Raw genomic sequence first — 65993 nt, 5'->3', positions numbered from 1 at the left:
CCCCAGTTTTTGCTTGAGGAGTCACCTGTACCCATACTTCGTGTAGGAGAGGCTCCCACCTAGGGTGAGCACGTGATCTAGGCCCGAGCCAGTGCGTGCAGCGTGTGCCTCATGTCCATCGGCACCTTGGCCTGTCAATCACAGTAAGTCTCAAGGGTTTGACAGAGCAGGCTAGGACAGAGATTTACTTAAACAAGATGGCAGGCAGCCATCTCGTGACTATAAGAGAAACCCATCTGAAAATGGAGCCAACTTGGAGAAAGTAAAGAAGAAAAAGAGAGAAAGAGTGAAATAAAGTATAGACACCCTGTTTGAGCCGCTGTATCTTACCAATCAGCAAACTAGATGAGCCCCTGGACTTTGTCATTACACACAGCTCCCATTTTCTGTCATTTGCAACCAGAAAAATACTGAACAACATAATACAGTTCTTCCCCCAAGCTGACATGCCTGGGAGCCTGGAAAGGGGCTGGATTTATAGGGCAGGAGATCTGTAGATCCAACCCCGGGACGCTTGAGAATGCCACAGTTGGCACAGGATGCAGGAAGCTGAGCTCTAGGGTGACAAGAAAAGATTCTTATTATCAGTTTGAAGTGATCCTGAAATGCCATTCTCGACTTAGAAACTCAAATAATAAAAATAACATGCAACATTTGGTCCAGCTTATGAATCACTAACTTAACTTTCCCTGGCCACAGCTCTGAGAAGTAGGTCCACTGAGATCTCCATTGGATAGGTCAGAAGGCTCAGAAAGGTACAACGGCTGGCCCAAGGTCACAAAGCTAGTCAGAAGGTAGAGCTGGGACTCAAAACCAAGTTTCTCTGTCTCCATAGCCCAGGTTGGGTTGTTTGTTTCCTATGTAGTAAATTCTAACACCTTCCCAAGCTTGTTTTTTTCTTTTTTTAAATAAAGCCAGGATAGACACCACTTCCCTGCCCCATGCCCCCACATTTTTTTTTTTTCCTCATCCAAGGCCTGGGACTTATCAGGCTACCCATTCATCCGGGTCATGCAGAGATAGGCTTGGGAAAGCAGGAACAACATGCCCCTTCCTTCTCGGCTTCCTCCTCCTCCATCAGATCCTGTGTTTGGGTAATGTTTGCCTTCTGTAGAGTACATATTTAAGCATTCCCAGGGCACACAACATCTGCTGCCTCGATGCTCACATCCTGGCCTGCAGGTGCGTGTTTCAGTGTGGGTGAGACGGAGTGTGGCGAAGACATACTATAAATGTCAGCAAAATATTCACACCCAACTGTCTAAGAATTAACAAGCCTTTGCCAAACAGCTCTTGTAGGCACCACCCCGCGGCATGGCGCATTTGTGGGGCTGGCATCGGGAATGCTTGATGTTGCATTTTTGGAGTTATGTGTGTGTGCGTGCATGTTTGGTGGGTGTGCACACAAACTCATCCACTCACATCCCCTCACAGACCCAGAGGGAATGAGTCAGCCCACCACCACTAAGGAAAAAGGAGGCACGACTGCTGGGTTTTTTTTTTTTTTTTTTCCTTTTCTTCAGATGGAATACTGCTTCCTGCTGCTTAAAGAAAAAAAAAATGTCTTTCTGGTAATTTAGAGGAAACAAGCAGAACAAAACAAAAAACCACACACACACACACACACACACACACACACACACACACAAATAAAACCCAGAGTTATAGGGGACACATTATGTGTCTTACAGGCTATATGGACACTCATAAGTGTGAGAGGTATTTTATCACAAAATTATTGGGTATTTCCGATTGTTTCAAGGCCGGAGAAGCTCTGAAACCCACAGATACCAATTCTCCAAGAACCACAACCAGTTTTATCATATCATCCCTTTGCCCCTTAATAATCACGCCCCTTTTCATCTTTGAAGCAGTTAGAGAGTTGTCACCCAGATATCCCTCAAGATTGAGAGATAATTATCAAATGAGAGGGAGGAACTATAACCAAGAAATCAGAATTTAAGGGATGATTGTGATTCCTAAATCATTATATAGATACTCCCTTTTGCTTTCTGGTATATTGGAGTAGACCAGAGGGAAATTTCTGAAATCTCTAAATTGTAATCCTGTTGCCTTGATCTCTGATAATGATTGTCTAGCTCTCATCTTCTGCCCCTGTGATTGTAAAAACCTTGTGACTAACCTTCATTTGTACCCAGTTATTCAGTTTTTCAACTTTAGAGTCTTGTCAGCACTAAAGATAGCCCCTAGGTTTGTTAATGAAGGGTCTTGGATCAGCCCAGAGCTGACCCGCCACAAATCCAAAGTTATCTTGATAACTGAGACTGGATCAAACCAAGGTGGGCCCGCCTGACATGCGCAGTAGATTTGATTTTAACCTATAAGTCACCTATACCTCATTCCACCGCTTTCTTACACACATTCTCTGACTAAGCATGTAATCAGTCTGCCCCATGTTCAATAATTAGATCACCTCTAATTACATCATCTGGGGCCACTGTGTTCATTATCTTAAATGCTGGCCATCTTTTCTTTAATAAAACCATCTGAATTACTGTAGTTCAAGGAGACAGATTTTGAGCCACTAGGCTGTCTACTTTCGTACTATGCACCTAGTAACAAACTCTTTCGCTCTTCGAAAATAAAAAAAAAAAAAGAGCTCGGATTTTATCTATGTAAGTAAACCAGCATGGAAGCCTGTTTATTTCTTTCAACCATTCTAGACAATGAGCAAGTGTAGTTTTATGAAGGTTTCTGTTTATTCTTCCCTTGATTCATTGAGAGAGCCAACTCTTCACTCTCACTGCTGGTCCTTCCTGAGTTATGTCCCTAGCCATTGAGCAATCTTATTGTCTTGGAATGAGAACAGTCAGTGGCTTGCTGGGGTATAAGTATAGGGACAGGACTGGTAGCCAGTTCTAGCGGTCTAGTGGGCACTTGAGGTTTCTGTCTGTCCTGCATCCAATTTATGGTGGGGATCCATCACTTCTTCACTCTCAAACTTCATGGCATGAATGGAGCTGATCCCATATCCAGCTCTAAGAATGGAGATGTGACTTTAGGCTTAGTTAATCAGCAAATCCCATTGCCATGGCCAAATCATTGGTTTGGAGATGGACATGACCTGGGTTAGTCCAGCAAGAGACAATCTTGGAAACTTAGCTGGAGCTACTGGGAAAGAGAATTATCTTTTCACTGATGTTGTGAACTGTGAAGAGGTGAGACTAGGGTGGCCAGATGTCATCTTGTCACCAAAAGGGGAGAGCCTGTGACAGAATAAAGCTGACTTAGAGGAAAGCAGAGCTCAGATTGGGAGTGAGAGATGACATCTTTGGGTACCTAGATCCAGCCAGGTCTGAAGCTATTAGTGCTCCAGGCTGTATTAGAAAGATGAGTGAATAAATCTCACTTTGTAAGCAAGCCATTGTGAACTGGGTTTCTAAGAGAAGAATCCGGTTTAACACCAGGCACTGATTTGACAGGAAGGGTCTGATTCCCCAAGAAGTTGAGAGTAGGGCTCAGTTTGAGAGTAGACTGAGGGTGTCCACTTTCCACCAAGGAGAGGAAAGGTTGAGCCTGGCACATGCTACAGGATGAAGCTCGAGTAGGAATTTTCTTCCACATTGGATGGTGATCAAAACTGAATGTTCTATGAAAAAATGCTTAACATAATTAGCCATTAGGGAAATGCAAATCACAATTTCACATCTGCTAGAATAATAAGAATTTTTTTAAAAAAGGAAAATAATAAGTGTTAGTATCTATGTGGAGAAACTGGAACCCTTGTACATTGCTAGTAGCCATGTAAAATGGTGCAGTCACTATGGAAACAGTTTGTTTGTTTCTCAAAAAGTTAAATGCAGAATTACCATATGACCCAGCAATTCTATTCCTAGGTATATCCTCAAGAGAACTGAAAGCATGTGCATACAAAAATTTATATACTAATATTCATAGTAGCACTAGTCACAGTAGCCAAGAGGTGGAGAAAACCCAAATATCCATCAATTGATGAACAGGTAAACAAACTGTGGTATACTCATACAATGGAATATTATTCAATCATAAAAAGGAATGAAGTACTGATACATGCTACAACATGGATGAACCTTAAAAACATTATGCTTTTTTAAGGTAAAACACAAAAGGCCACATATTGTATGATTCCACTTATAGGAAATGTCCAGAAAAGGCGAATCAAAAGAGACATGAAGTAGATTAGTGATTGCCAGGGGATGGGGGAAGCTGGGACTAACTGCTAATAGGTATGGGGTTTCTCAGGGGGGTGATGATAATGCTCTGGAACTAGACAGCAGGATGGTTATACAACACAATGACTAGATTACAAACCACTCCAGTGTTCTATTTAAAATGATGAATTTCATGCTATGTAAAGTCTACCTCAATTTTTATAAGAAAATTTTTAAAAAAATTAAAAGAAAAAAAAGGAATGAAATTTAAATCCTCTGAGAAGAGCTGGAAGAATCCTGGCAGGGCTTAGTTGACGGGGAGGAAGGTTGGTTAGTAGGAAGTAGTCAGAGGTGAACAGCTGGGTAAGAATATAAGGGGTAGGTGGGATTTGGAGCTGACCTTACTTGTTGTTCGAATGCCCCATTTATGCACTGGTCAAATGCCCCGGAGTCTGGTCATGTATTCTCAAGGAAATCAACACTCCCCTAGGTGAGAGGAAGTGGCCCAAATTCCAGCTGCCCAGTAAGATAGCTGTTCTCCATGGAGCTGGAGAGGTGAGGAATGGAATACTCTGATTACAGGGGAAAAAAATCACGGTGGCAGACGAAAAGCCAAGTTCAGGAACCCAAAGGGAGGCCAGGATTTGTGGGCCTGAAGATGGGGACCATTCAACTAATTCCAGCCCCACTAGAAAAGAAGGTTTCGTAAACAAGTTGTCTCAGTACAGAAGTGCACAGTACTTCAGCGCTTTCAGACACTAACAATGACATTTGTAGCAGATGCCCCAAGGCACCGCCTGTACTCTCCACTCCTATCTACGGCTTCTTATTGCAAACACCTATAGCTCTCTGCTCTAGGGTAGCTGTCTGCTTGCAGGCCAGGCACAAGGCAGGCTGGAAATGGGGGGAGGGTGGGCTGGAGTTATTGCCCCTGAGAATGGCTCTTTTTATTTATTTAAATTTTTTTTTATCAGAAAACTTTAATCATGAATTAAAATACAGGATTCCCATACACCACCCCACCACCAACACTTGCATTGGCGTGGAAAATTTGTTAGAGCTACGATTCCACTTCTTTTTGTAATTCATTTTTTTTAACAGCAGTTATGCTGGTTATAATTGATGAGATTATTAAAGTAGTACTGTTTCTGTTGTCCCTAGTTTACACAGCGGGTATTTTTCTCCATATTTCTGACGTATTATTTTGTTTTCATGCATGTCTTTATTTTATTTCCTTCTGGCTATTCTGATACATTAGAAACTAACAAGAAATATCTATATAATGAATCAGTAGTCAATCAATTGTTAAATTCTAATTTCTCAGTTACATCTCCTCCCTCTCATGTGATCATTCTCAATCTTCAGAGATATCTGGGCAATGACCATTTTAAACTCTTTTATGCTGGAAAGGGGTGTTGACCTTATGGGTAGAGGAATGAAACTGGATGATGTTCTTGGAGAGATGGGCAGCTCTGGGTTTCAGGGCTTACCTGGTATAGGAACCATCTGGAGGCATTAAGTTTCTGAAAAAATAAACTTACTAAGCAACGCATTTGTAAAGTCTTAGAACCCAGGGTATTCTTGAGGATTTTCGAGAATACTGTTGGTTGGGGCTTGGAACACTGTGGCAATTTGCAATATCTGGCTGAAGCTTTCATAAGAGTAATCTCCAGAATGACCTTTTGATTCTATTTGAAATCTCTTAGCCACTGAAATTTTATTTTGTTTGATTTCTTTTCCCCTTTTTGGTCAAGAAGGCATTCTCAATCCCACGATACCAGGGCCAGGCTCGTTCCTGGGCATCATGTCTTACGTTGCCAGGGAGATTTACACCCCATGTAGGCAGGAGAGACTGGTGAGTATATTTGCAGAGTTGGCTTAGAGAGAAAGGCCACATCTGAGCAACAAAAGAGGTTCTCTGGGGGTGACTTTAAAGCATTAATTATAAGCAGGCTTAGCTTAGCCATTGCAGAAATCAGTTTCTTAAAGGGCAAGCTTCAAGATTGAGGGCCTAATTTATTACATTGGAACCCTGCAGCAGCTCTTAATCCATGATCAGTGAGAGCCAGTGCATAAATATCCCAGCTCCCTGACCCCTTACGGGGACAACTCTGAGCTGTATTCTATAATATCTTTCAGAGGTCTCTAGTAGGATTGAATCAGGGTTGCTGTGCCGGTTTGAAACTATTATGTACCCCAGAAAAACCATGTTTTAATTCTGATCCAATCTTGTAGAGGCAACCATTTCTTTTAATCCTGATTCAATATCGTAGGGTGGAACATTTTTATTAGATTTACTCCATGGGGATATAGCACTGCCCATTGTGGGCATGATCTTTTGATGAGGTTATAGGTTATATCCACCAAGAAGTGGTTAGATGGAGATGTGACTTCGCCCATTCAGGGTGGGTCTTGATTACTTTACCAGAATCCTTTAGAAGAGGAAACCTTTTGGAGAAAGCTGAGAGCCGGTGCAGTAGCTTGGAGAACAGTTGCTTCAGAGCCAGCATGAGATCCAGATGTTTGTAGATGCAGGGCCCAGCAGATATCACCATGTGCCTTCCTGTGAGATACTAAGGAAGTCAGAACCCAGAGTTGTTTGCCTGAGGAGTTAAGTGAAGGCCCACAAATGTCAAATGAGGAACCCCCACAGGAAACAGAGGCTGAAAGCATTGGAGCCCCGGAGCAAGGGACCAGTAGGTGCCTTCCCAGATGACAGGTGTTCTGAATACATCAGCCTTTCCTGAGTGAAGGTAACCTCTTGTTGGTGCCTTAGTATGGACATTTTCTCGGCACTAAAACAGTAAACTTGTAACTTATTAAATCCCCTTTTAAAAGCCATTCCATTTCTGGTATGTTGCATCCCAGCAGCTTAGCAAACTAATACAGTTGCCCAAAGTGGCAACCAGGAACTTCCCTGTGGCTCACAGCTTCTTCTTTGCCTTTCTGAGCTCCTTCTTTGTCTTTTTAGCTACTCCAGTATCCACAAATCCTTTTTTGCTAAAGCTACTTGGTTATTTCCAAACAAAGGAGTCATGGCTAATACAAAGTGCCAAGATCAACTGATAATGTCTGCCATGTCAGAAGAGGTTTCAACAGCAGGTTTTCTATTCCTGGATGAGGGTCTGTTTGAGACAATGCTTCATGATGAAAGTTCTTAAAGCAATGAGAATATAATTATTGATCCATTAATAAATACTTATTGATCCCAGACACATGCCCAGTCCTCTGTCCCAGTCCAGAGTCTGAGGGCTATATAACCAAAAGGCTGAGCAGAATTAGCACTGGGCATCTACTATATGCTGATTTTTATCTACATGCTAATTTCATTTAACCATCACAATATCCAGGTCTGAAAGGGTTTATTATCCCCACTTTCTAGAAGTTGAATTGAGGATCAGAGAGGGAATGACTCATCTGAGGCCACACAGCTTGTGAAGGGCAAAGCCTAAACTCAATCCAATTGTGCTGGTATGAATCTGTGGTGGACCCCAGAAAAGTCTGTCCTTTAATTCTCATTCAATAATGCTGGTTGGGAGGATTTTGACTGTTACCATGGAGAAATGACCCATGCAATTGTGGGTGGTAACTTTTGATCTGATAGCTTCCATGGAGTTGTGACTCCACCCATCAATGCTTTAAAAGAGGAAACATTTTGAAGGGAGTCCCTTTTTTAAACCCACAAGAAAGCCGCAGCAGAGCTGTGCAGAGCCATGCAGCTGAGAGAACCACAGAGCCCACCAGCCAGCAATCTTTGTTGATAGAGAAGAAAAACGCCCCTGGCCTTTTTTCTTCATGAAACAAGAAGCCAGGAGAGAAAGCTAGCGGACTGTCCCCATGTTCTCCACGTGCTTTCCCAGTTGAGAGAGAGACCCTGAACCCATCGGCCTTTCCTGAGTGAAGGTGACCTATTTTTGGTGTCTTAATTTGGACATTTTTATAGGCTTGCTTTAATTGGGACATTTTCTCAGCCTTACAACTGTAAACTAGCAACTTACTAAATTCCCCCTTTTTAAAGCCATTCTGTTTCTGGTATATTGCATCCTAGCAGCTGGCAAATTAGAACACCAACCCTATCATCTCTAGCCTGAGGCTTTTCCCACCAGACCATTCACTTATTCATTTGTTCCAAATACACTGATTCTTGCTAACAACAACAACTATAACAGCTGATACTTACATAGTCCTTTCATTACATGCAGCCATGGCTCTAAGCACTCTGCATATTTAATTCACTGGCCAGTAGAAGGGCAGAAAAACAGATGAACAAGATGTGTGGCCTGACCTCACAGAGCTCATGATCCAGCAATTAAGACAGCTGCCTGGGTGTGTAAATATTAATTTCATTTTGTCAGTGTTTGTCCAATCTGGGATCAGTGTTTGATCATCCTTAACTCTACCCTTAACCTAATGACTGTCAAGGCTCAGCTCAGGTATCACCTCCTCTAGGTACTGGAGAGTTCTGTCTGGTCCAACTCTCATGGCCAGTACCCAGCACAAGACCTTGCCCAGAGTGAGTGCTGTTGAGTGCATAAGTGAACACATTGAAGTCTCTGAGGATGGACCAGTGAGGGAGGGGATGCTAACTCTGAGGGGATGCTATTCTGAGCTCCTTCTTTGGCTTTCTGAGCTACTCCAGAAAGGGGATTCATCAGGGAAGGCTCCAGAGACTACGGGACTGCTGGGCTGAGTCAACAGGAGAGCAAGTCTCTAGGGCCTCTGAGAAAAAGACAGACACTGGACCACTTCCATGTTTTGGGGCTGCTGATAGACTAAATAATGAAGATATGAATGTCACAAAGTAGTATATCTTAAGTGGGTCAAATGAATACTTTTATCAACAACCAAAAACACGATGACGAGTCAAGTCCTCGCATAATTCAAAACTCCATTCAAGACCAACATGGACAAGACAGCAGCTCCTGTTTACGGCTAACGTGGCGCCACCGTGTGGCAACAGAGCAGTACGACTTACAATTCCCTTGGCCTGCAGAGAACACTTGATTTTTCCCTACTTATTTTTGCATTTGAGGAGGAAAAGAGAGATTTGTATTCTTTCCAGTATTGTATTTAAAATGAGACTTTATTGAAAATTTTACCTAGCACTGCTTTGAATTCACATAAAACGTTACCTCTCTGGAATATCAGACGTCTGAATGTGTGCAAACGTGAGGGGGGACAAATTGCCACTCTCTGACCCATGACAGGCCCTGCAAGCCACCAAGTTCACTCCAAGCCACCATGTCCACACCCTTCTCTCACTCGGGGTTCAGTCCCAAGGAAATGGTGGCATCAAGCCAGGGTCCCCATGTTCAGCTGCACAAAGCAGTGGGCTGCCCACTTCCAGGTGGCGCCACCCACACTGCAACAGTGACCCAAGCATACTCTCCTTCAGATGCAAGCAAGCCCTTTGCTTTTAGGCTCTGGAGTACCTCACCAACACCCCACCCTCCATCGGGCTTCAGTTCAGGATCAAAGACAAGAGAACATTCCATAGTCAGTTTGATGAGTTCATTGAGCATTTACAAGGCTACACCTGGTGCAGAGAGAGTCTTGGGGACTCTCTGCCCAGGGAACTGCTTTCCCACTAGATTTCTGTCTCCAAATGCTCCATTTAAAGTCAGATATTCACACAACTGATTTGGGCAGTGTTAAAGCAACTCCATGTCTTATACTTTGTTGGGGGTGAAGAGAAATCATCCAATATTCAATAATATATAAAGAGCACCTGCTATGTTCTGGGCACTCTTCTAGACACCAAGGACCTGGCAGACACAAAACAGACAGAGATCCTTCTCCTGGTGGAGCTGATGCTCTAGTGGGGGGAAAAGAGCGTAAACAATAGAAATAAGTCAAACATACCCTATTTCATTGATTGCACGATGTCAATTTTTTTTGCATTTAACATTTCTGAAATCAGGGTGTGTCCTACGTTCAAGGGCATCTTAGCCTTTTTTAGTTGGCATTGTCTAATTGTGTACCTCACAGTACATAAACTGACAGCTTGTGTTGCTATCAATGCCATCTGAATTTGATGAAATATGTAGTAGGTTCGATGGTGCTAAGTAATAAGGAGAAAAACCAAGCAGAGAACCCAGATCATGAGTGCTATGGAGTGCTGGCTGCAATTCTTCAGACAGGCTTGATGGACAGGAAGCAGGCTTCGTGGAGAAGGCGAACTTGAGCAGTGACCCGAAGAAGGTGAGGGAAAGAGCCACATGGAGGTCTGGGGAAAGGGCATTCCAGGTAGCAGGAACAGTATATGCAAAGGCCCTGGGGAAGCAGTAGGTCTGGAACAGCAAGGAGGCCAGTGTAGAGGAAAATGAGTGAGGGGTGACAAATAGAGGATGATTTCAGAGACAGGACAGGGGCCAGATCATGCAGCCTTCAAGGTCTTTGTAAGGATCCGGACTTTGACTCTGAGTGAACATCCATGACAATATTGGTCTTCTGGTGTCCATTTGGCAGATGAGAAAGCTGAGGCCCAAAGAGGTTTTGCAAGCATCCTAAAGCAACTCAGGGAGGTGGTAGAGGCCAGATTCAGCTTCACCTAACCCCAAAGCTGTACTCTGGCCCCTAAGCAAGTAGACAAATGATTGGCTCTGAGGGGACAAGACGGGGTCTTTGAAAGCCCAGCCGGGGACAGGCAACTGCTGGAGGGGGAGGCTGGCGTGGAGGAGGCTCTGAAGTCCAAGCAGGAAGTCAGCATAACCGGAGGAAAGTGAATTTCTATGACGGAATCTCACTAATGCTCAGGCCCCACAAATTTTCACAAGTAGCACCCCTGTAACATGTAGTTCTTGAAAGAGTTCTGGGTTAAAGGAGCCAAACTGCCAGAGCAGTGATGCCACTGGAACACAATGTAAGTGTTTCTTTCATGGCTCAGAGACTTCGATAAACATGTTTAGCAATTAGTTGCTACTTCATGCACCAGTAATACCCTAATAAACCAATTTATGGAACTGACTCAGAAACTTAATAGGTATTAGGAGCTCTGATTTGGATGCCTGGAATATGTAGCAATGGAGCAAATCCTACCCAGCAGCTCCCCAGGTATTGGGTAGGACAAGCAGGGAAAACAAGGGTTACCAAGACCCTAATATTTCCTCTCTTCACTCCCTCTCTGCTACTTTAAAGGCCAAACAAGCCTCAGCTATGGTTAGTGACAGATGAGACAGGCTGACCATTCCAGAATGTTGCTTTTTTGTAGATTTATTGTAGTAATGGCCTCCTTGTATCTATATCTGTCTTAGTTTGCCAGAGCTGCTATGACAAATACCACACAGTGCATTGGCTTAACAACAACAATTTATTAGCTCATGATTTTAAAAGCCAGGAATCCCAAATCAAGGCATCAGCCAGGCCGTGCTTTCTCTCGGAGCCTGTAGCCATCTGTTGCCGGCCTGCTGCAATCCTCGGGGTTCCTTGAACTTGCACCTCTGCCTCTGTTACATGGTGATGTCCTTAAAATCCTCCTGTGCTTTCTCTAACTTCTGGCTTCTATGTCTTCTGGCATCTCCCAGTTTCCAGTTTCAATTGATTGACTGCTTCTGAATTTACTCTCTTTATAAGGTCTCCATTAATTCAAACTGAGACCCCCCTGATTTGATTTAGCCACACCTTAACTCATCACGACATCTTTGAAAGGCTCTATTCACAAATGGGTTCAGACCCACAAGAAGGCAGATTAAGACTATGTCTGTGGCAGATGATTCAATCTATGACAACATCCCATTGCAATGTGACTTTGCGCTCTTCCCGCTGAGAGGTGGAATCCATTTCCCCACCACTTGCATATGAGCTGGCCTCATGACCTCTTTTGCTTGAGAGAATGTGGCAGAAGGGACGGTGTACCAGTTCTGAGCCTCTATACCTGAAGGGGCCTTGCACGCCTCCTCTCTCTCTCTCTCAGGCAGGACAACAAACCTGGTCTAGCCAACTGGAGGATGCAGAACTACATGGAGGAGAGCCCAGTTGTCCCAACTACTGCCACCCTAGACCAGCTTACAGCCAGGCGATGCTCAAACATGTGAGAGAGCTCACAGCAGATCACCAGAGATGCCTCCTGGATTCACGGCTGATCTCACACACAAGAGTGAGCCCAGATGAGACAAGAACCATCCAGCTGATCTATAATTCTTCATAAGCAAGAATAAATGTTTATTATTTTAAGGCATTGAGTCTGGTGTGTTTGTTACACAGCAATAGAAAATTCACACCCCTCTGTTATGAAATTGTTCCTGATAGAGCAGCCAGCGTGACTTAGGAAATAAAGTCGTTCTGCCCTTTTTTTTGTGGCAGTCAGGAGAAAATACAAACTTCTGAGGACTTCTGAAGGAATGTCAGAGAAACTTCTGAGGACCTCTAAAGAATAACCAAAAATTACTGAACTGAGGAAAGACATGAAAAAGGATAAAAATGTATCAGGGGGCAGCATCCGCTGATACAAAGTCCCTGCACACTTTCTTTTTTACCTTGTAAGCAATGAAACACTCATGTAAGCAAAAAATAAATATTTCCACTGGAGCAGATTCAGACTCGCTCATCAGCTACCGTTCACGGCCTCTCCTGGAGGAGTACAAAGCGTGTGTCCTTGCACTTGCTTGCTAATGAGCACTGAGTCATGGTCAGCTTTACCTTCACCCATTTTTCACAGAATTGTGGTGGGACCTTCCTGAGTAAGACTGCAACCAGCGAAAGATGAAAACAGATGGAGAAGACATTGCAAGTCTATCGAGCAATTTGGTGAACAGTATTGCCAAAAGAAAAGGCCCTGACCACCAAAACGTACACATCAGTTCACAGGGTCCTTTGCTTTCTCCTTGAGGTAGATACTATCACACACCCATTTCACAGATAAGGAAAGCAAGGCTCAGAGACGTGAACTGCACAAGGTCACACAAGCTAGAAAGGGGCAGAGTCAAACCTGGATGTTCAATCTCCGGCCTCCACATCATCTCACACATGTTGGTGAGCTGAAAGCAAAACAAAACTAAACCAAATTTGTTTGAAACAATTTTTTTCTTAGTTTTGGGGGTGGGGAGCGTTCATTACATTACTGTCTCTCCTCTTTTGTCAGAATGAAATACTTGATCACAATTTTCTGAACAGAAACAAAAAAAAATGAATGAACTTGTGTTGTTTACTGAACCACAGGCATTGCATTTCAAATCCCCAATGTGTTCGAAATGACCGTCTTTGTGCCAGACTTGGAAAAAGTTGAAGAAAACAGCAAGGAGGCCTGAAGGGGAAAGCAATGAGGATAAAGAAACCAAGCAATATCTAGCCCAGCTGGCAGGTCCCTTACAGGCCTTCCTGGGCTTGGACTTTCAGGGGTGGCCCTGATTTCAAATCTTTTGGCCTGTTTTCTAGAAAGGTGGCTCTCAGCACGGGTGGAATAGATTTGTGGCCACCTCTGTCAGCACCCTAAGCGAGGCCCCTCGTCCTAACCATTCCAGCCCACAGGAACCAGTTCATCTGCCAGCGCCCGAGGGCCTTTTCTCACTGCTGGACTTGCTCTTGAATCACAGCACCTCTGGGAACAGAGCCAACCAAAAACTGGAGAGCGAGCTGAGGTGCAAACATGCCAGCTCCCTTATCCCTCAGGTAGGATAACTCTGAGCTATGTCTCTCCCTGGCTGTCAGAGCGTCTGCACAGGATTTCACTCTAGTTGCCCAGAGTCATATGGGAGTTGAGGGTAGGGAATAAAAGCTCTCTTCTTTGGCTGTCTTCCCTTCCCCGTATCACTTAGGTGCTCTCATTCTACTGGGTCCTGAATTACCTCCAAGTAAAATACTTGCCTTCAGGGTCTGCCTTGGAGAGAAGCCAAACCAAGACAGAGGAATATTTTAAAAAGGCTCCAAAGACGTTTCCAAGAGCCTTCCCTCCTTAATACCCTGAGTTGAGAACCCCTTCAGGGGACCACCGGAAAGTCAGGGCTTCATGGGATTAACTCCTAGCAATTCCATTCACCAGCTGTGTCACCTCGGAGAGGCTACTTAAGCTCCTGGGCCTCCGTGTCCTTACTTGTAAAAAAGGGTGTCCTACTTCCCCAGTGCTGTGTGAGATTCAATGAGACACACACGGACTGAAGCTGTGTGGAGAGAGACACAGAGAAAACCCAATTTGTGATCTAAAAAAATGTCAGGAAGCATCACCTTAATATACATGTCACAAAAATCTCTGTCAGATTCTGTTCTGATTTACTTGTTATGTAGGTCACAGAGCAAGTAAATGCCACAAGAGTACAACTGAATGACCATTTATTAAACTCTTCCCTGGGGCTGGACTGGTGTTCTAGAATTATAAATTAGAACCCTGTTTCCTACCTAACTAGGGGAGTGACATATGAAAGTACAGTGTGGAAAGTCCCCCACGAGAGGCCTGCGGTGGACATCTGTACTCCCCTCACCACCCCAACAAAAAGGCTCAAGGTTGGGGGACCTTGATTTCCCCCAGAGGCTGCCCCTCCCAACTTTGGCTCTAGGTGGCCATGTGACTCAGGTAGGGCCAATCAGAGGCGTAAATCCCCTGGCCACAGTGATTGGTTCAAGGGTCAGCTTGTGACCTAAGCCAGCCCAATAGAACTGGATTCCGGGGCTTTTGCTGGATCCATTGGGAGAGTGAAGCTGAGAAGGTAAAGCATGGGGCTCTGAGAGGCTTCTGAGGGCTGTGGGAGAGAGAAGTCCACCCAAAGGAAAGCAGAGCCAATAGACAGCTAGAAAGAAGGAGGGGCCCTGAGGCTTAGTTTAACCCTTTGTCTCAGCTGTAGTTTAAGCCAGATCTACTATCTGGACTTTTCCATTACCTTCACCTTACATCCTCTCCCTCTTGTTTTTTCCTAAGCCTCTTTGACTTGGCCTCTGTCATCTGCTACCAATAGTCTGCTCAAGACATGGGCGAAGAGGTCAGCCACTGTATGAAAGAATCCGGGAAGAACTCTCTGAAGAAGGGTGCCTCTGATCCAGGCTTAGAGGGATGATCAGAAGTTTGTTCTTTGGCAACAAAGCCAGGGAAAGACATTTGAGGCAGGGGAAACAGCTTGGGCAAAGGCGTGGAGGTGGAACAGGGAGTCCTTCGGTATGGCTGGAGTTTGGGGCTTACGAAGCTGAGGCAGGGAAGTTAGAGGGGCCAGATGACAGAGCAATGACTGCTGCACTATAAGGCTGGGCTTTTTTCCTAAGGGAGGGAAGAGGGAGCAGAGGACAGATGCCAGGGTATGAAAAGCAGGAGAAAGGGTGGGTCAGGCCTCCCTGGGACAAGGGAGACTTAATGAACTGTCTCTTTCAGAAAGTATTCTTCCCCCTGTGTCTGATATCTTAAAAATCTAAAGATTTCAGTCCAGAACACCCTCAAGGCTGAGGCGTGAGGTACCTGGACAAGCTAACCATCTGTCCCCCCTTCCTAACCAAATTTAAATATGTTTAGTGCGCTCCTCTCTGCCTCAGTAACATAAAGCCCTGCAGTTACCAGGGCCACCTTCCTGAGAAATTACAGGGTCCTGCCCTCCTTGGAGGCTCCTACTGGGGCAGTTTCCTCCAGAGTCCCATTCTACCTCAAAGTCAACTGTCCAAACCCACTCAGTTCCCCCAGTGATGTTTTAGTGGCTCTTAGAGATTGGTGCCTTGGACATTTCCTGACTGTTGGGCCCTTTAATCTAGTTTGAGAGTTGTGGTGGTTCGAAGCTATATATACCCCAGAAAACATGTTTTTAAATCTCATCCATTCCTGTTGGCAGTGAACCCATTGTAAGTAGGACCTTGTCATAAGGTGACTTCAGCTAAGGCATGGCCCAGCCCAATCAGGATGGAGTTTAATGCTATTACTGGAATCCTTTATAAGCAAATGAAATTCAGAAAGACAGAGAGAAAGAGAGAGAGAAGAGCTTCAGGTAGTCAGAAGCTGAATGTCAACTGAATCCGGAAGTGAAGGGAGAGGCCAACATGGTCACGTCCATGTGACAAAGGAGCTCGGGACCAAGGACTGCCAGCAGCCAGCCCAAGAGCCCCACAGCTCTCGGGGAGAAAGCAGCATCCTGATGATACCTTGATTTGGGACTTTTTCCCAGCTTCAAACCATGAACACATAAATTCCCATTGTTTAACCTGACCCATTTCATGGTATTCGCTTGAAGACCCTATGACATTAAAACAGAAGCTAACAGATCCCTGAAAATCAGGACCGACATACTGGGACAAAGAAGCCGAGTTTGTTGCCCGAGGCTGCACGTCAGGACTGGATTTCTGTTCCACGTGAATCAGTGGCATTGACCAGGAGCCTGTTACAAATGCAGAATCTCTGGCCCTACCCCAGACCTACTGAGCCAGAATCTGCATTTTAACAAATCCCTAGGTTAGGCATAGACATATTAATATTTGAAAAGCACTGATTTATACACTGCATGAACTAGCGAAACAAAAAGGACAAAAATACCAAAAAAATAAAATTTGGTCAGGTTGAAATGAAGGAATTAGAGTTATCTTTTATTTTCTTCATTTTCCAAAGTGTGATTATATTACTTTCATAATGAAAAAAAGAAAAATTGCTTAAAACTTAAGAAATTCTAAACACAAAATTACACAGTGTTATAAAACTAGTAAATTATGAAACGGTTATTTCATTTTTTAATAGGCCCCATTTTCAGTCTTATTATACTTTTTAATTCTCCTTTTTTTTTTTTTTAATACTCTTGCCTCCAAAGCCAGAAGCAAAAGTGCTTTGAAAGGCAAGTTTAGGCCTCCCTTCTTGGAGATGACCAGAGCAGAGAAAAGCATCTTCCTATCTGTGTAGGGCGCTCATTTTAAAACAAGGGTTTGTCAAAGCTGAATAGAGATGAGCATGTTGTGGTCTAACGAAATTAAAGACAAGGAATGGTTTAAAAGTTATGCGTGATTCTCCCCTCAGTAATTCTTTTTCTGTCTACACAAGATGAGGGCTCCCCGCCCCCCGAATTTCTCAAGGTTTTCAAGCCCCCAAATTTCTGACTTGGTCTCTTTGTCTAGTTCACCCTTACCTGTCCTTCAGCGCTTAGCACAAAATTCACTTCTCAGAGAAGCCTCCCAGGAGTTCTCCGTCAAGTATTAGGTGGGGTCTCAATTACAAATGGTAGTAAAACAAATGTAAAATTCCCTTAAGGGCAATTGGGTTCAGATAATAGAAGAGTCCAAGGGGTGTCTGGCCTCAGGCATAGTTGGATCTAGAGTCTCCAACGACACCACCAGGAAGCTGCAGCTCTGATTCTCTCAGGCTCGCCCTGGCACCCCTCTACAGTTCTCGGGACTCGATCTTCATGCTTAGAAATCCCAGCAGGGTCCCTTTCCCAGTTGCCCATCCCAGACTGGAATCTCATTGGCCAGACTTAAGTCACATGATACCTTTGTCCAATCATAGAAGTGGTGGTGGGGTGGAATGCTCTGATTGCCAGGGGCATGTGCCCGCCCTAAATTCATCCCCACCAGAACCACGAGAAAAGATGGAAGGGAGAAGTGGTTCCCGAAAGGAAACATGAGAAGAAAAGGGCTTGAGGCTGGGTAAGCAATGACAGTAGACGTTTAGTAGAGAGCTCCAGTTGTAAGTTTTCATAGCTCCCTGTGATTTACCTCAGTAACATTTGTTGGCTTTTAAAACCTATATATTAAGCTCGCTTCGGCAGCACATATACTAAAACCTATATATTAATTCAAGTGATTACTGGACTAACCTGTGTCTCCTTGACTAGGCTGAAACTGTAAAGACAGGGATTATGTGTGCTTGCAGGTAATGGTTTTTGCCATCATGAGCATATAGTAGGTGTTCAAATATTTATTGAATGACAACTTCCCCAAGTGGAGAATTCTTGGTATTCTCACAAGCATTGGGGACAACCAAAGCAATAGACTGAGCCCCCCATCTTGGGGTTTGTTCATATGAAACTTAACCCGGCAAAGGATAGGCTAAGCCTACTTAAAATTAGGCCTAAGAGTCACCCTCAAGAGAACCTCTTTTGCTACTCAGATGTGGCCTCTCTCTCTCTCAGCCAACAGACAAACAAACTCACTGCCCTCCCCCTCCCTAGGTGGGACATGACTCCCAGGGGTGTGGACCTTCCTGGCAACATGGGATAGAAATCCTAGAATGAGCTGGGACTCAGCACCAAGGGCTTGAGAAAACCTTCTTGACCAAAAGTGGGAAGAGAGAACTGAGTCAAAATAAAGTGTTAACGGCTGAGAGATTCCAAACAGAGTTAAGAGGTTATCCTGGAGGTTATGCTTACATATTAAACAGATGTCACCTCTTTAGTTAAGGCATAGCAGAGAGGCTGGAGGGAAGTGCCTGAAGATGTAGAGCTGTGTTCCAGTAGCCATGTTTCTTGAAGATGATTGCATAATGATACAGCTTTCACAATGTGACTGTGTGATTGTGAAAACTTTGTGTCTGATGCTTCTTTTATCTATCTGATGGACAGATGAGTAAAACATATGGATTTAAAATAAATAAATTATAGGGGGAACAAATGTCAAAATAAATTTAGTAGATTGAAATACTAGTGATCAATGAATGGGAGGGGTAAAGGATATGGTATGTATGAATTTTTTTTTTCTATTTTCTTTTTATTTCTTTTTCCGAATTGATGCAAGTGTTCTAAGAAATGATCATGATGTTGAATAGACAACTCTGCGATGAAAAAAAGAATGTTTGTATTGTATGTTGATTGATTTTATCAATAAAAATTAAAAATTAAAAAAATAAATAAAATATTTATTGAATGAAAAGACTTGCTCCGACTGCTTCAGAAACAGCTATGTTTACTCACATTTTCCAGAGTCAATTCTAGAGTGCTGGCAGTCTGGCTCCCCATTTGGAGCCAGATTTGGCTATCAACAGCCAGAAACTCTGTCCCAGCTGTGCCCTGGGATGATCTGTGCCAGGAAAATGTTGCTCTGTGGAACGGGGGACACCTGCTGTGGGGCTGACGACAACTAAAAACTGTTGTCAGTGCAGACCCTGGGGCAGGTTGGTAACAGACTAGGCAGCTAAAAAGGGGGGAAATTGAATTCTGCCGCATGGCTCATCTGCAAAGCGAACCATTTCATCTCAAGCCTCACAGCCTCCCTGTATGATCGTCTGATAGCATCCATTTTTGTTTCCAGGGAAGAGACTGAGATTCAGAGAAACACAAAGGATTTCACCACAGAGACAGTACTTGAAACTGAGTCTTTCAGACAGACCCAGATTCAAATCCAGGCTCTGCCACTAGCTTGTGATATGGCCTTCAACAAGTTTCTTTTCCCCTGGGAGACTCCGTTTTCTCATCTGTAAAATGGGCATTGTTAGCCTCACCTTAAGTGACTGTCATGAGATTATATGATTTCTTGTACAATAGGTGTATTGGTTTGCTAAAGCTGCCAAAATGCAATATACCAGAGATGGATTGACTTTTATGATGGGGATTTATCAGTTTACAAATTTACAGTTCTAAGGACATGAAAATGTCCAAATTAAGGCATCAAGAGGAAGATACCTTCTCTGAAGAAAGGCCGCTGGCATCTGGGTTTCCTCTGTCACGTGGGAAGGCACATGGCTGGTGTCTTGCTGGCTTCAGTGGCTTTTTCAGCTTGTGTGTGTCCTTGTTTGCTTCTCTGGAGACACGTCTCTCTGTAAACTCGCTCTCCAAACTCACAAAGGACTCCAGTAAAGGATCAAGTCCCACCTTGAATGGGCTGGATCACATCTCAGTTGAAGCTACTTAAACAAAAGTCCCACCCCAAATAGTTCTGCACCCTCAAGAATGGGTTGAAAGAACAAGGCATTTTCAGGGGTACATAACAGTTCCAAATTACCATAGTATATGAAAGTTCTGGGCATGTAGTGGGCACTTGTCATCTCCTCCTTTTAGATGCTGCTCCAGCTAAGTTATATATTCCAGGTGCCTGTGTATCTGTAACTGAGAGAAGAGCCCTGGGTATGAAACAAGCGAATGGGGTCTTCTTGGGGTTCAAATAGAAAATTAAATTCCCACCTTGACATTCAAAAGGAGGCAGGCCAGGTTGTACCAAGCCTTTCCCATCCCTGGGAATCTCTACAGCAGTTCATGACGTAGTCTTGTTTGGTCTTCCAAGTGACAACCAAGATGCCAGGAGATGAGAACCACTTGAGGCCAATGTGGCCTAAAGACACTATGCCCCATAGGAGCCGTAGCCACTCGTAGCAGCTTTGTTAGGCAAAGCTTCCTGGAAGCTTTGGAAAGTGCCCAGTTCCAAGAGTCATTGCATTCAAGGATAGGGTGTCCCTATAGGGCACTTATAATTCATTCCTGGTCCTCCCATCCCAGATGCAATGTACCCAATCAAGGGTCATTTTTTTAGCATAAGTAACGTTGCCTGGCAACAAAGCCTACATTCCACCTTTATCAGGTTTCCAGGGGTAACAGGGATAGCAAGTTAACCCAAGGTCAAATTTATTCTTAAGAGGAGAGAGGGTTTTGTTAACCCTTATCCACAAATATTAACTGATGGTCTCCCCTACCCCACTTGCACATGTACAACTGCCCTTTCCTGAAATCTTTTGCATTCTATTCCCACCCAACAATTGCATTCTTTGTTTCAGGTTAAGAATGTTAAGCAGAAAGTCAAGGGAATTAAAAAAAAAAAAAACCATTTGAGTTTCAAAAGCTTAGATGTGGGATTTCCAATGCCAAGAGTTTCAAAAGCTAAGGCTCTTTAGTTTCAAAAATCAAGAGTTTTGAGTTGCAAATACCAGCAACTTTGAATTCCAAGGCTAAGATTTATGTTTCAAAGCACCCCATCCCTTTATTTTTTAATTTGCCTTAAACTCTCTCTCTGCTCCCAGATTTCTCCTCATCTGCAGATTTTGGAAATGAGCACTTTCTTTCTTTTTAAAAAAAAATATTTTAATTAAGAAATCTTCACACACATACAGTCCATATATGTTGTACATTCAGTGGCTCACAATGTCACCACATAGGTGTGTATTCATCACCACGATCATTTTTAGAACATTTGCATCACTCCAGAAAAAGAAAGAAGAAAGAAAAAACTCATACATCCCATATCCCTTACCCCTTCCTTTCACTGACCACCAATATTTCAATCTACCCATTTTTTCCCTTTATTTATTTTTTTATTCATATATTTTTTACTCATCAGATATAAGAAATATCAGATACAAAGTTTTCACAATCACACAGTCGCACTGTAAAAGCTATATCATTATACAATCATCTTCAAGAATCAAGGCTACTGGAACACAGTTCAACAGTTTCAGGTATTTCTCTCCAGCCACTTCAATACACCATAAACTAAAATGGAATTTCTATATAATGCATAAGAATAACCTCCAGGATAACCTCTCAACTCAGTTTGAAATCTCTCAACCACTGAAACTTTGTCTCATTTCTCTTTTCCCCCTTTTTGGTCAAGAAGACATTCTCAATCCCATGATGCCAGGTCCTGACTCATCCCAGGAGTTCTGTCCCATGTTGCCATGGAAATTTACATTCCTGGGAGTCCTGTCCCACATAGTGGGAAGGGCAGTGAGTTCACTTGCCTAGTTGGCTTAGAAAGAGAGGTCACATCTGAGCAACAAAAGAGGCTCTCTAAGGGTGACTTTTAGGTATAATTTTAAGTGGGCTTGGCCTATCCTTTGCAGGATTAATTTTCATAGGGGTGAATCCCAAGATCAAGGGCTTACAGTTTGATTGTCCTCACTGCTTGGTAGACTATCAGGAATTCCCCAAATGGGGAAGTTGAATATTTCTTCCTTTCTCTCCACCCCTCCAAGACGAAGAAGCCCTTTTTTAAAAAAAAAAAAAATTTCTTTGGAGTTTGGCCTTTCGGGTTTCCGTGATTGAAATCCTGAGTCATGTGTGAGTTTATGTTCTAATCAATAGAGTTGGGAAGCACAGGTGGAGAGAGTCAGGTGACCTGGGCCTCAGAATATTGAAAGGTTTTCTGGACTGAGGAAAGGGAAGTTGATAGGGCCAAGGTGAGGGGATGAGGTCTGTGGGGTCTGCAACAGAGGCCCAGATCTGAGGGGGCCCAATTATCTTTGTGGGTACCCTGGGAAGACCTCCACTGGAGAGCAGCAGGAAGGCAACCATCTGTGCTCCAAGCTTCTCCCAGCTCCCTCTCTGTTCTAGTTTGCTAGCTGCCGGAATGCAATATACCAGAAACGGAATGGCTTTTTAAAGGGGGAATTTACTAAGTTGCTAGTTTACAGTTCTAAGGCCGAGAAAATGTCCCAATTAAAACAAGTCTATAGAAATGTCCAATCAAAGGCATCTGGGGAAAGATACCTTGGTTCAAGGACGCCGATGAAGTTCAGGGTTTCTCTCTCATCTGGAAAGGCACATGGCGAACACAGTCACAGTTCCTCTGTCGGCTGGAAGCACACATGGCAAGCAAGGCATCATCTGCTACTTTCTTTCCTAGCTTCCTGTTTCATGAAGCTCCCTGGGAGGCATTTTTCTTCTTCATCTCCAAAGGTCGCTGGCTTCTGGACTCTGCTTCGTAGTGCTGCAGCATTCTCTGCTCTCTCTGAATCTCTCATTCTCCAAAATATTTCCTCTTTTACAGGACTCCAATAAACCAATCAAGATCCACCCAAATGGGTGGAGACATGTCGTCCCCTAATCCAGTTTAACAACCACTCTTGACTAAATCACATATCCAAGGAGATGATCTGATTACAGTTACAAACACACAGTATTGAATAGAGATTATTCTATCTTTATGAAATGATATTTTGATTAAAACATGGCTTTTCTAGGGGGCATACTTCCTTTCAAACCAGCTCTCTCTCCTTTCCCAATGACCGACCTGAGGTGAGTTGGTGTCATGATGGGAAGCCTGTGATCCTGCCCTTGGGCAGTTCTGAGCAACCCAGAACCTGAGAACTTCAGACTGGTTGGACCAGTAGGGAAACCAAGTCCCCCAGCTAGAAGTCCATGAAGATAGACGAGGCCGGTGGGGGTGGCCATGGGTGAGGCTGATCTACTTCCAAAGAGATTCAAACTTGGGTTTTGGAGTCAGAATGGTTAAGGTTGAAACCCCCCAATTCCCTGTGCAACCCAGTGAAGCAGGGTTAGAATTAGGGTGGTGGCTGGCTGAGCACAGGGCAAATCCCAAGAAGTAAGGCCTTGAGGAGAAAGTTATCTCTGAGAAGAACAGCAATAAACAGCACCTGAGTGCCATCAGACCCCGGGAGGATAGTAAAATAGCTAATAAAAATTACAAAAGAAACAAAAATCTGTAAAAGCAGTTTGCCCCATGTTCTAGTTTGCTAGCTGCTGAAATGTGATATACCAGAAATGGAATGGCTTTTAAAAAGGGGAATTTAATAAGTTGAAGGTTTGTAGTTCTAAACTTGTAAAAATGTCCAGAGTAAAGCAAGGCTAAAGAAATATCCAATCTAAGGCATCCAGGGAAAGATACCTTGGTTCAGGAAGTCTGAAGAAGTTCAGGGTTTCTCTCTGAACTGGAAAGGCACATGGCAAACATGGCGACGTCTGCTAGCTTTCTCTCCAGGCTTCTTGTTTCATGAAGCTCCCCCAGGGACGTTTTCCTTCTTCATCTCCAAAAGTCTGTGGCTGCCTGGACTCTCGCAGTTCTCATGGCTCTCTTGCTCTCAGGATTTTTTCCCAAAATACTTCCTCTTTTAAAGGATTCTGATAAAGTAGTCAAGACCCACCTGGACTGAGTGAAGTCACATCTCCCTCTAATCAAAGGTTAATACCACAATTGGGTGAGTCACGTCTCTGTGGAAATAATCTAATCTAATCAAGTTTCCACAAGATGGATCAGGATTAAAACATGGCTTTTCTATGGCACACAATCCTTTCAAATCAGCACACCCCACCATGCTGGTGCCTCTTGCCTCTCACCCTCTTTTCTTGTAAGAGTGCCTGCTTGTTCCTTCTCTGCATGTGTACTCTACCTGCTTACTGAATCTGTGCTGTGCCCTTGAATTCTTTCTCATGGCATGGCCAAGAACCTGGGAACCCAATCTGGCAAGGTCATGGATTTATTCAACAAAATGTCTTTGAGGGTTTACATTTTTGAGCACAGGTTCTGAGGGCAGATTGCCTGGGAGTCCCAAATCTATTTCTTTGGGCAAAGTTATGTTGTCCCCTGAGCCTCAGTTTCCTCATCTATATAATGGAGACTGTGGTCCTTTGAAGTTGTATGTACATCAGAAAAGACCATGTTCAGAAGAAAAGGGTGCAGGCCTATTGTAGGTGGGACCTTTTGATTGGGTTATGTCCATTGAGATGTGACCCACGTCGTTCAAGGTAGGACTTAATCCTCTTACTGGAGTCCATTATAAGAGGATAAAAGGCACATGGAAAACCCAGAGAAACTCACAGAAAAAGTCACAGAGAAGCAGAGGGATAAGGAGACAGGCAGGGGCTCAGAGAGGAGGCTGGAAGCGATGAAACCCAGGAAAAAAGGGAGAGACCAGCAGACATTGCCATGTGCTTGGCCATGTGATACAGGAGCTGAAGACCACTGATAGTTGGTCTTCAGGGTAAAGACATCACCCTGTTGATGCCTTGATCTAGATATTTTCATGGCCTCAGAATTGTAAACTTTTAAGCTAATAAATCCCCATTGTTAGCTATTTCTGGTGTATTGCATTTCATCAGCTTTAGCAAACCAAAACAGAGACAAAACCAATATTCACTTCTTAGGGTCATTTTGAAGATCAAAAGAATTAATACATGTAAAGAACTTACAAAAAGTATGGCATCTAATAAGTGCTTCACAAATGCTATATACTATTACTGTATGTGAGATGTTTTTCTGTCCACCAGAAATACAGGAGGGAATATAATTAGGAAAATGTCCCCATGGAACTTAGGTTCTAAAGAGGGAGACAGATAATAGGAAATGGAAACAAATGTGCCATCCTTCTTTGAATGAAGAAGGTGAAGGAGGATGAAGTTGATGCTCTACTCCTTGAGCCTTGGTCCCCTGAGGGGTAAATAGTGGTACTTGTGCAATTGAAAGTGTCTAGCACAGTCCTGGCATTTATTCATTGCCCAATAAAATCTATGCCCTCTTCCCTACTTTTCCCACTGTCCTATGCTGCTGTCCACATGACAGCCATGACCTGCCTCCTTTGTATTTAGAGAGACTTGGCCGCCATGAGCAACAGGAGAATAAATAGAATTGCAGATACAAGAGAAATTCCCAGAAGCTCTATTCCCGCCAACCAGATGTTCCCTTGCCTTTGTCAAACAGATTCGTGTCCTAGCAACTGGAAAAGGGGGAAAATGGATTGTTTCTGTCTGGGAAGAGAATGGACAAGGGACATTTGAGTTCAGCCTTCTGGTAAAGCCCTGAGGAAGAGAATAATGCATGTGGTGGTGAGAGTACTCAGTTCAAAACACCCCTTTTCTCGCTATCTCCTTCATCAGGTCACTTTCTGGCTTCCAGGGCTCTCAGGCTCCTTGCTATCTTTCAGAACAAATAGAATGGGACTCTTGATTTCCTCCAACAAACCTGCTCTCTTGCTAGCCTCTCAACTCCCTCTCTTCCTCATCTTGATTTAAGGTACCCCATCCACCCAGAAACCTGGGAGTTCTTTTCTTCTTCAGTCCTTTCTGAACCGTACTCTCACTTGCAAATCATCAGCACATCATGCTGGTTCTGTTTCCATAGCAGCTTTCCAGTCTATTTCCTTCTGTATCAGTTATCCACCATCTCAGTGCAGCCACATAACAAACAATCTCAGCAGAACCCATAAGCATTTATTCATATGTCTGGGAGCTGCTGAGGGTAGGCAAGGCAGTTCTACTAATCTTTTTTTTTAACATTTGTTCCCCCTATTATTTATTTTTATTCCATATATTCTACTCATCTGTTGACAAGGTAGATAAAAGGAGTATCAAACACAAGGTTTTCACAATCACACAGTCACATTGTGAAAGCTATATCATTATACAATCATCATCAAGAAACATGGCTACTGGAACACAGCTCTACATTTATACAGGGGATTTATTAAATTACAAATTACAATTCTAAAGCCATGAACATGTTGAAATTAAGCATGAACAAGAGGATAGCTCCTCTCAAGAAAGGCTGATCCTGGCTGGGGTTTCTCTGTCACACAGGAAGGCACATGGTGACATCTGCTGACCCTTTGCTCCCAGCTTTCATTGCTTAAACTCCTGGTCCCAGTGGCCTCCTCTCTGAGCTTCTTTCTGTCTCCAAGCATCTCCAAACGTCTTTGTCGGCTCTTTTAAGGACTCCAGTAAACTAATTATGACCCACCTTGAATGGGCAGGGTCACATTTCCATCTAATCAAAAGCTTCCACCCACAATTGGGTGGGTCACAGCTCCAAGGAAACAACCTGATCAAAAGTTCCCACCCAAACAATAGGATTAGGATCAAGAACATGGCTTCTCTGGGATATATAAAAGTCTCAAACCAGCACAGAGGCCTGTCCTGATTATTCTAGCAGAAGTAGATTCTACTTTGTTTCCGTCACTGCCCTTTCTTGTTTTCTTTTTACCAAACATTATATCTCATATATTTTTTAAACCCTTGTTTTAGTTTGTAAGCTGCTAAACAAGTGGCTTTTAAAAAAGGAATTTATTAAGTTGCAAGTTTACAGTTCTAAGGCCAAGAAAATGTCCAAATTAAAGTATCCAGATAAAGATACCTTAATTCCAAAGCAAGGGCCGATGAAGTTTGGGGTTTCTCTCTCAGCTGGAAAGGCTTATGGCAATGTCTGCTAGCTTTCTCTCCTCATTTCAGAAGGCTTCCCACCCTCAGCTAGGTGTGTCACATCTCCATGGAAACAGTAAAAAAAGATCTCACCCAGCAATACTGAATGAGGATTAAAGAGCATGGCTTTTCTGGGGCACATGGCAGTCTAAAATTGGCACAAGCCCCTTCCTGCTCCATGCAAGCTCCCCGAGGGTAGGGACCTCGAACACCTCGTTCATCTTCTTATATCCTGTACCAAGTACACAGTGGGTGTTTGTTAGGGATTGAACCACATCCCCCACAAAGGCATGTTCAGGTCCCAACCCCTGGTCTTGTGTGTGTAAACCATTTGTCAATAGGACCTTTGAAGATGTTATCAGTGAAGGTGTGTCCAAAGTGGAGGAGGGTGGGCTTCCGTCTGCTGTGACTGAAATCCTTAAAAACAAAGGAAATTAAACACAGAAAGAGAAACCACAGGGAGTAGCCAGAAGCTGGAAGATGACAAAACCTCAAGAGAAAGGAGAGGACATTGGCATGTGATGGGAAAGCCAAGGAACCCACAAGGGTTGCCAGCCCACCAGAATGCCACTGATCCCGGAGGACGCAAGCCTTCTGGCCTCTGAAACCGTGAACCAACAAATTCCCATCATTTAAGCCAACCCATTGTGTGGTACTTGTCTTAGCAGCCTGTAAACCAAGACTATGCTCATAGTAGATGAGTGACTAATGCACACATTTCTCATTCCAGCATGGAATTCCCTTAAAATCCTGTTCCTGCAAAGAGACCAGCAAGAGGGTGGGAGAGGGGAGGAGAAAAACTGGGGTCTCTAGGCCTACCCTGCAGTAGGCACCCAGGGACAGGATGGCAGCTCTGGAGTTTTCATAGCCACATTCTCCAGATCAGCATCTGGATGAGCCAGGGACTACAAAATGTAGTAATTTCTGAGCCCATATCAAGCCCTAGTGACGTTCACCCTACAAATTTTTACTGAGTGCTTTACTCTGTGTCATGGGCTGAGCTAGGCTTTAGAGACCTATGGGGCATTGGGAAAGCTACTCTTCTCTTTCACGTAGCAAACACCTGGCACCTGTTTGGCACCAGCATGGAGCTAGATACTGGGGAGCTCTTGGGACAATTTCTTTGTCAGTCTTCCCTTTCAGTGACCCATTCACCTTTCCTTCTGGGTGCCTCACTAGACTCCCCAGCACCTGAAAGTTTCTGGCGCCTGAAGTCCTGGTCCACATCATGTAACCGGAGAAAAGAGCACTAAATTAAAGGTGAGAGGGGGCGGGCCATGGGGACTCAGCAGGCGGAGTTCTCACCTGCCATGCCGGAGACCTGGGTTCATTTCCCGGTGCCTGCCCATGCAAAAAAATATATATATATATAAGGACCCAGAACCTGTCTTTAAGGAGGCAACAGTCTGGGCAGGGATGGTCTGATCATTAAAATATAGCATGACGAGGCTGTCCTGGGGACAAAATGAGCTCAGGTATGATGACAGTGCTCGACACTTAGGAGGTGCCAAATCAACTTTTGGAAAACTCCAACTAATCTTTCCAAACCCTGGTCAAATGCCCTGTCCACTAGGAGAACTTATCTTTCTCTCATGTTTTAGTAGACGCTGTGGGTACGATGGTGCACCCATCTCTCTCAAGTGGAAAAGCACATGGTGAATGTGGTCAGGGTTTCTCTCTTGGTTGAAAAGGGCACATGGTGAACATGGCATCATCTGCTAGCTTCCTCTCCAGCTTCCCGGAGGCATTTTCCTCCTTCATCTTCAAAAGTTGCTGGCTGGTGGACCCTCTGCTTCTTGGTTCTGTGGTGTTCTCTGTTGTTGTGGCTTTCTCTTGGTTCTTTCATTCTCTGCTCTCTCTGAGTCTCCCCCTTTCTCTAAAATGTTTCCTTTCTTATAGGATTCTAGTAAACTAATCAAGACCCACCTGGAATGGGTGAAGCCACATCTCCATGGAAATAATCTAATCAGATTTCCAACATACAGTGCTAAATAGGGATTCAAAGAAACAGCTGCCTTTACAAAATGGGATTAGGATTAAAACATGGCTTTTCTAGAGTACATACATCCTTTCAAACCAGCACAGGCATCTAATCTAAGATATGCCATTTCTGTTAGTTTTAAAAATTTTTATCAAGGTTTCATATATATAACATAAATCTCCGCATTTTAACCACTTGAAAGTATACAGTTCAGTGCCATTAATTGCATTCCCAGTATTATGCTACCATCACCACCATCCATTACCAAAAGTTTTCCATCACTACAAATGAAAACTCCCCACCCATTAAGCATTAACTCCCAACTATATCCATCCCCCCACTTCTGGTAACTTGATTCAGCCACAGTTATTTTAAAGTCCATGCCTCATAACTCTAATATTTGGGTCATCTTTGGGTCTATTTCTATTGACTATTTTTTCCTATTGGTTCTGTTAATTAGTGAGTCTGGTTAATGTTTTTCGTTTTTTTTTTTTAATGAACACATGAAAAATGGAAGAGGATTTTAGTGATGCCACCTTGTTCCTGAGAAGACTGCCTTTTCCTATGACAGTAGCTAGAGTAAGGACCCATCATCTTAATCTAATTAGGGACCAAACTGATTCAAGACTGGGTTGCAGTTTTTGTAAATCTTGGCCAACTTCTGGTTCATGCCTAATGCCTAGGGTCTGGCCCTCTTGTGCTTCCAAGTAAAAGCCTGGGATGTTTCCTAGGGCTTCTCCTCCACACTGGGCTCTGAAGTCCAATTTTTTAAAAACTTTTTTATTATTGTATAATATAACATATATACAAAGCAAAGAAAGAAAAAAGCAATAGTTTTCAAAGCGCTCTTCAGCAAGTAGTTATAGTACAGATCCCAGAGTTTGTCATGGGCTACCATTCCATCATCTCAGATTTTTCCTTCTAGCTGCTCCAGAACATTGGAAATGAGAAGGAATAAATACATTTATTTTTAATAATCACAATTGACTTTGTTTTTCCTTTTTGTGAAAAATAACATATATACAAAAAAAGCAATACATTTCAAAGCTGAAGTCTAATTTTGTCTCTTTTATACCATGAGAGTATAGAAAACTCCACTCTGCTTTTCAATTGCTTTCTGTTTGAAAGCACATTCTTCTCCACAACTTAAGAGCCCACAAATTCCTACAGGGAAAACTGCTACTGAGGGTTCGACTTAAACTCTGTGCCTCCCTCTTCCTCAGAACCGTCAAATCTTGGGAGGCTTTGGTAGCCCTGAACTTCAAGTTTTGTCTCTCCAGTGAAACTGTCTAGAGCTCTCCCAGACCTCTCATTTTGTGCCAAGAATCATCAAATGCTCTGAAGAGAAAATAAGAAAATGTTGGGCTCATCCCAGTAAACTCCCCTTCTATCTTGGATTTTGATCCTTTAATCCCCAGATAACTTTGTAGGTCTCTGATATATATACTACATGTGATGATTCTCCAGTAAACTTAGATTTCCAAGGACTTTCCAGAATAAATGCAAAACAATTTCCAGAATAAAGTTTATAAAAGTCTTTATAATGAAATAGAGGTAAAACATACAAACAAAACGGGCTTGGTTTCATGATGCTAAATAATGAAAATAATAGCGATATTAAAGACAGCAGGTATTTATGACCATATCAGACTCTGCCAAGCAGTTGCCTCACTTTAGCTCATTTCATGTTCATAGCAGCTTGGAAGGCAGGGAGGGAAGGAGGTTCCCATTTATACATGAAAGAACTGAGACAGAATAAAGTTAAGAAATTTGCTCAATACCAACCAGCTAGAAAGTGGCAGGGCCCAGTCTGGAAGCCTCTTTCTCTGGCTCGAGTCTGCCCTGCTTCACTGAGACACTCGCCTGCCAATTTTTTTTCTACAATTTTTATTATGAAATATAATGTTTATACAAAAAACCCCAATAATTTTCAAAGTACGTCTTTAAATTGAGAAATCTTCACACACATACATTCTATACATGGTGTATACTCAATGGCTCACAATATCATCACACAGTCATGTATTCAACACTGTGATCATTTTTTAGAACCTTTGTATCACTCCAGAAAAAGAAACAAAAAGAAAAAAGAAAAAACTCATACATACCACACATTCCACCCTTCTCTCTCATTGACTGTTAGTGTATCCCTCTACCCAATTTATTTTACCCTTTGCCCCTCCCACTGTTTAGTCACTTTCTTATCCATATTTTTACTCATCTGTTCATACCTTGGATATAAGGAGCATCAGACACAAGGTTTTCTCAAAGTACATTTTAACAAGTACTTATAGAACAGATTTCAGAGTTTGGTTTGGGTTACTGTTCCACAATTTTTTGGTGTTTCCTTCTAGCTGCTCCAAGACACAGGAGACTAAAAAGAAAGATCAATAGAATGACTCAGCAGTCATACTTACTCGTTAAATCCTAACTTCTCTGTTACAACTCCTTCTTCTCCTAGGATCCTTCTCGCAATCTTTAGGGATATTTGGGTTATGTGATTCTAACTTTGTTCATGTTTAAAAATGGCATTGACAATATGGGATAGAGGGATGGATTTGGTTGATGTTCTGGGAGAGGCTGGTACTTCTGGGTTTCAGGACTTCTCTGGCCTAGGAACCCTCTGAAAGTTTTAGGTTTCTGAAAAGTAAACTTAGTGAGTGCAACTTTTGTAGAATCTCAGACAGAACCCTCGGTGTTCTTTAGGGTTAACAGGAATGATGTTGGTTGGGATTTGGCAAACCATGGCAATTAGCAATAACTAGCTGAAGCTTGCATAAGAGTAGCCTCTGGAATAACCTCTTGACTCTATTTGAACTCTCTTAGCTACTGATACTTTATTTTATTACAATTTTTCCCCCCTTTGGTCAGGTAGGCCTTGTCAATCCCACAGTGACAGGGCCAGGTTCATCCCTGGAAGTCATTTCTCACATTGCCAGGGAGACTTTCATCCCTGAATATCATGTCCCATGTAGAGGGGAGGGTAATAATTTTACTTGCAGAGTTGGGCTTAGCAAGACGGTGGTCACATCGGAGCAACAAAAGAGGTTCTCTGGAAGTAACTTTTAGGCATAATTATAGATAAGCTTAGCTTCTTTGCTACACAAACAAATTTCAAGAGCAAGCCTCAAGATCTAGGGCTTGGCCTATTAACTTGGAAGTCTCTAGTGTTTGAGAGAGTATCCGGGGTTTCCCAAGTGGGAAAGCTTAATAGTTCCATATTTTTCCTCCAGTCCCCCAAAGAACTTTGCCAATACTTTTTTTTAATGGGTCTCCCTATTTATATGTATAGCTATATCTATATATAGATGCACAACAGAGAGGCAGATATGTGATATGCATATCATATTTTTCAATACTTTTTAGTTATCTGCCCAACGTATGCTGGGATGTATCTGGTTATTACATTAAACTGTACTGAATTAGAAGCCTTTGGTCCCATTCTGGGCTCCAGTGTTTGGCTTGTTTAAATGAAATATACAGACAGGTTGAGTTAGATTATTTGCTATAGAAAATTTAGGTTTTGGACAAAATAAAGCTCTGTTTCTTTGGTCTCATATAGTAGGTAAAGTTCTAAAATACAGACACTGTCATCCTTTACACTGCATCCTGATTACCTTAGTCCCAACATGATCGGCTTCGTTCTTATCTCTAACTGAAGCCCGATCTCTTCTTTGATTTCTTTAACAGTTGTTATACACAGCAATGCTGACTTCCAGAGCTGCAGAACTCCAACTTCGAGTCTTAGATGTCACACGGGTACCCAAGTTCCAGGGAAATACCAGGTTACACACATACAACACAGCAACGTAGAATCTAGAAATAACACTTTAAAGCTCAGGAATAAGTGTGACTGCTATAAGAGCTTACACTCTAGGCCCCAATTTTCTTATAAATATTTTCTAAAAGACACCATACAATATTTGCCTTTTGTTTCTGGCTTATTTTGCACAACATAATGCCCTTGAGGCTCCTTCACCTTGTTGCATGCCTCACGACTTCCTTTCTGCAGCTGCACAATATTCCGTCACATGTATCCACCACAGTTCGCCTTTCTGCTTCTCAATTATTGTACAATTTGGCCTCCTCCATTTATTGGGCATCATGGATAATATCCAAAATAAACAATTCATGTCTTACATTATCCTCACTTAGTTGTACAGTCATCATCACTCTCAATTTTAGCCAATTTTCATTGCCCCAAAGAGAAAAATAACAGATAAACACACCCTTACCAAAGAGAAAATCCAAACTTCCTCTTCACTCTTGTCTCTCCCCTCCAATTATTTACCCCTAGTACTGCTGTGGGATTGGTGTTGTCTGCCTGTTAAATACAGGCCATAGCATGTCATAGTAACTCCCCCCCCCCATACTGCTCTAGTAATGACTCTGTACAAGATTCATACTCTTGAAGTGGTTCATGCAAAAAACCCATTTATATTTGTAGTGTTAATCAGTGAGATACATGGCCCTATATAATCCCTTTCAAATATGTACACCTTCGATATGGCAATATTACATATAAACCCAGTAATGAACTACCATTTTTTCTATGCATTCCCAAATGTTTACGTTCAACTTCATCAGGTAACTATTCGCCCATGCCTAGCTTCAGTATATCTCTAGGTCCCCTATATTCTACACTGTAAGACTATGAGATTACCTTTAGCAGGTTCATATTAGCAAAATCATCCAGTATCTCTCCTTTTGTGCCTGGCTTATTTCACTGAAGATTATGTTCTCAAGATTCATCCATGTTGTCATATGCTTCAGGATGTCGTTTTCTCTTATAGCTATATAATATCCCATGGTATGTACATACCACATTTTGTTTCTCAACTAGTCTGTTGATGGGCACTTGGATTGTTTTCCTGTTTTGGCAATTGCAAATAATGCAGCTATGAACATCGGTGGGCAAATGTCTGTTCATACACTGCTTTCAGCTCTTTGGGTATATGTTGAGTGGTCATATTGCTGGGCCATAGGGCAACTCGATATTTAGTTTTCTGAGGGAATTGCAATCTTTCTTCCACAGCGGCTGTACCATTATATATACCCACCAGCAGTGAATAAGTGTTCCAACTTCTCCACATCCTCTCCAACATTTGTTGTTTCTGTTTGCTTAATAGTGGTAGTTTAGATTTGCATTTCCCATATAGCTAATGAAGATAAACACCTCTTCATGTGTTTTTTTTTTAGCCATTTTAATTTTCTCTTTGGAAAAATGTCTATTCATATCTTTTGCCCATTTTATAATTGGGTTGTTTGTTCTTTTGTTGTGGAGTTGAATGATTTCTTTATGTATATAGGACATCAAACTTATCAGATATATGGTTTCCAAATATTTTTTTCCATTAAGTTGGCCGCCTCCTTACTTTTTTGACAAAGTTCTTTGAGGCTCAGAAGAATTTGATTTTGAGGAGTTCTCATTCATCTATTTTTTCTTTCATTGCTTATGCTTTGGATTTAATGTTTAAGAAGCTACATCCTATTACTATGTCTTGGAAATGTTTCCTTATATTTTCTTCTAGGAACTTTTTGGTACTGGCTTTGATTTAGGTCTTTGATCCACTTTGAGTTAATTTTTATACAGGATGTAAGGTAAGGGTCCTCTTTCATTCTTTTGGCTATTGCTATCCAGTTCTCCCAGGCCCATTTATTGAAAAGAATGTTCTGTCCCATTTCAGTGGATTTGGGGGCCTTGTTCAAAATCACTTGGCCATAGATAGATTTGGTGGTCTAGTTCCACATTCTTAAAACCAATGCCATTGATCAAGATGTCTATCTTTGTGAGAGTACCATGCTGTTTTGCCCACTGCAACTTTGTAATAAGATTAAAAATTATTTAAAAATTGCAGTTTTCTGTGTACAGGTCCTTTAAAACCTTGGTTGTTTATTCCCAAATACTTTATTATTTTAGTTGCTATTTTGAATGGAATTTTTCTTTAACTGTCTCTTCAGGTCATTACTTGTATATAGAAAACATAACTGATTTTGTACATAAATCTTGTATCCCACCACTTTGCTGAATTTTTTTTATTAGCTCAAGTAGCTTTGTCATAGATTTCTCAGGATTTTCCAAGTGTAGGATCACGTCATCTGCAAGTAATGAAAGTTTTATTTCTTCCTTTCTGATTTGGATACCTTTTATTTCTTTTTCTTGTCTGATTGCTCTAGCTAGAACTTCTAGTACTATGTTGAATAATAGTGGTGATGGAGGATATCTTTGTCCATTCCCTATCTTAGGGGGAAGGCTTTCAATGTCTTACTATTAAGTATGATGCTGGCTGTGGGCTTTTCATATATGTCATTTATCATATTGAGGAAGTTTTCTTTGATTCCTAACTTTGAGTGTTTTTATCAGAAAAAGATGTTGAATTTTGTCAGGTGCTTTTCAACATCAATCAAGATGATCATGTTATTTTTCCCTTTCAATTTGTTAATGTGTTGTATTTCTTTGATTGATTTTCTTGTGTTGAACCATCCTTGCATGACTGGTATAAAACCCACTTGGTTGTGGTGTATAATTCTTTTAATGTATCGTTGGATTCAATTTGCAAGTATTTTGCTGAGATTTTTACATTTATATTCTTTAAGGAGATTGACCTGTGGTTTTTCTTTCTTGTAGCATCTTTACTTGGTTTTGGTATTAGAGTGATGTTAGTTTCTCCTGCTTTCTTTTGGTTATAGATTGCATGGAATATCTTTTTCCATTCTTTCACTTTCAATCTATTTGTATCCTTATGTCTATGATGAGTCTCTTGTAAGCATATATAGATGGATCATATTTTTAATCCATTCTGCCAATCTGTATCTTTTAAGTGGTGAATTTACTGTGTTAACATTCAGAGTTATTACTGCAAAGACATTTCTTGAATCTACCATCTTATCCTTTGGTTTTTTATTTGTCAAATCTATAAACTTCTTTTCCTTTTCTCTTTTTATCCTTTAAGTTACCCTTAGTGGTACTCTTCAATTCTGTGCCCTCCTCCAGATTTCCCTCTCCTATCTTTTTTCTATTTCAACCGACAGAACTCCCTTTAGTGTTTCTTATAGGGCAGGTCTCTTGTCAACAGATTCTCTCAACATTTGCTTGTGAAAACTTTAATCTCTCCCTCACTTTTGTTCTTTCTTAAATTTATTTTTCTTATTTTTAATTTTTTCCTCTCCCTCACTTTTGAAGGACATCTTTGCTGGCTAAAGAAATCTTTTTCTTTTTTCTTTCAGAATCTTAAATATATCATACCATTAATTGTGCTGGTTTGAAAGGATGTATGTCCCCTAGAAAAGCCATATTTTAATTTAAATCCCATTTTGTAAAGGCAGAATAATCCTGTCATGGTTAGGGACAGGTGTCAACTTGGCCAAGTTGTGGTACCTGTTCATCTGATTGGGCAAGCGCTGGCCTGTCTGTTGCAATGAGGACATTTCATAGGATTAGGTCATGATCACGTCAGCTACATCCACAGCTGATTCCATTTGTAATCAGCCAAAGGGGAGTGTCTTCTGCAATTAGTGATGCTAAATCCAATCATGGGAAGCCTTTTAAGGAGGACTCAGAGGAGACAGGTTGCATTCCTGCTTTGGCTGGTGAGCCTCTCCTGTGGAGTTCATCCAGGCCATCCATTGGAGTCATCGGCTTCGCAGCCTGCCTTGTGGATTTTGGACTCTGCATTCCTACGGTCACGTGAGACACTTTCATAAATTTTATATTTGCAAGTGTTCCCTGTTGATTCTGTTTCTCTAGAGAACCCTAACTAATACAAATCCCATTCAATACTGTATGTTTGAAACTTTAATCAGATCATCTCCCTCGAGATGTGATTTAATCAAGAGTGGTTGTTAAGCTGGATTAGGTGATGACATGTCTCCACCCATTTGGGTGGGTCTTGATACATTTCTGGAGTCCTATAAAAGAGGAAACATTTTGGAGAATGAAGGAGATTCAGGGAGAGCAGAGAATGCTGCAGCACCATGAAGCAGAGAGTCCATCAGCCACTGCTTTGGAGATAAAGAAGGAAAATGCCTCCTGGGGAGCTTCATAAAACAGGAAGCCAGGAGAGAAAGCCAGCAGATGATGCTGTGTTCTCCATGTGCCCTTTCAGATGAGAGAAACTGTGACTGTGTTCGCCACGTGCCGTCTCACTTGAGAGAGAAACCCTGAACTTCCTCGGCCTTCTTGAACCAAGGTATCTTTCCCTGGATGCCTTTGATTGGACATTTCTATAGACTTGTTTTAATTGGGACATTTTCTTGGCCTTAGAATTGTAAATTAGAAACTTATTTAATTCCGCCTTTTAAAAGCCATTCCGTTTCTGGTATATTGCATTCCGGCAGCTAGCAAACTAGAGCGATTGCCTACTTGCCTCCATAGTGCCTGTCCGGTAGTCTGAACTTATTCGCATATGGCTTTCCTTCTGTTCAGTGAATTGCTTTTCTCTTGGTGCTTTCAGGACTTTCTGCTTCTCTTCAGCATTTGAGGGTCTGCGTAGCATGTGTCATGAAGTGGGTTTATCTGGAGTTATTTTATTTAGAGTTCCCTGGGGTTATTTGATTTGCATATTTATGTCTTTTATAAGGGTTAAGAAGTTTTCCTCCATCATCTCCTCAACAAGTCTTCTTAGCCCTTTACTCTTCTCCTTCTGGGACAGCAGTTATTATTATATTTGTACACTACATGATGTTCATCATTTCCCTGAGTTCCAAATCCAATGTTTCCATCTTTTTTGCCTTCTAATTTGTTCTTTTGTGCATTCAAATTCAGTTGTCCTATCCTCTAGCTTGCTAATTCTTTTTTCTGCCTCTTCAAATCTGCTGTTGTGTGTCCCTAGTATATTTTAATTTGGTCTACAGTACTGTTCTAGTTTGCTAGCTGCCGGAATGCAATATATCAGAAACGGAATGGCTTTTAAAAGGGGAATGTAATATGTTGCTAATTTACAGTTCTACGGCTAAGAAAATGTTCCAATTAAACAAGTCTATAGAAATGTCCAATCTAAGGCATCCGGGAAAAAGATACCTTGGTTCAACAAGGCCAATGAAGTTCAGGGTTTCTCTCTGAAGTGAGAAGGCACATGGCGAACACAGTCACAGTTTCTCTCTCATCTGGAAAGGCACATGGTGAACATGGTCAGGGTTCCTCTCTCATCTGGAAGGGCACATGGCAAATACAGTGACATCTGCTAGCTTCTTCTACTGGCTTCCATGAAGCACCTCGGGAGGCATTTTCCTTCTTCATCTTTGACGGTCGCTGGCTGGTGGACTCTGCTTCTCGTGGCTATGTCATTCTGCTCTGCTCTCTCCGAATCGCCTTCATTCTCCAAAATGTTTCCTCTTTTTATAGGACTTCAGAAACTTATCAAGACCCACCCAAATGGGTGGGGACATGTCATCACGTAATCCAGTTTAACAACCACTCTTGATTAAATCACATCTCGAGGGAGATGATCTGATTACAGTTTCAAACATACAGTATTGAATAGGGATTATTCTGCCTTTATGAAATGGGATTTAGATTAAAACATGGCTTTTTAAGGGGACATACGTCCTGTCAAACCAGCATAAGTACGTTTCTTCTCTGTGAGATCCACCATGTCTCTATTTTTTCTTTCAAATTCTTATTCATGCTCTTCTAGTGTCTTTTTGATATCCTTTATGTCCTTAGCCAACCCACTGAATTTATTTATTTATTTAGGAGATTTATATGAATGTCTTTGATTAATTGCTCCAAATTCTGTGTCTCTTCCAGTGTTTTAATTTGGTCATTTGACTGGGCCATATCTGCCTGCATCTTCATGTGCTTTGTGATTTTCTGTTGGCTTTAAAGCATTTGATTATCTTGATAAGGTTATTTTTTGTTTGTTTTGCTTTTGTTTTCTCTTCTCATTTTTATTTATTTATTTTGTTTGATAAACTTATTTCAAAAGTTGATTTCTCTCACTCATCTAAGGTTTTGCATTTGTCTGGGTTTGTGTGGAAGGTCTCCTCTTGCTCTAGGTTTGTCAGTAATTCCCTGCCAGATCAAGGCCCAGATCTCATATAAGAGATGCAACTCTCCATGAAAATCCATCCAAAACTAGTCAAATGGGCAATTTATCAGGTTGTACTTTGTGCGTCTTCCTAGCAGACATCGCTCTGGGGCCACCTCTTTCCCTGCAGGCCCACCTCTCTCTGACTGTGGAGCTGGCTGTTCCAGGGGTGAAACGTGGAGCGATTCCACCCAAGACTGTTGGTCTTGGCGCGCACTGAAAGCCGCCATCCCCAGGGCTGAGGGGCGGGCAGTGTGCACCACGGGGGAGAATCCGCTTGATGCCCAGTGGGTCTGGGGTTGCCAAGCTCCCAGTCGGGATGACCTTGGGCCATGGGACTGATTATTTCAACTGCCCTGACCACAGCCAACCAGGAAAAGCCTGGCGGCGCTGTGTGATTCAGCTCGCTTCCTCAGCCGTGTCTCTCTGCCAGTGTCCACCTGAGGGCTCTGGGCCACCCCTCTCTGCCCATGCATGCTGGAGGGCTCCAGGCCTCTGTGGGGAAAGGGAAGTGGTAGGGGGACCCAATCTAGTCTCTTTAATCACCTGCTGTCAGACCGGCTGCATCTCCCCCTCCTCCCAAAAAGAGGCTACCTCCCCCCCAACTCTCTGCCCAAAACCAGGCACCCACATATTACATATATAAAATGTAACCACAGTGGCCTTTCTCAGGGGTTGCACTGGTTGGGTGGTCACTGTGCAAAGGCAAACCAAGTCTGCTGGCTTCCAGCTTTCCCGTGGGAGCTCCCCAGCTATGGAGCTAAGAGGGAAGATCTCCCATGTTAGGTGTGGAGGCTGGCCCTGCTCCTTCAGAACCTGCTCCTTCCAGCATGCCACCTCTTGCCCAGGTCGTATCAAGACCAAGCACACTCACCCCATTCTCTCCATCCCATTTTCTCTGGTTTTTCAGCCAGGACCTCCCTATATAGTATAGGAAACCCTCTCTGGTCACTCGCACCGTGGAACTGCTGTCCCAGTTGTTTATCTGTCTCTTCTCTAGTTGTTCCTTGGAGCAGGGGTGAACTCAGCCTATTCTATTCTGTCATTTTCCCAGAAGTCTTGCCTTCTTTCTTAATCACAAGACCTTTTTGGGGTGGTGGTGGTGGTGGTGGTGATGATGGTACATGGTCCGGGAATCGAACCCGGGTCTCCTGCATGGAAGGCGAGCATTCTACCACTGAACCACCCATGCACCCTTCACAAGACTTTCAACAAGTCAGTTTTCCACTTTCACCGTCAGTTTTGTCATCTATGAAATGGGGTGATTAACCCTGTTTTCTTTTTTAACAGCCTTAATGAGGCATAACTGTTGTACAATAAACTGTACATGAAATGTACAATATAAGTTTTTATATCAAATATGTATACAGCTGCAAACCATCACCACAATCAAAAGAGATAGCATATCCGTCACTCCTCCAAATTTTCATGTGCCCCTTCCTTTCTTTTCTCCTTACCCCTCCATCCCCAAGTAGCCACTGATCTGCTTTCTGTCACTATGGATTAGTTCGCATTTTCTGGAATTTGGTATAAATGCAATAATACAGTATGTGTATCCTCCATTGTTCTCATGGTTTTTGAAGAAAAGACCATGATTGGTTTAAAAAAAACTGAGCAAATATGAGGAGTGAATATCAGAACCTGGGAACAGAGATGGCATTTCTAGCCGCATCTCAAGTATGGAGTCTGCTTATTGAAAGATATTTCTCTTGAGACATTAAGTACAACCATAGACACTGAGCTGAACTAAGGGTCAGGTAAGCAAGGAGTTTCCTGGTGTCCCTTTCTATAGAAAGTGTAAAACCTCCTCCACAACTGTATCAAGATGGAGAAAATTACATATTCTGGGACTCCCAGGGTAGATTCCTCTTTGGGGTATAAAGAATCATCCTTTGGTGAGCCCCTTAAGCTGGCAGAAGAGTGAGATCTCCAAGAGCATGCCCACTGTGACAGTTTGAATCTGTGGTGGATCCCAGAAAAGCCCTGTCCTTTAATCCTCATTCAGTATTGCTGGGTGGGAGCATTTGATTGTTCCCATGCAGATGTGACCCACCCAATTGTGGGTGGAAACTTTTGATGAGATGATTTCCATGGAGGTGTGTCTCTACCCATTGAAGGTGGAGTTGCTTACTGGAATCTTTTAAAAGAGGAAACATTTTGGAGAGAGCCCCTTTTGTAGAGCCACAAGAAAGTCAGCAGATGCCACCATGTTCGCCACGTGCCCTTCCAGCTGAGAAAGAAATTCCGACGGTGTTCGCCACGTGCCTTCTCACTTGAGAGAGAAACCCTGAACTTCATCGGCCTTCTTGAACCAAGGTATCTTTCCCTGGATGCCTTTGATTGGACATTTCTATAGATTTGTTTTAATTGGGACATCTTCTTGGCCTTGGAACTGTAAACTAGCATCTGATTAAATTTCCCTTTTTAAAAGCCATTCATTTCTGGTATATTGCATTCCGGCAGCTAGCAAACTAGAACGCTCACTAAAAGGCCTTCTAAGAAGAGGATGGGAGCACTACCAGGCTTCTGTTTTGCTGAGTGAGATGTACAGATTCAGGGCAAGGGCTGAATTGCAGGGGATGGTGAAAGAAAAGCTCATCCTGGCGTCCACATCCTGCTCTCCAGCCCCTCCCCACATGGTGCTGGGTCGCTTTTCTGAACAATTGAGGCTGAACTGATATTTACAGAATAGTCGTTTCCAAGAAACTCAAATGTGGCCTGGGGTTTCCAAGCCCTTGCTCTGGCCAAAACCTTAGATCTTAGATGCTGCTACTTCTAAAAGGTAGATGAAGGTAAGATTTCTCCCCCAGTGACTACTGGGGGTTCTCGATTCCAAGGCTGCTTAAGGTGGATACCATGACATGGCTTGGGCTTTTATTTTTAACAATGGGGATTTATTAGCTTATAGTTGAGGCCATGAAAATGTCCAAATCATGGTATCATCAAGGTGATGCTTTCTTCTTGAAGACTAGCTGTGGCAATCCTAGGCTCCTCTGCCACATAGCAAGGTACGGGGCGACGTCTGCTGGTCTATCCCTTGTCTTCTGGGCTTTGTTGAGTTCAGCTTCTTGCTTCCATGGCTTGTTTTCCTGTTTGCATTTCATTCTCCTATAAAGGACTCCAGTAATAGGATTAAGACTCACCCTGGGCCACATCTTACCCAAAGTCACCTCATCAAAAGGTTCTACCTACAGTAGGTTCACACCATGGGAATGGGTTAGCTTTAAGAATATGGATTTTCTGGGATACTTACAGTTTCAAACCACTACATGGGGTGAGGAAAGAGATGTCCGCTTCCAGCTTTGCTGGCTGGTGAGAGGGTGAAGGGTAGCCTCCGAGGTCAGAACACTTTACTTTCCACCCTAGACTATGATGGGCCTCCTCAGCTCTGGACGAGGTATGCAGGCAGTCTTAGCCTCAAGGGAAGAGGGACAAGAGAGGATGGCTGGGCCCCAGTTCTTACCCTGTCCCTCCTCACTGCGGGTTCTAGTTTGAAAGCTGTTGGAATACTAGAAACAGAATGGCTTTTTAAAGGGGGACTTTATTAAGTTGAAAGTTTACAGTTCTAAGGTGGTGAAAATGTCCCAATTAAAGCAAGTCTATAAAAATGTCCTAAGTAAGGCACCAACAAGATGTTACTTTTACTCAAGAAAGGCCGATGAAGTTCAGCGTTTCTCTCTCAACTGGAAAGGTACATGGTGAACATGGTGACGTCTGCTAGCTTTCTCCTCCAGGCTTCTTGTTTCATAAAGTTCCCCCAGGGACATTTTCCTTCTCCATCTCCAAAGGTCTCTAGCTGTGTGGGCTCTCGTGGATGTGTGGCTTTCTCCAAAATGGTTCCCTCTTAAAGGGCTCCAGTAAGCAACCCCACCTTGAATGGGTGGAGACACATCTCCATCTAATCAAAAGTTACCACCCACAATTGGGGGTTCACATCTCCATGGAAACAATCAAGAAGCTCCTAGCTGGCAATACTGAATGAGGATTAAAGGACATGGCTTTTCTGGGGTCTACCACAGATTCAAACTGGCACACTGAGTGACTTAAATAAAGTGCTCGTCTCTCTCATCTGCCTTTGTCATCAGCTATAGAATAAGAGCATTGAACTGAGGTTCCTTCCAGTTCTATGCTTCCAGGATGCTGTACAAAGTACCACAGCAGAAATGTGTTGTGTCACAGTTCTGGAGACTAGAAGTCTGAAATCAAGGTATCAGCAGGGATGTGCTCCTGCTGGGGTCTCTTGGGAAGAATCTGTTCCACGCCTTCCTCCGGAATTTGGTGGCCTCTGGCACACCTGGGCTGGCAACCTAACTTCATTCTCTGCTTCTGTCTCCACATGGCTGCCTTGTCTGTCTTCTCCTCTTATAAGGACACCATCATTGGATTTGGGCCCACCCTAATTCAGCACAACCTCATCTTCATTTGAATACATCTGCGAAGACAATAGTATCTAAATAAGTTCACTGTCACAGGTGCTGGACTTCAACATATCTTTCTGCAGAAACACAATGAACCCATAATAGATGCTTTCTATCATATGTCCCGAGCCATTTGCATTCTTATCTCTTTTCCTCACAGCCACACTGCAAGGGTGGGGGTTATGAAGTCCCCTTCACAGATGCGTAAACTGAGGCTTGGCCAGATGAAGAGACCTGCCCGAGGTCATGCAGCAAACAAGCTGTTCCCTTAGAATATAAATTTGTTAAGAACAAGGATTTTGTCCAAATCACCTATACTCAGCATAAAGTTCAGTGTCTCGAAAGCAGTGAAGGAGCAAATGGTGGGGCTGGAATTTGAACCCAGGACTGGTTCAAATTGCTTTTTCAATGCTCAATGCTGCTTCCAGGTAGACCAGATGGGAATGTTTGAATTATTTTTTTGCAAGGGGAAAGACAATAAAAATGTTGAATACTGATTTTCTAATAGCAATAATCAGGGAAGGAGCCAAGAGTAAAATCTCAGATAATGGGGAGGCCAGTCCCAGACACAGAGCTTGAAAAGAGCAGTTAGGTATGAGACCTTGACAGGTTGTGCAGGAGCCTGAACCAGAAAACAAAGGCTTTTCTGGAGGCTTATGGGCGTGGAAGAAAGTCATGAAACTCCCGATGTCAGCAGAGCAGTAGTTAGAGCATGCATGCCTGGAAGCTCCCTTCCAGAGGGCCAGCTTGTATGGTTGTGATTGTCTTCACACAGGCTTCTCTGAACTTTTGTGATTTCACACAAAAGTTTCTTACCATTGGTAAGACAATTTGGGAGCATGTATCCCCAAAATGCATATATATTTATAAATAGAATATACAGACAACTGTCAATCCATATATCACATACTGGTAAAGCTTACTTTCTTCCTCTTTTTTTTTTTTTCACCTAATAAACAAAATAGCAAGAGAACGAATATTATTTCCTTCTCGCACCCAGTGGTTTGGCTCCTCATCTTGGAGACCCCTGCCTCAGCAGACTTGGTTGTACCTATCCTACCACCAAAGAGGGTTCAGGTACCCAGGAAGTGTTTCAGAATCCGGGTTATAGGGCACCAGTCCTGAGGACCTCCTGCTGGGCCGCTTTGGCTGCGGCCTCCGGCTCTTGGCTCTGGGATCTGTGCCTCTCCTGCCAGTGATTCCAGCTCTGTCATCCTTCTAAGCAGCGGGTTCCCTGGCAGTGGAGACCATCAATCGGGCAGGTGACAGAAGTGATTCACAATTCTGCTGTTCACCGCCATTAAGACAAGTTCTGGAGTCAGCACTCTGCAGGCTTGGGGCCTGTGCGCTGATCTGCCCCTCCCTCAGCCCAAGCCCCGGGCTTGTGCCCTCCTTACCTCAGTGATGAACAATTTAAGGTTTATATGGAGCTGGGAAGTGACCCCATCCCAGGGTCTTAAGAAGTACGAATGAGTGGTAAGGATATCAATTGGGCTGTGTGGGCAACGCCGTTTGGGAATGCAGATCTGGGTTCAAATGCCTGCTCTGCCAACTCCTGGCTGTGACCTTGGACAAAGCACTTGACTTCTCTGAGCCCCAGTGTCCTCATTTGTTAAATGGGGCTAATTATTCCAACTTTGCAGATTTATTGGAGATCTAAGATCACATAAAAAACTTACCCTTATCCTTCCTTACAAAGGGCACTTCTGAAGGTCAGGATTTAGATAGCTTCACTGATGATATCACATGCCTGGGATTCTACCACCGAGCTCCTTTTTTGGAATCCTGGCAACTGGCTCCACCTTTGCAAGACCCCATTAGGACATTATGATGATCCCTAGTTTGCAGATGGGGAGGCTCAATGGGATAAAATGAGCTGCCTAAGGACACACAGCTAAAAGCAGACAAACCCTGGATCCAAGGGAAAGCCTTCTCATCTGCTCATCCAATGCTTCTTCCTGCTGGCCGATTGCTTTCCTCCCCATACCCAGGGTAGTGTGTGCTCTGTGCTGACCATCAGCCTTCCCATTTCAATTTTGCCGTGGAAGAGCAAGATTTCCCCTCTCTGAGCCAGATGTGGGAGGGAGGGCAGACAGGCTGACCTGACCAGGCAAGAGGGAGCAGCTTTGATGATAATATATGTGTTTTTCAGCATTGTTTTAAAATTTCCCTGGTTTAAAAACTTTAATTAATTAATTTTTGAATGGGTAATGCATTTCCAGGGCTTGAAATTTCAAGAGGCACAAAAAAGGGATCCAATGAAAGGATATTAGTTGCTGCCACATGCCCCCAGCCACATGACTTCTCTTCTGGAGGGGACCAGTGTCTCCATGAGAGATATTTTCCCACATATTGGAGCAAATAGGTACGTAGAGCCTGCCTTCTTTTTTCTGCATGCTGTATAAACACTGTTCTTCACTTTGCTTTTATCACGTAACAGCAGAGCTCTAAGATGGCTTCACTTTAGTACCCAGTGAATGTCCTCCTGTCTTTTATGGTTGGGTAGTGCTCCGTTATTCGGTTGCACAACCCATCTTTTCATCCATTGCCATGGAGGAAGCAAATTTGACTTCTGAGGATAGGAGCCTCATGCCCATTCCATGGAATGTTCTTTCTCACAGCCTCTGAGACCTAGTGAGTTCAATGGCTGCCACTGGAGACCAGGGAACTGTGATTAGGTGCAGCAGACAGAGCCTACAGTCAGACAGACTTCACTCTCTACCCTGATTCCAGTCTTTGCGCTATATCCCTAGACAAGTCCTACTCCCTCTCAGTTCCCTTCATTTCATCTGCAAGATGCAAGCCTGTGACCTGCTTCCCCGGGCTGCGATGAGGGCTCCGGCGCAGGGTCCTGGACCCCCTTTACCTCTTACAGTCGGGAGGCCAGGAGGCACTCACTCTTTCAGTGACTCAGTGATCCATCCACTGATTGACTATCACCACGTTCACATTCCTTTACCCATTCATTCATTCATTTATTAATTCACTCATTCATTCGCGTATCCAATCACTTATTCTCATATTCCTTTACCCATTGATTCACTCAATTAATTCACTAATTCCTTCATTTACTCATTCACTCCCTCACACACCCATTTATTCATTCATTCGCTCACCCTTTTCTTCACACATTCATTCATTCACTGACTGGTGGTGATTAGCTTTATTAGGTTGCAGGTGGGAGGGCACTGGGGGTGGGGAGACGGGACACGGTGCGTGAGTGGGCCCGCTGGAGGATAAGGAGGGGACGAGACGGCTCAGACTCCTCGGGGTCCCGCTGCAGCCCCCCTTCTCTAGACCGCCCCCGACGGCCCGCCCCGCCCCCCGCGCCCGGAAAGCGCGCGCTCTCCCGGGAGAGTCGCTGCTCAGCCGCGGGCTCGGGAGCGGGAGCGGAGCGCCTGGCGGCCGCCCGGCACCCTCTCCACCCTGCGCGGCCGCCCATGCCCGCGGCGCCCTGGGCCCGGGGCCCTCCCCAGCGCTGCGCTGCGCCGCCCGGTCCGGCGGGGGCGGGGCCGGGGCCGGGCCAGGGGCCGCGGCCGGGACCCCGCTGGCCAGGCCGGGCCGGGCCGCAGGGCGGCCGCCGGGATGCGCGGCTGGCGGAGGAACCTCGCGCTCTGCCTGCAGCGGCTGCCGGACGAAGGTAGGACGCGGTCGCTGCCCGGGCGCGGTGCGCAGCCGGCGCGTCGCCGGGAGCCGAGGGCCGACCCGGGGCTGAACCGGCCCGGAGCTTCTACCTCGGGGGCGTCCGGTGAGGGGCACTGCAGGGGGCGAGGGGCGGCCGGCGAGATCCGAGGCGCGGGGAGCCCGGAGCGCCCTGTAGCGGGGGCCGCTGGAAGGGGTCACCGCAGGACACAGGGTCCAGAGCCGAGCCTGGGTTCCGGGAAAGCCGGCGGGGTGGGGGTGGGGGTGGGGGCGGGTCTCCACCGGACGCGCGGAGGTGGGACCCGGGGCAAGGTGACCGCAAGGGGCTGGAACAAAGGGTCCGAAGCCTCGAGGGCGCATTCTCGGACCGGCCCGCGAGGCTGGTTCCCGGAGCGTGCCTTGGGTCGGCGCGGCTGCCACGTGCCTCCCGGCTCCCCGCGAGCTGGCCTGGGGCCAGGATGTGCCCGGCGCTTACGAAAGAGGTCCTTGGACCCCAAGGCTGCACACCCAGAAACCTAACTTTCCTTGCACGCCTGGTGGCACCCCGGCACGAACCTGGAGTCCATAGTTCCTCAAAGTTGCTAAGAGGCGGTGTGTGAAGGGGGAAGGGGGGGCTGACCCGGCCGCGCCGCCCCCTGCCCAGGCCCACCCCCTGCCGCAGCGCTGCGGCGCCACCCCCTCCGCCCCGGGCCGCCTGCAGGCTGCTCCCACCCGCTGGACCTGTTGTGTGAACATCTTGTAGGCAGAGGGAGGAGGAGCGAGGACCCGCGCCGGGTCCTGCAGCCGCTGAGGAAAGTTTGGGTTTGGTGCTAATTAGGAATTGCCAGAACTATGAATGGGGCTCGTGTGAGGAATGGCCGCAGCCCACCCCTCTCCTCACTTTGGGCGAGGGGGCATGATGGAGGATCTGCAGGCGCCTTGTGGGGTGCTGGGTGCCCTCCCATCTACCTGCCTTTGCCTTTAACCTTCACACCCACCCTCTCAGGAGGTCCGTAGTCTTTCCTGAACCTCAGAGAGGTGAAGCTTCTTGCCAAGGTCACACAGCCATTAGGTGATGGGGTCGTGATGGGAACCCAAGTCCCTGTGTTCCCCAAGCTTTTGGGGAATTCCACGGCTCTCCCCCTTCCTTCCAGTCTGTTCCCCCAGTTGGACCAGTTCAGCCTTATGAGAAAGGATCCATTTCCACCCCAGACTGGAAGCTCCTGTGGGAGTGTGATGAATGGAATTGGAAGAGGCAGTCCCTGTCTCTTCTGTCCTGTCCCCTGGGCCAAGCAGTTTCTGTCACCTCGCCCCCCACTGCAGTCCTGTGTGTCTGGGAGCTGAGCTGTAGAAGGTCTTGTTTAGACCCATTCAGCCTTAGCGGGTGTCCCCAAGACCCTGACAGGCCTTCATTTCTGCCCAGCTACAGGGACAGACTCTCTACCCCCCTCTGACCTCACTTGGTGGTGTTGGGGCAGGTTTAGGGCAAGGAGGGTACCCAGGTTTCCTTCCCCAGTGTTGCAGTAGGAGCAGGTGGATAGTACTGTCATAAAGGGGTGGTGGTGATGGTCTAACAGGAGTACCCCTACTTAGTGGAGCTGCTACTTAGGAACGGAGGAAATTAAAAAGGAAATTTCACAAAGCCAGGAGGCCACCAGGCTAGCCTGTCAGGAAATGGGGCAGCTCAGTCCCAGGCACGCTGTGTGATCTTGGACAAGTTATTGCCCCTCGGAGGCTCAATTTCTGTCTCTGTAAAGGAGAGTCTAATACCTCTTTGGCTGATTCTCTTCTATGGATGAAATGAGTGCACAGCCCAGAGCAGGCTTGGCAATGGGAGTTTGTAGTGCTCTGAGAGGGAGGGCTTTGCATTCTTGCCCCTCACCCTCCTTCCTGTGTGTGTGTGTGAGGCATGTGTGAGCTGTGTGCATGGCACATGTGTGACATGCATGGGCTGTGTGGGTGGCATGCTTGATTCACATGTGAGGCACGTGTGATGTGTGAGGCACATGGGCTGTGAGTTCAAGACTTGTGTGGGGTGTGTATGAGGCATAAGTTGCAGTGTATAAGGGTCCATGTGAGTCTTGTGATCCTATAGTGCATTGCCCTCCCCGCCCCCCCTCCCCACTGGCCGCAAGTCTTGGGAAGAGGATGCTTCTCCCTCCCTCAATGCCTGGAGGCACCTAGCATTTGAGTTTTCCTTGGAAAATCCTCATTGGGATTGATCTTTGAGCTCAGCACTGAATCAGAGGGTGGCTGGTGCATCCACCCGCACTGGCAGGAAATTACTATTTTAAAAGGACAAAATCCCCGGCCTTCTCAGGGCCACAGGAAATCGGTTCCCGTGAGCTGGGTCTCAAATGAGAGGCTCTGAGATGCAGATCCAGTTAAGAGGCTCATGATGGGAGGTCAGACATGCCGGAGAGTGGCTGAGTGAGAGAGGGGCAGAGATGGGCCATGCAGCTTCAGCCAGCAACTCTGCTTACCTTTTTGTGTAATTTAAGGTCCTGGGGAAAGAAGAGTGGGCTTGGAGATCAGACCCACGTCCCTATCTTAGGCCCCTTTGCTTGCCAACTGGGTGACCTTGGGCAGACTATTTAATTTTTCTGAGCTTCAGTTTGGTTTTTTTTTTCCAACTATCGAATGAGAATGATAACCTTCATGGGTGGTCATGAAGAGTCAGTGTTAAGATAAATGTACAGGGCATAGCACATAGTAGGTGCTCAAGAAACACTAGTCCTGCTTTTCCTTTACTGATCTTGTTTTACTACAGATTTTGGAAATGATCTAGTGCATTGGTCAGTGGATAACTTGACTCAGAGTGAATTTTCGGAAGTGTGATGGCTGACTTGAAGCTCACCACTTCTAGCATTTGGGGATCCAGTTGGCTTGTGTCCACCATATGGCTACTTGAGTCCACAGCCTGGATTTTCCCGATGAGGTTGTTTGCAGTTTATGCTCAGCACACACTTACACAGCACACATATTGGGGTCACTCCACAACAGTTTTTAGAACCTAAAGTAGTAGACATGTCCCTTGAAGAGAGACCCATACAGCCACTGGAATTGGGGGACTCTGTGATTCTAGCCTCACGGTGTTTTTGAGTTGTGTGTGTGCATCGCACTTGTGTTCCAATGAGTCTGCACCTTGACTTTTGTGGTTCTGTAGATGGTGACACATTTTCTGCCATTCATTCCTCTATTGAGCAAACACTTCTTGAGCCCCTGCTACTGCTGGCTCTTGCATGCCTCTGTGTGGGATCCAAAAAATAAAAGTCAGGCTTCAGCCTCAAAAAGCCCCAGCCCCTTGCATGACAAAGGTTCAAGGTGCCTGGTGCTTGGGGGACTTGGGACCAAGGGCAGCAGCGAATTCCTTTTAGGGAGAGGGCGCTGTGACCCAGTCCTGAAGGTCAGATTTCTGTCGGCAGATTCTTCCTGCGGTGAGGCCTGATTAATTTTCCTCCTTATGCCGGTCCTTTCTGCTCTCTAATAGACTCTCGGAATGTTAGCCAGGAGGGTTAATAGAAGTCATCACGTCTACCTTTTTTTATTAGAGAGATGGGGAAGTACAGAAGCAAACAAAGAGGAAATGACTTTTTATTCTTTCAGCATATATTTATTGGGCTCTGTTTTGGATGCTGGGGATGGAGCCCCGAATGAGACAAAGACCCAATCTAATGAAGTGTGCATTCCAGAGGGGGAGATGAAGAAGAAACAAACAAATAAATATGCATGAGATAGTTTCGGAGTTAGAAGTGCTATGAATACAACAACGCACTAAAACAGGGTGATGTAGTGGAGGGTCTTTTGGGGGAGGGCTTCTTTAAATAGGGTGGTCAGACAAAGCTTCTTTGAGGAGGTAACTTTTAAGCTGAGACTAGAGAATGAAAGAAAATTGGTGCACTGGTGGTTCTGTGGTAGAATGCTCACCTTCCATGTGGGAGACCTGGGTTTGATTCCCAGACCATGCATCCCCTGCCCCTGCAAAAATAAAGCATGAGAAAGCCCACCCATGCCAAGAGAGATGCAGAAAAGACATCCAGGCAGAAAGAAGGAACAGCGAATACACAGGAAAACCCTGGCTTGCAGGGGTGTAGTTTGGGAAGGGCCCGATTGACCTGTTGGAGGAAGAGAAAGAAGTGAGGAAGGAGAGTGAGAGTGAGGACACAGATTGAGGAGGGTCAGATCACGTAAGGCCTTGTCTGCCATGGGAAGGAGTGTGGTTTTTATTCTATGATGGAAACTGTTGGAGTGTTAAGGACCTGAGCTGCCTCTGAAGTTGAGTAAGATTTTTGAATGTTGAAGATGGTAGTGGGGAGAGACATTCCAGGCAGGGGAATGGCATGAGTAAAGGGGTGGAGATGGGAAAGCTGGGGAATGAGGCAGCAAGAGACAGAAGTCAAACGCCTTGAATGCCACCACAGGGAGCTGTCCAGGGTTCCGAAAGCACTCATGCCACCAGGGGAGCTGTCCAGGGTTCTGAAGGCACACCCAGTATCTTTGCAGTTTCGGACTTTTAGGGGAGCATGATTGTGTGTGTGTGTGTGTGTGTGTGTGTGTGTGTGTGTGTGGTACCCAGCTAGCTGATGTGTCCCTGTGCCGGTTACCTAGGAGACAACAGGAAGACGACAGGGCGGGATTTGATTGGCTACTCACTCCCGCTGCTCATCTGTCAGAACTGCAGGCAGAGGTTACAAATGGTCCATGTGGGCACGCCAAGTGCCGGAAGGGGAGCCGTGAGTGTTTGCTGTCCCGAGTCCTGGGTGCGTGTGCGTGTGTGTGTGTGTGTGTGTGTGTGTGTGTGTGTGTATGGTTGCCAGTGCATGTGCGCGTGTTGAACAAAGCGGCATCTGGAGTTTATGTGCTTCATGCTGTGAAACATCTGTTCATTGCCTTAAATCAGGTAGTGGGGCCCAGATAAATTTAAGAAGAACGAACCAGACTTGGGAAGGGATCTTTTGTTTGGTTTTAATGACTGCAATGTCAACACCAGGGCTGATTTTAAATGTCTCCCTGCACCTCCAAAAATGCAAATGAAGCTTTGAATGGCGGAAGTTATTCCCGGTGACGTGGAATATGATGTCAGCGTGGAGAAATGCACCCTCCCTCTGCACCACCCCGTTCCCAAGCTAAGGAGGATGGGATAATATTGTTCCCAAGCTAAGGAGGATGGGATAATATTGTAGGTTGTTTTTTCTCCCCTCTCCTTTTTAAAAATAATAATGTCTCTTTGTCTCCCATTTTTTGGGTAAAAGGACAGGGAATCTATATTCTAATTTTGCTAAGAAAGAGAGTAGGAAAGCAAAAAATAACAAAAAAACATCAAACCTGATTCCTTTGCAGTTGTCTTTCTAAAGCAGCAGCCCAGGTAGGCTTGGAAATCAGAAAACCCAGCTCTAGAACTGCAGAAGATTTAGCATGCTTGGTCTCTCTTCCCCGGCTTCTGCCTCCCACTTTGCAGGGTTTGGTTGATGACGCAGTTGGTGAGCAAGGGGATGAGGATTTCCCTGCTCCAGCTCTTGGCTTCTCTGTCCCAGGGCTCAGGTTTTAATGCGCCATGTATGCACCTTTTCTGCCTCTTCCGTGTTATCCTTATTGCCCATTGGAAACAATCCTATTGGGCCCTCCACCCAGTCCCCCCACCTCTCACGCCTCACTCACCATCAGTGAGAGATTTTTCAATCTGAAATGCACATCTGCAGCTGCTTTCACCTGTTTTATAAGTTGCCCATTGTTCTCCATTGCTTCTGTCAGAAGTCTCACACTTAAGTGCCTGCAGGGGCAAGATTCCCAAAAGGTGAATGAAGAGGGCCTCAGGGCCTTTGCACTTACTGCTGCTAGAATGATTTCCCACCTTATATGTACATGATTCAGTCTCTCACTTCATTTAAAGCTATGCAAATGTCTAGCCAAAAACTAAAGGACAAATACTGTATGGTCCCACTGATGTGAACCGACATTCGAGAATAAACTTGGAATATGTCATTGGTAACAGAGTCCAGCAGGAGTTAGAAACAGGGTAAGATAATGGATAATTGGAACTGAAGGGATACAGACTGTGCAACAGGACTAGATACAAAAACTCAAAAATGGACAGCACAATAATACCTAATTGTAAAGTAATCATGTTAAAACACTGAATGAAGCTGCAACAACAACAACAACAAAAAATCATTTGGGCATATTGTGTGGGTCTACTTCTGCATTCTCTGTTCTGTCCCATTGATCTATGTGTCTAACCCTCTACCTGTAACACCCAGTCCTGATTATTGTAGCTCTATAATAAATCTTGAAAATGAAAAAAAAAAAAGCTATGCAAATGTCTCCTCCTCAGAGAGGCCTTTCCTGACCATCCCATCTAAAAGAGGAACTCTTTATCCCCTTAATTTTCTTTTGCTTTCCAGGGCTTTGCATTGCCTGACTTTATGTTCCCTATTTGTTTATCACGTCTCACCCACTAGTATGCAAGTGTCACAAAGGCTGTGACTTGTCCACTGTACCCCAGTAACTAGCACTGTGCCTGGCATGTGTGAGCTGCTCAATAAATGTCTGGGGACTAAGGGAGTGAAGGGTGGGGGATGTGGGGCAGAGTTGAACCAGAGAGTACAGGCCTTGTGGGAGCTCTGATTCAGCCTATCAGATCTTCTGATATTTCCAGAAACGCTTAAGATCCAAAGTTTTATATAATGTATCTATATAATATAACTCTAAAGCGTTCACCATGAATTCAAACAAAAATGTTCTGAGGGTCAAAGAAATCCCTTTTTGGAGGTGGATTCATCCTGAGCCCCCAGTTTGAGGCCTCTGGCATTCAAGACCTCTGTGATCTGGCTGCAGTAACCTTTTTTCCCCTCTTTAATCCTTCCACAGACCTCACTCAGTTCCACCTTTGCTCAGGCTGCTTGCCCTTATTTGGGGTGCCTCTTCTTGACCTTCTCCTTCACCCAGCAAATTTCTTTTTCTTCTAGTTCTTGACTCCAAGTTCAGACCTGTAGGTGCGGCTTCCTGTTATCTCCCCAACCTGGCAGAAGTAATCTCTCTGGCCCCTCTGCTGTTGGGGAGCAGCTATAGATTTGCTCCTCTGTCTCCTGCACCCCATATAGAGCTTTCTGGGGTTAGGGACCCCATGTGATCATCTGAGAGTCTGCAGTATACAGCACAGGGCCTGACACATAGCGGGTGCTCACTAAGTGAGCAGTGAATGAAATAAAGGAAAAGGGGCAGGGGAGGAACTGACTCTGTTGACCACCAGCTGTAAGCCAGGCCCTCTGCCAGAAGCTTTCACATCCTGACCTCACAGTGGTCCCATGAGGCTTGGAGAGGGGAAATGACTTAGGTCTGCGTTTCTGGTTTGCATGGGGCTCACCATTGAGCTGAACAGCTTCTCCCTGCCTTGTATGCGATTCCCACCCTACCCCATGCTGTTCCCTGGACAAACCTTCCCATTCTAGCATAGTTGCTTTTAAGCTGTGTGACCTTGGGTGAATGACTTTGCCTCTCTGAGCCTCACTTTTCTCCTCTGTAAAATGGGGGCATTAACAGTCTCTAGGTAGAGTTATTGTGAGGATCCAGGAAGATGACTCTGTAACTCCCCACGGCGACTTTCTCCACCCATCTGGGCCTCAGTTTCTTCCTCCCAGGAAAATTGGTAAACAGTCCTGTCCCAGGAGGATACTGTGTGGATCTAATGAAATAAGACGGAAGAGAAAGTGTTTTGAAAAGCGTGGAGGGCTTTGTTCCAGTGGAAGCCCCTGGGGAAATGGAAGTGCGCTGCAGGGTGATATTGGAGCAGGAACTTTATGTACTAGCCGTTTTATTTCTCAGAACAATCCTATGAGGTAGGTACTATTATTGTCCCCACATTTCCAGTGAGGAAACTGAGGCAAAGAGGTTAAGTGACTTTGCCTGAGGGCAGAGAGCAGGTAAGAGGCCGAGCTGGGATTTGCACCCAGGCAGTCTGGCTCCAGGGTCATTGTCTTTAACCGCTGTGAACCTGATGGGGGCTTGGGCTTCAATATGGCTTCTGTGGGGTTTTTTGCTTGTCCTTGGCAACCTGAGTTGTCGCGCCCCAACCCGAGCTGAGCACAGCTCCTTCCCTAGGATTCCCACGCATGCAGACTGTTGCTCCCAGGAAACTGATTCCCATCTCTCTTTGGGAACTGCAAAGTGAGGGAGCATTTCCATCCCTTCGGAAAGAAGATGGTCACTGAGTGTCATATCTGTTCTCAGCCTCTGCCCTGGGTGTGACTGGAGACCCAGGACTCCCTGGAGATTTACCCTGAGTCTGCCTACCCCTGGTCTCCTCCCCACCAGGCTGGTTTGACCCATGTCCCCAGAGTGCAGGGCAGGGACTGAATGAAGATCAGGGCTTCTTGGCTCCCAGCACAGTCTGGGTCAGTATTTAGCACAACAGTGACAGTGAAACTTCCCTGCTACCCTGGTAAGGGGACACACCAGGCCAGAGTGTGGGGAAGGCAGAGAGCCCACCCCGTGAGCAGCAGGTGGAAGTGCAGATCATTCTTGGGGTAGGGGGAAGGTCAGGTCTCCTGAGAGCCTTCCAGGGTGGAGAGAGCAGGCAGGCCAGGGGCCCACATGGCTGAGCTGAGTCCCACTGGGAGAGAAGAGTCACAGGGAGGCAAGTCCCAGCAGCTGGTGGGGAAGAGCTTTGTCTTGGCCATGGTTGGGCCAGAATGGGCTGTGCTGCTTTAAGAAGGTTTGGGCTCCCCATCATTAGGGGCGTATAAATAAAGCCTGGATGAACTTTCATTGGCAGTGTGGCTTGAAAGGTTGAACTGGAATGTGGCTCTGTCAACTAGGGTCATTCGGACATGGGCGGGGTGCCTTTGAGTCATCACCATAATTGCAGTACTACTAGCATTTAGTGGGAAACGGTTAGGGATGCTAAATCTCTGGCCTTTGCAGAGCAGTCTTGCCCAATGAAGTACTCTCCACCCCTTTTTGACAGCTTCCTTATTGAGAAACCCTGGATGACTTTGGCCTCCAAAGTATTTGGGAAATGTGCTATGTTGGCTGCAATGGCATCCTTGCTCATCTCTTGCCATAAATCCATTTCCAGGGTCATCCTGGAAGAATTGAAGGAGTGCTGGATGCATCCTGAGTAGGTACTATTGTTCTGTGAATGATTCTTGCCTATTGGGTCAACATTGAATGAGGCTTAATCAGCGCACATGACAAATGGTCTTAAGTTGGTCTCATATGATCTTTTGAGTTGCTGGAGGCAGGAGTAATGGTGACCAGTTGGGTTAGTGGCTCTGGGAACCCAGCAGGAAGGATCCTCAGCCCATGCCAGAGGAGCCAGGTAAGGCACCAAGTTAAAGGCAGAATTGAGAGCAGCTTTTGGACCCAATGTGTCCTCCAGGGATTGTTTTTTCCATGATGGAAATCATTATTCTCCCATGAAGTCAAAAGCAAAAATGAAAGCTGTTCTCCCCAATAGCTGGATTGAAGGACAGGCAGGGTTGCCTAAAACTGGGTAACCGAGCTGTGCATGAACTGAGATTCCGGTGGCCCCATGTGCTCAGTCTGTGGAGAGGACCCCAGTCAAATGGTGACAGCAGTGTGGCTTTGTCTGGGAGGGGGAACCCAGGCAGCAGTCAGAGCCATTGGAGCATGGGGCCAGAATTTCAAAGGAGGGGATCAGACAGGAAACTAGACTGCATTTGAGAAACAGAAGCAGCAGCCTCATTCTTTGTGTGGACCACCATTGAGAGTTAGGGAATGTGCTACTTGCTGGGTACCTGGAAGCCCAGAGCCAGGTTTGACATCCAGCACCCCAACAGTGGTGGGCAGAGGAGCTCCCATTATCCAGTAAACTGGATTTAGTGGAAGGAGCCCAGCCTCTGAAGGCAGCTAAACCTGGGTTCAGACCCTAGGGGGATGAGCTTGGGCAAGTTCCTTCTCCTTTCTGAGCCCAGTCCCTTCAATCTAATGAGGAGGAGAGACTATGTTTGAAGAAGTGGAGGACTTCCCAGGGCTCCTGCTTTCTCTCAATCCCCTTCTCTTTCACTAGCTGGAAAGACAGTGTCTGTCCAGGCAGGTCTTCTGCTGGCATGAATCTTGGCCTCGGACCTCTTTAGACTTCAGAGATGGGAGTGCCTGAGCCTCCTCAGCCTCTTGGGACCTTCCTCTGCTTGGTCCCTGTTTCTCTAAAGGTTCTCCCCACCCCAATTCTGAGCTTAGCACTGGACCCCATCCTGGGATCAGGCCAGGTGAGGGGCCATGGGGAGGGACTGAATCCATATATGACCATTGACACTTTTCCAGGCAACCTTGTTTGTATTGTTGAAGTCATCCATTCAACCAGTAAACATTTTTTGAGCACCTGCTCTATGCCAGATGTGGGGACCCACACCAAATTCTGGGTCTCATAGAAGGTACAGCTGTAGAGACTGAGGCCTGAGAGGTGGCTGCCTCTTTCCCTGCCTCTTTCTGTGTTTCTCTGAACATGAGGAGCTTGCATGTCCCCTCTACTCTTCCTGGCTCACCTTCCTCAGTTTACCTACCAAGGCTTTAGCCTTGAATGTCTCTACCCCTGGGACCTTCTCAGGGTGGGTGCCACTGGAAGATAGAGGGGCCACAGCTTTGTCCAAAATCAAGGCAGTTTGCAGAGGAGTTTAGACACCATCCCAAGCTCCCTTCCAGAAAGTTAGCAATATTTTTCCAGGTTCTGACTTCAGAGCACCCTGAGGAGATATTTATTCTTTATTTCATTTGTTCTCTTATTCCACAAACTATTATGAAGCCCCAAGCTATGTGCCAGGTCCTTCTCTTATATCATTTTGGTTTATTTTCCCAGATACCCGAGCAAGGGTATGTCTCATTATTTCCATTTTACAATTGAGGAAACTGAGGCAAAAAGAGGTTAAGTGACTTGCTCAAGAACCCCTTGCTGGGAGTTGGCAGAGCAGGGGTTTCATCCCAGGAATTCTTTCTCCTGAGCCAGGTTTCTTTCTGTGACCCCAGAAGCAGGATAACAGAGGAGTCATGAGTAATGGGGCACCCAGAGAAAGAGCATGGGATTCTGTCTGGGGTTGGGTAATTGGAGAGGACAGCTGACCTGGGTTTTAAGGAGCAAGTGAGAGTTGGCCAGGAAGGAAAGAAGCAGGGAAGAGTGTTTAAGGTGAAGGGATCAGCATGTACAAAAGCACAGGTCTGTGTACAACGGGACTGGATATAAAAACTCAGAAATGGACAGCACAATACTACCCAATTGTAATGCAATTATGTTAAAACACTGAATGAAGCTGCATGTGAGGTATAGGTTTTTTGTTTTTGTTTTTTTTGTTTTTTTTTTCTTTCTATTATTGTTTTAATTCTTATTCTGTTGTCTTTTTATTTCTTTTTCTAAATTGATGCAAATGTACTAAGAAATGATGAATATGCAACTATGTGATGTTATTAAGAATTACTGATTGTACATGTAGATTGGAATGATTTCTAATTGTTTTGTTAATTCTTTTTTTAATTAATAAAAAAAAACTCAATTTAAAAAAAAAAAAAAAAAGCACAGGTCTGAGGAAAACATGGTGCATCCATAGTGGTGCAGTGTGGCTGGCATGTCAGCTGGGTGGGGTGGGGAGGGTGTGTGTGTGAGGTGATTCTGGAAAGGTGGGTGAGGTCCAGATGGTCAAGGGTAGTTACAGCCACACCTGGCTCACAGGTGGGTCTTGTTTGACCCTGACAGTGGCTTAAAGATCTTGTTGCCAGTCATTTTTAAATGGTAGGGAATTCCACATTTAAAAATATAGATGTACAGCTTTCTTCAGAGGCTCTGGCAAACCTGGGCTTGCATTTTTGCTGTCCCCTGTGGCAGAGGGGTGTGATTGCCACACTCCCCTACGCAGCCTGTTTATGCATTTACTCACCTGCTCAACCCTTGCAGGGAGGCATTTGTGTTTGAAGACTTTACCCATTAAAGGAATTCGCGCTTCATCCTCTTTAGGAAGCCAAAAGTTGTTCAAGCAGAAGAGTGATGTCTGCAGAAAGCTGCCTCTGGCTGCCGTGTTCGGAGGAGTGGGGCAGCAAGGTGAGCAGGGAGACCCTAAAAATGTCCATTTTGGAGGTACTGGCTCAGTCCTGTTGGGTGCTTTATTCGCAGGGTCTCTATGCTGTGTAACCATCCTGCAAGGATAGGGTTTTATCAGATGAGGACATAGAAGGTCCCAAAGCAGATGCCAGGAAGAAAAGGATTGACAAATTTGACTCCACGAAAATTTGAAAAGTTGTTTATGACAAAAGGAAACCATTCACAAGGTTCAAAGCCAAGCCACAGACCAGAAGGAAAAGTACTGACAACATGCATCACTGATAGTGAGTAATAGCCAGGGTATATTCACATCTCCTGCAAGTCAATAAGAAAAGATAAGCAATCTAGGAGGCAGGATCTGAGCAGGAAGTTCTTCTGGAAGAAGAAACAAATGGCTGGAGAGTGAATGGAAAGACGGTCAACCTCACCATCTTCCGGACTTATTCTACTGCCGTTTGGAAAATGCTCCTGGAAGCAACAGCACAGTATCAATGTGAAGGGTAAATTTAAAAATTGGGAGCATCTACTGTGGGTGAGGCCATGGGGGAAGAAGAGGTTCACTGGTAGTGAATGGAGAGGGCCATTTTAGGGCAAATTTGACAGCTGTCAACGTGCTCACCCCTTTTGACGCAGCCATTCCCTTTTTAAATATCTGTCCTAGAGGAAAATCCACCCCAGGCACCATGGACAAGGAAGCTCACTGCTGTAAATGGAAACAAACAAACACAAAAAAGAATAAACCAACTGGGGCCTGGCATGATGATTCAAGTGTCATGTGACTCAAATTAAAAAACGACAAAAGGGGTTGGTGAAGTCTCTCTCCAAACTGTCTTCCATCTGCCAAGTCCCCGTATCTCTCATGACAGGTCACCACTACTCTTTGTTTCTCGCGTATCCTTCTAGGAATTTCTTCCATGCACATGTAAGCGACGATGAATATTCATTTCCCCCTCCTTTTTACACAAATGGTTTATCAGGTGCTTCTGCCTCTTGCTCTTTCTTGGTGAGATATATTGTGCACAAGGAACAGTGATTCGAACATTTGTCCTTTCTAAAGAACAGCACCAAGAGAGCATTGTCTCTAAGCCTGGAGTTGAGAAATGGAACGTCTCAGCATCCAATGCCACATGGCTCTCCAAAATGGCTGTTGCAATTTATTTCTCTATGAGTGAGACTTATGTGATTTTACAAAAAGTCTGAACATTTGAGGTGGTTTTGATTGTTCAAGGCCTCGGGGCCTTTTGGTTCAACCTTAGGCTTATCCCAAGGTGGAGATACTACTTCTGATCAAAAGCCGTGGGTTCTGTGCCCCATGGCTCAAATAACTGATTCCTGAGACACCAGGGTTTCAAAGAGAAAAAGAGTTTACTGCTCAGCGTAAAGCAGGAAATCTGACCACCTATCAGCCTAAAAATCTGTCTCCCTGAACTGCAGTAACTGATAATTTTATGGTATCGCTTACAGATTAAAGTTTAAGCTACTGCACATGACAGGTGGGTCAGTTTTGGTTGATTCCAGCTTCATCTGGCAGTTTGGAATCGGGGTGGGTTCGTTCTGGACTGACTTAGGCCGTTCATTAATAAATGTTAGGGGCTGTCTTTAGTGTCACAAGACTTTAAAGTTGAAGGACAGGATAAGGGGATACAAGGGGGGTAAAAGTCACAATCACAAGATAAAAGCTATATCGTTACACAATCGCTATCAGAGATCAAGGCAGCTGGTTTATAATTCTGAAGTTTCCAGGCATTTCCCTAATTTCCCTGTCTATTCTAATATACTAGAAGGTTAAAAGGAAGTATCTATGTAATGATTCAGTAATCATCATCATTTGTTAAATCCTAACTTCTTGGTCACAGTAATTAAACCAGAAGTGAGGGGCCAGGCTGAAGCCTGGGAAGCCACCTAGGTTTTCCTGTCTGGAAGTTCTCTTGTCCTGGGGGTTTATGCTGGTGCATTTTTCTGATCTGGAGGACATGCAGGAGGGGATTGAGTATGAGGGGCCCGGCGGGGCAGGGGTAGTGGGTGCCTTCTCCCTGAGCCTCCCGGAGGAAGCTCTTCCCATGCTGGGAGCTTGCTGAGAGCTGGCAATCCAGTTGGGGAATCCCTTGGGGGGAGAGTGCGAGTGCCCTTTGCCCACCCATTTTTCAACCAAATGAACAAATGCTTTCCCTCTCCAGTCCAGCAAGGATTATTTATTCTACGGTGAAAAATGAATTCTCCCAGGAAGGTTCGCTGCCAGGGACCCTGAAGCCTCGAATTTACTGCGTGTCTTCTGTGCTGAGGGACCTGTGCCTCAAGATTTATGTCTGGGGGTTTTACGAGCAGCTTGTTCTGGGTTGGTGGGTGCCCTGGAGGGCTGGTGGGGGAGGTGCAGCTGTGTCTTAGTGAGACGGGGCCCTCCGGGGGGTGTAAACTGCTGTAGGTCTCCCGGCCTCCCAGATGGGGCTGGTGGGGTGGGTCTGGGAATAGCAGAAAGGGCCCTCCCTCAGGGTCCACTGGGGCCAGCTTCGCCTACTGGCCCCCCCCCCCGGGCTCTGGGCAGGGAGATGATGCCCAGAGAGGCAGAGGATGTTCCGGACACCCACAGCAAAGGCCAGGCCCCCTCAGGTCGTGTCAGGCAAGCTCTCTGGTGCCAGTGATTTGCTTTTTGCAGTTGTTGTTGTTTTCACTATAAACCAGGCTACACCACACCCTCCCTCTAAGCAACTCTTGCCTGAGTGCCATCAGTTGGCTGGGACTTTTGCAGTATCTAAAACCCCAAGGGACTCTCTCCTGTAGGGAGACGCAGACTAAGCCAGCAGTCTCCAAACTGTGGCCCGAGTCCCCTACCACTGTAGGGAATGGAAAAAAATATTCAGAGCTTCAGTTTACATTCTATTACGCTTTAATTTTTTTCTGTTTTTGACCATGTTGTATAATGTCCACACTATGCAAATATAGAAATGCATGGGTAATTTATAGGTAATAAGTGTACATTATTGCAGAGGAATGCATGAAATGCTTTTTTACAGATAGGGGTGCAAAAGTGAAAAGGTTTGGGGACCGCTTTCTGTCCAGGGGCTGGGCGTGCAGGCAGTTGGAAGGACTCTGGGCTGGGATCTTCCTCCCTGAGAGGGCAGACAGCAGCAGCATTTACTGAGGACCTACTAGGAGCTGGGCCACAGGTGCAGCCCGTCCAACAGAGTAAAACTACAACCCCATTTTACAGAAGAGGAGACTGAGACTCAGAGGGCAGAAGAAATTTGCCCAATTTAGTGCCTGAGCTGGGACTAAACTGTTAAGCAGTTTCATTAATTCTTCCTTTTTTTACATTTCAAATAAAAAACTGATAAAATGTCAATCGGACATTTAAACTTTTTAAAAATAATTAAAAATAGCAACATCAGTAAACAAGGACAATGCAATCTCCCTCACCCCCCCCCCCGTATAATACTAATATGTATGCATTTCTCTGGCCTCTTGCTATCATTAAAAAATCATCAAACCCCGTCCTTTCCAATTAAGTTACTTTCTCTCTGATTAGACAAACAATTGTCTTTAAATATAGACCATTTAACTAGTGATCAATGAGAGGGAGGGGTAAGGGGTATGATATATATGAGTTTGTTCTTTTTTCTTTTTATTTCTTTTTCCCGAGTGATGTAAATGTTCTGAGAAATGATCACGGTGATGAATATACAACTATGCGATGATATTGTGAGCCGCTGATTGCACACCAAGTATGGAATGTTCATACATTAAGAATGTTCGCGTTGTGTGTTGATTGGTTTCATTAATAAAAACAAAACAAACAAAAAATACAGACCCTTTAGAAAATAAAGATCACAGCCAAGAAGAAAATAAAATCAGCCTCCATCGGACACGTGGGTGTATTTCTTTCCAGTCTTTTTTTTTTTTTTTTTTTTACCACAGTCAATTTTTGTTGCGATCACACCACATCATGTTCCATTTTATGTTTTGTTTTCTCAGTGCTTGGCCTTATAGGACCAGCATTTCTCTGGATTGTTAAGAACTCTGAAGAATGCCCCACTGCCTGGCTGTGCTGGGTATGCTTTGTTAACCTGTTCACCCCACGGTTGGGCAGCCAGGTTGCACCAATGATTGAGGCTGCAGGAAGACTCAGCTTCCCCGCGGTTGTTGTCAGCCTGTAATGTAATCCTGCGTAGGCTTTTTTCCCCAACAGATGTTATTTCTTACACTTGTCATTTTTAATGACCACATAATCTCCTGGAGTGTTGCTTTTTCCTTCGTGTTCCAGGCCATTTCTCCCTCCCTGCAGACCCGCGACGTCTCCCTGCTCCCTCAGAGAAGCCATCTCCCATCCCAGAGCCTCCGACTCAGACCCTGGGTGTTTGCTGCCTCTCACCTGCCGGTGCCCTGGTCTGAGCTTTCTGGGTCTTTTGCAGGTTGAGCCTTTCTTTTCTTCTTTCATTCATTCCACTCATGTTTAACTAACACCTACCAGGCACCGGTTCCTGTTCTAATTGCTAGGAATAGAATAATGAAGACAGGGTCTTTGCCTTTATGGGGCTGACATTCTAGTGGGAGACAGGGGCGATAAGCAAGCAGACAAAGAAATCAAAGTTTCCAGTGGGAGAAGTGCTGCCCTGAAGACAAAAAAAGTAGGATGAGATGATGGGGGTGAGGGTGGGGGAACTGGAGTAGTCAGGGTGGGCCTCCTGGAGGAGGTGATGTTTGTGCCAGGACCAGCCAGGGAAAGACCTGCATTCCAAGGAGCATTCCAAGGGGGAAGGAACAGCAGGGGCAAAAGCCCTGAGGTAGCAGGGTGCCTGGCGTATTTGAGGAATGGAGGCTAGTGGGGCTGCTGTGCTTTGTGGGAGCAGGGGGCTGGAATGGAGTGAGGTCAGAGAGTTTGGCAGAGGTCAGAGGGGAGGAGTTTGGGTTTCTTCTGAAGGTCATGGGAAACCCTTGCAGGGTTTTCAGCGGGGCGGGGGTAGGCTGATGCACAACCTGATTTCTCACTCCTATGGCTTGGTACCTGCTGTCCCCTCTGACTCTGTCGTTGTAGGAAATGAACTCCTGCATATCCCCCTGTAAAATGGGAATGATAGTACCTTCCTCACAGGGAGGACGTGCGGATTAAATGAGCTAGGGTGAAGCTGAGTGCCTGGCACAGGGTTAGCGCTGCTATTATTTTTGTCTTTGTTGCCTCCTCCCGAAGGAAGTTAGGGGGCTGTGGTTTGCTGGCCGAGCGGAGTTTGCTGGGGTTGCCCTCTGGCCTCCTCCGAGTCTAACCTGTCTCCTTGCTGCAACTCATACCTGGTCCTTCTAACAATTACCCAGGACAAGCGAGATGTAATTGTGCATCTGCAGTCCTTCATTCCCCTCCAACTCCCCTGGTCCCGAATTGGGGCAGGGGTGGGGTGTGTGTGTGTCAGTGGGCTTGGGTTTGCTTTGAGTTCACCCTACCTGTGAAATGGCCTGTTTTACATCTCAGGGCTGTTGGGAGGCCATACCAGGCACCCAGTGGAAGCAAGCTCCAAAGACGTTAAACCATACACCTTAGAAGAGCATATTTTATGTAAAAATCGCTATTGTGTGTTTGGAGGTGGCCCGTGTTCTTGCCACTGCTCTGGAAGGAGGTGGCAGGTGGCCCCTGGGGGAAAATCAAGAGCAATTGCATCGGATTTTGCACTCAATTTAATGAAAAGGCCCTGCAGGGAGGGAGAAGCAGTGAGGTAAGGCCTGCGGGCTGTGGGCAGGAGTGATTGGGAGAGATTTATGCCTCTTCATAAAAGATTCAGATCCAGGCTGAGCTTGGCTGATGCTGGGCTCAGTGCCCTGGGCTCCATCTCTGCTGCCAGGAGGCCGATGGTCTGAGACTCCCTGGGCTTGGATCACTGTGTGGCTCTGGGCAAGTCACAGACTCTCTCTGGGCCCCATGCAGGAGCACCATTAGGCACTGTGGGTTCCCCTCCTTTCCCCAGATCCTTGACCCAGACTGAATACCTGCCTCCTACCAGGTATACGTTTTACAAACTCTTCCACACCTGCGAAATCCTCTTCCTTACAGTCCTCCCCTCCCTTCCACCCTCCCAGATGCTTTTCCATTTTACAGAAGAGGAAATAGGTTCTAGGGGGTTCATCAATGTACCCAGGCTCATCCAGCCAATCTGGAGCAGGTTGTGGGGGAGTGAGAAGGCTTCAGGGAATCATGAATTATGCTCAGGATTTGGACGTGTGGGAATGGGGGCACATGGGATTTGATCCCTCCTCTCACCCCACCACTCTGCACGGCCCCACGTGGGGTCTGATCTGTTCGTGTCTTATTTTCCCATTAGACAGAGAAGGTCAGCAGAGATCAAGGACCAGTCCCGGATCCCACAGCAATTAGCATCAGAGCCAGGACTGCGGTTGTCTCATGATCCCACCTGTTTCTCCAGCACATCCAGGAGTCTTCGGACCCCCCGAGGCTTGAGTGCCCCTCCTTCAATCACTTATTATGTGACCTCGGCCAAGTGACCTGACCTCAGGGTCTTCATTTATAAAACGGGGATGACGACCCATCCAACCCCCAGGGGTGTTGGGGGGATCAGACATTGGCAGGTGGCCTAGAATAGTCCCTGACATCCATTTCCTTTCAGAAAAATCATGATTCTAGGAATGCACAAACCTTGGAAGAAATCCTACTAGAGAAGCCCCTTTCTTGTATGTGTGGGTCCTGGGGTTTGCTGGGATGGCCCCTCCGGAGGCTGATGAGGAGAGGGGGGAGTTGATGTGGGCTGGTGGTTGCAGATGGCAGGCAGCTAATTTATTTACTCTCTTCCTAATAAATATGCATGGCACATAAATAAAATATCTCACTGGCATCACTCCACCCAGATGCAGGCAGGCGGTGAGAGTCAGCAGTGTAGCTTTGAAATAGGCCTCTGTGTGTATGAGTGGGGTCTGGTTAGGGCGGTTAATGAGCGGATCAAGCTGGCTTTAACCTAATTTCTTGACATACATCCAGCAGCTATCAGAATTCCCAGTTTAGGAGACTCTGGGTTTCTACTCT

General features: G+C 45.0%; 1 long non-coding RNA gene across 2 annotated transcripts; it reads left to right on the top strand.

Annotated features, from left to right (window-relative positions):
- The first annotated feature begins 17588 nt into the window (after positions 1-17588).
- On the top strand, positions 17589-65774 carry LOC143646038 (uncharacterized). Of its 2 annotated transcripts, none has more exons than XR_013157235.1 (3): positions 17589-17681; positions 45534-45676; positions 65278-65774. It is a non-coding gene; the product is annotated as an uncharacterized LOC143646038 (long non-coding RNA). The 2 variants fall into 2 exon arrangements; XR_013157236.1 differs by lacking the exon at positions 65278-65774 and adding an exon at positions 59048-59389.
- Positions 65775-65993: the final 219 nt, after the last annotated feature.

This window comes from Tamandua tetradactyla, chromosome 9 (assembly GCF_023851605.1).
Source record: "Tamandua tetradactyla isolate mTamTet1 chromosome 9, mTamTet1.pri, whole genome shotgun sequence".
NCBI classification, from domain to species: Eukaryota; Metazoa; Chordata; class Mammalia; order Pilosa; family Myrmecophagidae; genus Tamandua; species Tamandua tetradactyla.
The sequence above is the reverse complement of the archived record's forward strand: the minus strand, read 5'-3'. Positions and strand labels throughout refer to the sequence as shown.